The following is a 55,858-nucleotide window of genomic DNA, read 5'->3' as shown; positions in this document are numbered from 1 at the left end:
CGAGTGTTTTAATGAGTCATCAATGTGTGGCATCTCTACATTAAATTTGATGAGGTTTTTATTGTTCTAAGACACAACCATTACCCAGGAACTCAGCAATTGATTTGGAGTGTCTCTCCTTGTCGGGTGACCTGCTGGTTAGAGGCTGTGATCTCTCATTCAGCTTTATCAGGCAAAAGGCCAAAGCAGAGAGAAAGCTGAGTCCTCCCAGGCGAGCGCATCCCTCGGCCCCATCCCATGCCCATGGGACCAGTGACTCCAGCATGCCCAGCCCCACTCCAGCCCTCCCGCTGCTGCCGGTGTCAGCTTTAAAAGCCCATGTCCAGATAATTTAACTTGCAGGAGGTCATCAGAGCCGCCTGGGAAGGCTCCCAACCTGGCAGCTCTTGGGTCCAAACTCGCAGGATGTGTGAGCTGAACCCCGTGGTGTCCCGGGCTCCCTGCCCAGGAGCCGGGTGTGCACCTCAACCCCTCCACAGCTCCGAGCATCTTCCCAAAGGAGGTGGCAGCATCTCCACCCCTTTGCCTGAGGCTGCTGGCTGGTTCCTGGACCTGCTGTACTCCAAGATCCTTTTCTGAAAGCGTCAGATGGATGTCCCTGGTCCGCCAGCCCTGGCTGCCTGGGGAGACGTCTGGCTGCGTTACAAAAGCCCCTTGGGAACAGATTTTTGCCTTGCCCCACTTCTAACCTCCTCCAAGCACAGATTCACTCGCTTCTCCTCCTCTCTTGGCTTTGTTTCCTCATTGTCAGGGGAAGGAAGTGGAGTTGCCAGCATGGCAAGAAGGCAAATGATCCTCACCAGGGGGGTGGGAGGGGGTCCTTAGCTAACGAGCTCTGCCTGTGTCTATTAGAGATGAAACCCCAGGTTGCTGGCGTGTACAAGTGGAGCTCCTGAGCTTTTCTGTACAGAAGGAATTTGCAGTGGAACAGCATAACATGGGCAGGTCAGCTTGAAAACAGCTGAACTTTGCAGATAAGCAATGAGAATTTATTTAAAGGGAAAAAAATTATGTATATCTCTCCCCCTCCTTCAGTTTCTCCCCAGTCGTTGCTCATAAATCCAGGCGAGGAGCAAGGATCCAGCTTTCCGCTCATTGCTCCGGGTGTTTATTTTAAGACTTCAATGAGATGTAGAAATGCCAGTTCCCTGACTCTGAGACTCCAACTGCTCAGGGCTGACGCAGAGTCGCTTCCCACAGGCCGGCTGCCGGGAGGAGCACCCGGAGGGTGCGGGACGTGGGCTCAGCCCCTTTCCTGGAAGGCAGAGCAGCAGCAGAAGGTTTCTGCCCACCTGTGAGCTCTTACCGGAGCTAACGCTGGCACAATTGCACTAGTGCTAGCATGGGAGCATCTTGTGCTGGAGACGAGACTCAGGTGACCCTGCAAACCCCCCTGGAATAAAAAGAGCTAAGGTGCAGTAGTGCATGGGAAAGACCCGGAGCATGCTGTGAGCCCCAGTGAAGGGCTTGTTTTAATGGATAATGCTCAGACGTATTCCCCAGGCCCCAGCTTGGCAGTGCTGGATGCCATACGCACACCAGCAGCAGCAGTAATCCCCCGCTGGGTGCTGCTGGCCTCATCCTCTGCAGAGCCGCACGTCCAAACCCTCCTGGCAACGTGCTAAAACTACCGTGGCCTTTCACTGCCGCTGATGACCGTGGCTGCAAAGCCAGTCCTAAAGGCAAGATAAGCTATGTTTTGCAGAGCCCTGAAAGCAGCAGTGCCTGACATTTGTGGCGGGGAACCAGGGCAAGCAGCTGCCTCCATCGACAGGAGGCGAGGGCTGCCTGCCTGGAACAAAGCTTGACTTACAGGTAAGTGGGTTTAAACACAACTGATGCACCAAATGAGGGATTGAAGCAGGCTGCACCCCTCCAAGCTATAATCCATTGCCTCGCTAACTTAAATGGAAATTCAATTTGGGTGAGGATGGGGAGGGAAGGGAAGCTCGCTCTCTGTTCCCGCAGCAGGGCACAGCTCTCCATGCCCCGGGGGCTCTGCTGTTCGCAGCCCCAATCCACGGTCAGCCAGCACCCGGATCGAATTTGCCTCGGCGCTGATGAGGTTAGGCAGTGTCTGACTCAGGCTGGACCTGACATGGTATGAGAAGGCGGAAGAGAGGGTTGACATGTAGGGGAGATGCTCACATGGATGGGCGATTGTTTGGGGACTTGGGGACCCCTGCCCTGATCAATGTTGTGGGCAATTTCTCTGGCCAGATCCACCTCTCACCCTTCATACCAGAGCTGTAGAGTCTGCACGAAGCTCGTGGCTTGTAGGAACTATTTGATATATGTCCTGGTGTCAGGAGAATTGTTTGTCCTTTTAAAAGTATTACTTTGCTCAGTCCTGTTCCCATAACAAACCAGAGGGGATGTGCCGGCTGCTTGTTGTCTTTGTCATGCACTGGGGCTGCAAATCTGTGTTTGCATTTGCCCAACAGAGGCACAGGTGAGTATTTAATGTCTCTGTGTCACAGTGTGAATGATTTGGGCTGGTTATCTCTGAGCTGCATTTGTTTTGCATGGGAATCTCCCCAGGTGACTGCAGCACTTGGTATTTAACCAGCAGATGTGCTGGACACAAACCAAGACAGGACACTTGGAGGAGATCGTGACCCAGCAGCGGTGGGTGGGAAGACCCATTCCCTCCTCCTTCCATGTGAGTTTGTGCCTTACAGCACAAGAGCAACAAACGCTCTGACGTCCCCCTCGCTGAGCCTCTGCTGGTTCCAGCTTCTTGCTTTCTCCTAACCTGTTTCTCTTTGGGAGGTGCTGCCTTGCCAAGGCCCCTTCCCACCAGGCTGCCTGCACAGCTCAGCATCCCGGAGAAATTCCCTCCCCGGTGCTGCCGCAGCTGAGCCACCTAATGAAATCTAGTTGCCTGTGCATGCTATATTAGGGTTACCATGGATATGGTGCCACAAACACGGGGCTGTGGCTTTGTTATATAAACAGGAGAGATTGCCACAAATACCCAAAATATCCGAAAAGGACAGGAAGAGACAAAAGCATCCTCTGGGTTTGTTTATAAAGGGTTATGTGTTCCAGTGGACAGTGCCAGTGGAAGAGGTTTGTGTTGGCATTGAGAAGTGGTGGTCTTGGACTCGGGAGCTATGAAGACTCTTTCTGATCTTCACCAGCATCTTTCTAAAATTATCAGAAAGTTGCTGCTGGCCCTGCTTGTGCCCAAGAGCTGGGCTCCCTGCGGATCCTGGCTGAGCTTCACTTAGATCTTGGCCCTACCGTATTTCTGCCACATGCAAAGAGATCCTGCAGCTTGTGGGGCCAGGACTGGTGATGGTGGTGGAGACAGAGAGTCATCAGCTCTCCCAGAACTGCCCACACCTGACCCTGCTCAGCAGGACCATCAGCTAATCTTGTACCATCTCAAGTACAGAAAGTCCCTTGTACAGTTGGAGGAATCATGTAATTTGAAGAAAAAAACTGCTCTAGGAATGGAGGTGGGATGTAAGGGAGACAGAGACATCAGAGTGGCTAAAATTGTATTGCACTCCCACTCCCCTGCCAATAAAACCACCATAAATAAAGTGGCTTTGCAATAACCATCTCCACGCATTGTAACATAGATTCACATCGCCCTGCAAAAGATGGTCTGCTCTAGCCTCCTTCTGTAAGAGAGGCAAGACAAACTAGCTTGGGATGACCGTTGATCCACTTACTTTCTCACCTATCACTTTCCCTGTGAGTCCAAGCAGACCTCTTTCCATGGTTTGTTACCTGGCGTGGTGGAGAATACCAAACTCAGTCAGGAACGACCTGCTTTAGCATTTAAAACCACACCAAATCCAGTTTCTGCTCTTCAGCTGTATGACCCCCTGCAGCACCCTCCCACATTACCTGCCATCCCTGATTTTGCAAGACCCATGTTAATTTTCACAAAGTGGTGGGTAAGAGTTCTTTGCTTTGGTAGAAAACAACAGCAAAAGGAGCTGGGATCTGCTGTGGGCATGGGTCCAGGGGAAGGGCTGTGTGCCAGGTGGGTTTTCAGAGCGCTGGGGGGGTGCTGAGCCCTTCTGCATGGGGCTCTGCTCTTTGATGCCTTTCTTCATGCTTTTCCTCTAGCCATCGCTTTCTGGCACTAAGCTGCTTCCTGAAGATTACACAGCAAGCCAGGATCAACATCAAGAGGAGCTGATCCAGGAGAGGACACGGGGCCAAAAGAGCCTGAGGAGTTTGAAGATGGAACTTGATCAGCTTAGCAGAAGGATTGGTGTGTTGAATGATAAAGGCTGCCGGCCCGGCACGCTCGAGGTTTGTAACAGACAAGTTAGCAGAAGGTCTAATAAGGGGTAGAAATAGTGGATAATTTACTTTGGAAAACTCAACATGGTTTCTGCCCAAATCAGTGCTGTACACCACTACAGCGGGTAGCAGGAGGTGCAAGGGAGACACGAGCAAGGTGGGCAGTTATTAGGGCTGTATTTATAAGACAGGTGGTTCCTACATCGTGGGTGATTAAAGCCTGGGGAGGGGTGGAAAAGCTGCTGTGGAAGAGCACAAACCTGGGGATCAAGCTGCTTGTTCTCACCTAAATAAAAAGTTTGCATTTAAATCCAGCGAAGGTGACTGGGGTGCTGTGAGGGCATGCTCACATCCCAATGAGAGGAGGATAATGCAGTGGGGACCTTTGAGGCTGCTGTCATGGGTATTTGGGATCAGCCTGAAGACCACCCCAGAGAAGGCACCTCCAGACTCATGGGGAAGAGGCAGAGCAAAGGACCAGACACTTCCACCAGGAGCAGGCAGCAGCTGTCTCTCCAAGGAGGTAAGCCTTGTCCTGCAGAGTGGGGAGCTTCAAGCAAAAACAATACCAGAGAGCTGCAAAGGAAAAGTCCCTGCCTTTAGAAATGGAAAAAAGACAGTATTTGGCAGGGGATGACAGGGTCGCGTTGTCATTGTACCTGGCTGCTGCATCAAACCCGCTCCCAGCCTGCTGCTGTGTTTGCTGCTGCGTGTCCCTGCGAAACCCCCAGGGGTGGTTTATTAGAGCCCTGACGCTGTGTTTCCAAGCTGGAGCAGAGCACTGTGATCCTTCAGTGACATGAAGTGCCCTCTGCCACAGCAGAGAATGTGTGAACTCACTGAAGGATTTACACTGGGAATAACCCATGAGTGGTGGTGGGAATAACTCATGGGTTGTGGTAGGAATAACCCATGGGTGGTGGTAGAGGAAAGCAGGTGATTAAAACTTGAACACTATACTTAAAACCTACAAATGATTTGGCTCCTGGCTGCTGCTGGGCTGTTTATCCCACAGATTTGGCAGAAACAGGACACTTCCCAAATGGCAAGGGGTTGGTGATAAAAGTTGTGGCTTGTCAGCTGCCAGGGTATCGACTGGCTCCCGAACTACAGATGCTAATGAACACTTTCCTTCTGTACAAATTTATGTTGCAAAGCCTATGGGATCACAACTGTTTGTACAGCCCCTCACACAGTGAAACCATGCTTACAACAGAGGTCTTGCACATTGCTGCAATATAGAAATATACTATAAAACCCTTTATCTACTTCATAGGTAACTGGTCTTCACGTAATTGTTCTTAGAGTAAGTGGAACTCATGTTAGTCCAGAAAACAAGGTCTATATTTGCTCAAGGCAGGCCAAGAATTTGCTAAGTCCTTGTTATAATGTTGTTTTTCCTTGCTTGTATCCTGGGCACAGGTGAGTGGAGAATTGCTTTGACACACTCCCTGGGAAGCAAGGAGGCTGTTTATTGCAGCACAGAAACCAAAATGAATGGCCCAAGCAAAGAACCTCCATCGTTCATATTTCAGAACAAAGGTACAATGATAAATTGCAAGACAATGATGTTTGACCCATAACAGTAATAAAAAGCTAAAATTGTTTTCTTTTTTCCCTGGCATAGCTTTTCAATATCTTTCACACCTACTCCAAGCAACCTTGAAACAAAAGTGAACAGGAACCATGATACAGACAGTTCAGTACTAACTGATACAGTCTATAATAATTAAACAATAATAGTCTTAAGCAGACTCTCTCAACATAAACTACATTTTGTCCCCTTGCTTTCATTTCTTGTCATTAGACTGGGTAGCTTGCCTTTCAGATCTCTGCACAGGCGTTTGAACTGCGTGCAAAGTGTGCTGAAATTACTGCCAGTAATTAGTTTATTTAGAGAGCAATTAATTAAATGCAACTGTTTCCCTCTCTATAGATTAAAAGAGTGCTATAAGCGATACCATCTTAAAAAGAGCAGATGTGCTATAAAAGAACCAGAGACTAATTATCCTCATCAGTCAACAAGGACAGAACAAGTATCGATGGGCTAAAACTGCCTAAGAGAAAAAATTAAGTTAGCTCTTGGGAATAAGTTTGGGACTGCAAATGCAAGTCAGGCCAGGGAATTGAATGCTGCGGGACAGCAGTCACGCGTCCCGACAGACAGAAGCACTCCAGGCTAACGTACTCATCTTCCCATCATCGCCAGGAGACTGGAAGAGGCATGGCCTGCAGAAGGGTCCGTGTCACCCAAGGAGTTTGACAGCCTGCAGATGATGTGGGTGACAGCAGCCGAGGCCGATGGCAGCGGGTGTGATTACGGAGGGCTGGCAGAGCCTCCCGCGACAGGTTGAGCATCCTCTGTGCCCAGGGGAGAAGGTGATGCAGAGAGCCTGGGGATGAGCAGCTGCTGAGCCCAGGGGATGCAGTGGGAGAGCTGGGGCAGTTCTTGCTTCCTTGTCACACCAGCTTGGGGAGAGGGGGACAACCTCTGTGCGTGTTTGTGACAGTCCTTTCCGTGCCGGTGCCTCTGCAGGTTGCTCATCTGCTAGAGGGATAACGGGGACTCAAATTGCCAGGTTTTGTCCCAAGTTGTGCTATTACCAAACGCTGCTTTTTTCAGCTCTGGGACATGACAACCACCCTGACACCAACAAAGTCTTGGGAATCACCACTGCTGGTGCCAAACGTGCCCTGTACAGCGTCGGCGTTGTCAGAGAAAGCTGTGGACGAGGGCTCTAAAATAGCTGAAGTTGTGCTGGAACGGGCACGGATTTGGGAAGAGATGCTCCCATCCCAGGATGGGTGACACTGAAACCAGATGGGACATGGGACAAAGTCACATCATGTGGAAAATGTCACAGGACTCTTGTGAGGCTAAACGGGGGATGCTGCGGGGTTTGCCTCGATTTGCAGCCCCTGTTGGGGGGGGCCAGGGGTGGGATGCCTTCCCTGTGCCAGCACCGGGGATGAAGATTCCCTCGGGCAAACCAGCGTGTCCCCTGACTCTGTGGGGGGTGACCCGGTACTACAAATGGGTCCTTGGGTCCGGCCCCCCCTCTCCCCCCAGTGCGGGAACCGAGACCTGGCCCTGACCGCCGGGGCAGACCCGCATCCCGGGGTGCGGGACATACACACACACACACCCCGTGTCCGCCTCCCGCGGCCTGGGGGGATGGGGGGCGGTGCGGGGGGGGCCGGCAGCACGCGTCGCTGCCCGTGCGGCCCCAGTGCGGGGCTCAGAGGGGAGGGGGGCGCCGCTCCGCTCCGTTCCCGCCGCCGTCATTGGCGGCCCCGGCGGCGCTGGGGCGCGGGGCGGGGAGGGAGGGAGCGCTCCCCCGCAGAGCCGCTGCTGCCGGGCCCGGCCATGTGCCGAGAGGGTGGCTGCTGCCGGCTGGGCTGCTCGGCGCCGTGAGCTGGCGTCTTTTTATTTTTGCGTTGGGGCTCTCCGAGCCGGAGACTTCGGGAGACGCGGTCCTCACCCGAGAGATCCGGCACCATTCCCCCGTTTGAAGGTAAGCGGGGAGGGGAAAGCGCAGCGGCGCGGAGGCTCCGCCGCTCGCAGACGGACCTTCCCCGGCTTCACCCGGGGTCCTGCTCCCCGTCCTTCGCAACGCTGAGGTCTTTGGCGATGCTTTCCCATTGTTTACTTCTCTCTCTCTCCCCCCTTCTCCTCTTCCCGGTGCATCCTAAACTGCTTTTTAGCAGGGGTGGGATTGCTGCTTCGGGGCAACCGGCAGCTAAGCCCCGCATCCCGGGGGAACACGGGCAAGGAGAGCAGGCAGAGGAGACCCCGGCTGCGAGAGTTAGGGCTGGGAAGGGATTTGGAGGCGGGAGGCAGAGCGAATAGGACATGGAGAACAGCACAGCATCCGCTCCCCGATAGCCTGCCTCAGGGGGCTGGTTGAGTCCCACTACCTTAGACCAGGATGAAAATATAGGGGTGCTCCAGGCTTGTTTTTTCTGGTTCTACAGCATCTTTAGTTTCAAAGCCGTGCCTGTGAAGGAGATCAGGAAAGCATCTCTGAGGGATGTGGTGGGAAAGCTGCCCCCATCCTGTGCCCTGCCTGGGTGTGCGGGTTGTGTCCTTCTGTGCCCGGGGGGACAGCTCGTGGGGCTGAGACTGGCCTCTCTGGGTAGCCTGTCTGGGCATCTCACCTGGAGCCGCGCGTCTAAGACAAAGGTTTGTTCCTACCTCATGTCCTGGCCCCAAAGGACATAGAAACCCCCCCATCCATCCAGATGAGTTTGTAGAGAGCACCCCAGGCCCAGGTTTGGCAGCAAACCAGCTCACTGGCTCACACACCATGAAGCAATGGTGATGGAGAGGAATCCAGAAGTAAATGCGAGGAAGGCGATAGCATAATTATTCGTAGGTTGCTGTTGGCAGTATTTGGTTAAAACAGCAGCTGTCTAGGTCTGTGCTCTCAGAAGCACATGGACGTTGTTCAGTGCATTAAAAGGTAGTCTGCAGGCTCGGGGGGGCTGTGGGAGGGAGAAAGAAATCCCCCAAGGGAAGATGGCTTTTAATTTCCCCGTATCGAGTGGTTTCAGACAGGATTATTTATATTTGACATAACAGATCACCAAACTAGGAAGGTAGTGGGGGTGTGCTCATACTCATTAAGGTAGACAGTTTTCTGACAGAATAAATTAAAGGTAAGAGAAGACTGCACTTTGAGGTTCAACAGATTGTCTTCTAGCCTAAAATGAGCAGTGAAATCAGCATAAAACCTAGATGGTAAAATCATGCGCTTCAGTCATTCATGATGGATGCCTGTCATTTTAGGAAACCTGGCAGAGATCCCAATGTTCAGAGAGCAGACAGCGCTCCTGAGTGACCTCCTTTGAGCAAAAGTACCCAGAACGATGGGGGTTTTTTAGTCATTGTATCTTGTCTTCAAATATTCCTGTTAAGGGAAAATAGTTTACATGAATTGTGCATGAACGAAGTGCCTTAACTATCCACACACCTGTATTTAAGCACGTGGCCCGTTGCAGTGGCGTTTAGATAACAAAAGGTTGTTTGCAACCTTTTGTGGTTGGTTTTCATCTATTCTGAAATGAGCAGAAAGATGCATTACGGCTGTCAGTTGGTGAAAAGAGACTTCAAACACCTTAAAGACCATGCAGCTGTAATTAGAAGTGTAACCTCCTTCCTCTGCGTGTCAGGATTGCTGTTCAGAACGATGACAGGACCTCTTAGGGAATGGTGCTGTTGCTCGGTAGATATAAAGAATTTCAACAAAATCCCCCACAAAGTGGTTTGTGTTGATTTATCACCCTTCAGTACATTGGTTGTCACTTATGAAAGATGTGGTGATGTGAAGGGAAAAGAAAGAAACAGCATTTGTTCCTTTCTGCTGTCTTGTCAGTGAACACAGATTACAAATACAGGCAGTTCTTAAATACCTGAGCCTACCTGAGCACAAAAGAGTTGCAGAACATTACCAGTGCTGTGGTTACTGGCTGTATCTCTGCTGCGTTTCTCTTTGCTTTCCAGCAAAGCCTGGTAGTTCAATCTTTTTCCATTGAGACTGCAGCAGTCCCAAAACCCTCGTGTAGGTGACACAAGAGCCAAACCTGAAGGTTTAGGCTCACAAGCCTTGCGATCTCAGGAGAACACGTTCCAAAGTGGCTGAGGGACAGAGGACCTGCTCGCTGTCAGCGGCATGTTGACCCAAGTCCTTCTAAAGGTATTCCCGTGTCTAAAGCTGAAGAACATTTGCTGGCCCTGCAGCTGTACCTAAGCACCCTCCTTAGCATCCTTTAAAAGTTTTGCTGGGGCAGATGCAAAGAGATAAAGGTGCTTAATGCCCTCGGGCATTTATGTGCAGCTTAGAGAGCTTAGTTGCATCCTCGCAAGCCGAAGAAGCCTGTGCCACTGACCTTTGGGCACGGCAGGTTATGCCCTTGCTGCCCAGCACGTGGGTCCATGAGGGGTTTTGCAGCTGGCCAAGCTGTGAGGTATTTATGTAACTCGGAGGTTTTAATTTGGCTGCGCAGTGCTTAGCTCTATTAGTGCTGGTCTAAGAGATGGGATAACTTGGTGCCTTCTCACTCATCGTGTTCTGGTACCTGGCTGTCGTGTTGTCATGGATATGGAGAAGGACGTGGCCAGTGAAGAGGTGCCTGTTGCTGGCAGGGCTCCGGCAGCCACGGCTTGTGATGCAACTTAGAACATTGAAGAAGAGCAGGGAAGGAATGAAGGAGAAGTGGTAGGTGTTGAGGTAGAACTTGCAGCTTGTTCCCATTCTAATTTACACTTCTTCCCGTGTTGTTGTCTGTTATCACCTAATTTATTACAGTAGGCAGGATTGGTTTGTCCTTTACCTGAGAAAAAAGTATATATCCCAGCACCGCACATTGGCAGAGGGATGACAGACATGTTGGGTGATGGACTCTGATCCTCTTCAGACCTTCAAGCTACAGATCACAGCTGAGGCCAATCTGTCAAGGCTGGGATGTCAGGAACCTGGGAAGCCTGTGATCCCCACGAGAACAGCCCTGGGCAGAGGTCAGCTGGGAAGATCAGGGAACAAATTAAAAGTCATAATAATATTTTGATGCGTCCTTGAACCCCCTTCTCCCTTGAAAGCTTAATAATAGCCATGCCTTGTTCAGGGCACCAGAGCAAGGACCTGGCTCCCATGGACTGTGAAGTTCTCAAGGTGCCCATGTCAGAGGCAGCATGGGGGTGGGATGGGAATGGGGCCGATTTAGACCACAATCTAAACACTGAAGATTTTGTCTTGTCCTCCGTGGCTGGGAGTGTGGATTTCTCAGTGGAATCAGGGGGATAACAGTGTAAGCATCAGCATGGGATGCTGTTGGGAGATGCTGGCATCTCCCTGGCTGTGTACTCATGCTCCTCTTGGCAGAGCATGGAGTGGAGACAAGATTAGAGTCAGGGGCTAGGGGAGGTTCATTTACTCTGTCACTTCAGAGTTTGATCTTGGTGGGCCAGAGCTGGTGTTTGGCTTCATTCAGAATAATAGCACAAGATGGACCGGGACATCTTCCTTGAGTTCACTTGGCCTTGAGGGCAACTCCTCATCTCTTACCTCCAGGACAAAAGCCACCCGCAGCGACACGTCACCCGGCATGGCAGATTGTGAGCTTGCCGAGCTTTGCTTGACAGTAATGCTGATTTTCTCCCCAGCGGGAAAGCGTGTGCCGCTTGTACCTGCCCATGGGCTGCAGGGGGGGTGCTGAGCTGAAGGTGCACGCAGCTCTGCCGCCCTGGGAAACGTCTCTCTGCTCCCCGGCTTTTAGCAAAGAGATGAAAACTTGTCACATTCTCTCTGCAACAATATCTGACGTTATCCAAGCAATTTGCCCTTGGTGTTGTTTCCAGAAATAGTTAGGCCTACAGTAGACACGGGTGACATCTGGATGCATTACTGTTGAGTTCAGAAACATTCAGTAAACAAGACAGGATCTATTGTTTAAAGGTTATTTCAAAAGACTCCTAGTGAGTTATCTGGCTGTGCAATGGAGAAAGCCTTAATGGTACTGTGATAATTGCCTTTTTCTGAAGGACATTTTAGAGGAAAGTTGCCAGAAACTCAAAAGCAAGTCTCAGCCCATCCTTGTCAGCCCAGGGACCTGATCCAACCTGAAAACGTGAGTTGTTCTCTTCAGTTCAGTCAGATCAAGCCTGGGAATTGTGCATCTGGCTGTGGGAAGAGCAGGCTGGGGGGCACAGACGGGGGATGTAGGGGAGACCACCAGCAGTTCAACAGTCAAAAAAAGTCTCAGATCAGCATAATAGGGCAGCAGGGTTCACATCAGCAGGGAAGGGGAGAGAAAGAGTCCTCCCTAAGGCTTTGAAAAGAAAATAAATGTTATTAGAAGCGGGTAAAGCAACAGCCTCTGAGCACCTGAGATGAGGGTGGGCGGCTCTGCAGAGAGAGGGGGGCTCAGCGAGGCCGCTGGAGGAGACACTCAGCAGCCCACGTCTTTATTCGTCACGTCCCTGTTCACTTAATAGCCTTCTTATTGAAAAAAAAAGGCCAGTGAATTTTTGGCAGAAGCAAAGCGCCAGCCATCATCCCCTGCCCACACCCCGGTGACAAGGATGCTGCTCACATGCGGCAGAAGGAAGGAGATGTGGCTTTGCTGTCACTCACACCAGCCTCGCATCTGCGCGCTTTCCTGCCAGAAATCGCTCCTGGCTCCTTACCTTGGCCCCAGGGCAAGCAGAATTAATTCTCACCATTAATTTTATGCCCCTCTGAGAGCTGTGATGGGGAGAAAATCATGTCATGGTCTCCCACATCGTTCTCCAGCTCAGGCTCTTCCAAGGCTGCACTGGTTGGCCTCTCTTGGGCAGGGGATAAATGAGATGATCTTCTTGCCAGGCAGGGGATGAAGCCCTTGGCACCACCAGCTCCAGGTGTGGCTTTGAGGCCACTCTATGACTTTTCTATAGGTACAAGTTCATCAAAGGGTCTGAGCTGCTGAAGCTCATAAGCTCATTATATTGGGGGAATTGCAAGCAGCGGGCGCACCACAGAGCTGGGATTTCCTTCCTTTCTGCTGGAGGGAGTTCGTAGCAAACTGGGAGGAAAAGTCCTTTGTGGTTTCATTTTCTTCTGTGCGGAACAGTCCCGTGTTCCTCAGCTGCCTGAAAATCTAAGCTGGACAATAATGAACAAAAGTGGCCTCTTGCAGCACTGCCTGCTCTACTCATACCTGCGGAGCTGGCATCAGTCAAAGCCATGTTGTCTCTTTATTCACTGAGAGTTTTGAGCTGTTTGAGGTTAAAGGGGAAAACACATCAGCATTAATGAAAGGAAACTGGCTGCCTGGGGGAAGATGAATACCCAGGATTCTGGGTGATGTGGCTGCTTTGAAACCCTCTGGGGACAGCCCAGCCTTGTGATGGATCCAGAAGTTGTTGTTGCCCTCGACCTCTCCCCATCTTGGGTCGCTTAGACTGAAGTTGATCAAAATGTCTTGAGATTCAAGGACTCATAAACTGGCACCAATCACAACAGAGAGATGTCTTAGATTTTGTCGTAAAGGATGATACACAGGCTCCATCGAGGCGGGTATTTGCTGTGATGATGCCGGAGCGTGCCTGGAGACAGAGGGTGTTCACAGGCAAGTGCCAGACGAGTCCCTGAAGCGACTGCGCTACAGCATGTGAATCGCAGATCTGCTAAAACATCCACTTACAGGCACCGTTTCCTGTGAGAAAAATAGCTTACCTACAAATAGCTTTGCTTATTTTTATTCCCAGTATTCTACCTTCGCTCCTCTGAGTTGTTTGGGTTTTTTTCCCTAGGAAATAACACAGTATTTTCCGAGCTGACCGGCAGGGACAGTGCAATCCCAGTACAGAGCCAATGTTTGATCCCCATTTAAGCAGAGGTTGTTGCTTGGGCTTTGCCGTGCAGTCTACAGCTGGATTCTTTTTGCTCTCAGTGTGGATTTGTTTTAAGACCAGTCGTGGGTCCTGCCTGAGCTTTGGCAAACCATCAACTCTCTCCTTTACCTGTTACCAGCCTTCATTGCTGGATCACAGCTTGTGCGTTTCAGGGATGCTCATTCTTCCTTCCCACAAACACCATGGGATGGATTACAGGGTACAGACAAGGTTTACTTAAGAAAAACATCCCAACCTTTAAATATTTAAATCGATTCAACCCTTAAATATTTAAATTGATTGACGGTCAGGAGCGGCTCTCCTTTGATGCAAATAACTGCTGTGATTTGGCTCCACTGTAAATCCGGCTGGAGAAAGCAGGCGCAGAACAATAGCATGCACGTTGTCGTTCTTTAGTTAACGCAATATACGTGAGTTACATAGCGAGACGTGATGCCTTTTGTGGCGATCCAAGCTATACTCCCCCCTGCAGAAAAAAAATATAGCAGTGAGGCTGCCAGAGGCTCATTTTTGGAGCAAGTGCTGTGGGAGGGTGGCCTGGGCAATGAATGGCCTGGCCGCTGGGGATCTGTCCCCGTGTCCCTCTGCGAGGCATGCGAGCAGGGATTTACAGGGATGCAATTTCTAAGGCTGTAATATGGAAGGAAAAGGAGGTGTCTCGGTTTGATTGGTGTCGCCTGCTGGGTAGCTAAGCCCCGGGAAGATTAGTGGTGGGATCTGGGGAAAAATAGCCGTGCTGCGAGAGTGGGAGTGGAGTCGGATAAAAAGTGTTGATTTGCGCTTGCTGTTAGGCAAATTTTGAGTTTTTATTGTTATATTACACAAAGGAGGGACTGGGGGGAGTAATTCAAACTTTCCTCTGTCCCATGGGTTTCCTTTGCGACTGCTTTCCTTGTGCGAACAGGGACAGGCAAGAAGCTGCTGCTCGTGGCCAGGAGCGTGTGTCCCCCCCATTCCCCATCCAAATGCATCGAAGTCTTCAAAAGGTGTTTCTCAAACCCCTCCACGGCTGCTTCAACCAGGGTCCGTGGGTGGGATGAGCCCGGCTGCTCTTCATCCCTCCCGGGCAGCCTGGATGTGACATCCCCTGGGCAGGCAGCGCCTCCTGAGATAAAGACAAGCATAATATTTATGCAATTAATATTAAGACAGTTCCAGCTTGCTTTTTCTGATTTGCAGCAGTTTAGCATTACTGACTTCCCAAGGATTATTTCTGATTCTCACGGTAGCTCGTGGGAGCAGATTCAGCCCACAGAAAGTGGGGTTTTCTTGGGTGCGCATATTTTCCCTCGTGTTTCTGGCATCACATCTTTGTTTTTGTTGTATTTTTAAATAAAACAGCATAGGTTACAGAAAACACAAAACTGTGATACTGGTTTCTGAGAAACCAAGCACTGATCTTAATTGCTTTCTGGATACCTTTGTAAATATTATGATGTATTGGCAGACCAAGGATTGGCTTTTAAAATACTGTCTGACTTGATTGGTAGTAAATATAAAACGTGAATATTGCTGGGCTATGTCTGCAGAGGATGAGTTGCCCAGCCTCAGAAATGTGTAACACCGGCACGCTGTTGCTGGAGCCGGTGCTGGGTTTTGCTTAAAAAGAGAAGGTTTCCAAAACTGAGTACAGAGGAGAACATTTGCAGGAACCTGAAAAGAAAAAGCGCTTTGGTTGATAGGGATGCTAACATTGCTGTGTAACCCAGACATCACAAACTTGTGTGATTTCATGATGTCCTAATTAAACCAGCCAGAAGCAGAACTGAAGCATCGTGTGATTGCAGCAGGAATTCCAGGGCTCCCATGTGCTGCGTGGTCTCTCCGCTGTCAAACCCGGAGCAGAGGCAGCCAGGGCGCAGGGTGGTTTATTAAACAGGCCGGTGGTTTGGGAAGCAGTGAATACATTCCCAGTTCCCAGAGGAGACCCCTGGGCTGTTTAACCTTGCGAGGGGCATCTCCTGCTGGCAGAGGTGCATTGCGAGCGGGGTGCCTGTGTTTTGATGAGCTGAGGTCTGCTAACCAGGCACAGGGCAGCAAAGATGCTCGCATTTGCAGGTCTGGGTTTTGTAAGACTTTAAATTTATCCATTAAGCAGTTTTGTGCCTGGTTTACCATTGAGGCAGGCTGTTAATAGCATGCTCGTTGTGTTTCTACAGCATCGACATGGCCAGGGTGATGTCTAGAGAGCTGCTTTGGTTATGGGTTCCCATTTCATCCCAACAGCTCAGGGGCAGAATGTGTTATTTAACACTGTGACACACCTGCTTCCCAACGAGCTCAAACAAACATGTTCAAGTGCCATGAGCTCGCTGTGCGAGTGAAAAAAGGTGCAATTCAGCTGGGATTTGGGGGTAGAGTTGGGGCAGCACTGGGGTGCGAGTCTCCTCCTGCTCTCCAGGAGGGTTGGAGGCCCCCATCCTTGGGGGTTATGGGCAGATGTGGTGGGGACAGCCCGCCTCAGTTTCCCGTGTTGGCGGTAGCCTTGCTTTGTCTCCTGGGGATGGCGAGGGGACGGCGGAGCCTGCGTGTGGGGAGCAGGAACCCCCGCGTCCTTCTCAAGGCCTCTCAAGTATCCAGGAGTCATTTCAAAGACAGGGCTTGCGGCGTCCCGGTGCTGACGCCAGGCAGAAAGATCCATCACGTGTGTTTTGATTTCTGAAAGATGCTGTCCCTGGGAACAGTCGATATTTCAAACATTTGATCCCAGCAGCTCTGTTAAACCCACGTGGTTTTGAGTAGAGCAATTTGCGTGAAGGTTTTCTCGGTTTCTGTATTCGTCTAATGACAGTTATCAGCTGAGCTGTGTGAATTACTTTATCTTTTCCACTTTTTTTTGCTTATGATTTTGTTGCTGTGGGGTTTCTTTTTCCTCTGAGTTAAATACTTCCCTCTCTCATCTCCCAGGAAAAGCTGTAACAGAATTAAGGTGAGGACAAAAAGGAAAATTTACTGGAGCCGATTCAGTGTAAGTTGCCAAGAATCCGAAAATTACCCTCTCAGACGGGTCTGTATTAATTCCCCTGATGCAGCAATGATAAATCCTTATTTAAAAGGATAACATAAGGAGATTTTACTGCCTGTAGGAAAACTCCTGGTCACAAGCAATGAGGCAGCCCATCGCCCTCTTGTTCATGATCAGGGCAGTTTGCAATTGTGCGCGTCCTTCCCCACGAGCCGTGGTGCTGACACCAGCCCAAAGTGACGTTGTCCAAGGCACAGATACGAAGCAAGACAAGCCCCACGTTGCCAGGGTTTGGGGACAGTGCCTCTGCATTGGCGGCAGCACTAAATCTCTGCAGGTCCACTGCATTATTCCCAAAATCACTGAGTTCTCTCTCCCCTCTGCTCTTCTTTATTCATGCACCACGCTACCTTGCTGGGCTGGAGTGGGAAAAACAGTTTGTTTGCTTTACGTTCCATGGGTTGAATCTGAGCTTTTACCAGAGCAATGTAAAGCTGTAGCTATGGAAACTCCCTACCCTTTTTTCTTGTGATTGTTTTTCCTTTAAGGCAGCAATGTATATCTCTGTGGAGATCCCAGCTGGGGCTGCTGTTCCCTGAGTGGTTGTTCGGGCAGCCCTGAGGGCTCATCCCTGGGACATGTTGGGTGGTCGTGTTCAAATTCCAGGTGAACGGAGCAATTCTGGAAAGAGTTGCTCTTTCAGAAGGATAAACTCCCTTTTTTCCACCTTTGATGCTGTACTGTCCCGTGGGATTGTGATGGAGAAGGAGCAAGACCTGCTCAGTGAATTGCAGGAAAAAGTGCTGGTCAGGAGTAAGATTTGTTAGTTCTCAGTGATCTAATACAAGCTTTTCAGGTTGGCCAGGGGACATTTCCAGCCTGCAAAACTGTCCTGCTAGAAGTTGGCTCCCCACCCCACTTTATTTCCCACTCAGCAGTGATTACGGTAGCTTATCTCAAGCTGCTAATACCAAAACCTGCTCTCTCTGATGCTAATATCTCAGGGAGACTAAATCATAATTCAAGAGGTGATTAAATGATGCAGGGTGGAAAGGCAGCCTGTCTTTCTTCCTTTTTTCTTTTTTTTTTAAAGAGTTTAGGCTGCTTATGTGTGTTTGGGATTACAGCCTGCTTTCCAGCGCATGTATGGAAATAATTCCTGGTACTCAAGCAAAATGTGATTGTTTGGGCAGTGAAAGGTGGGACTGGGGAGGGTGAAACCCTCTGGTGTGGTTTGACAGCAGCTCTCGAATCCTGACAGAGCCTGGCTGGCTGTGACAGTTCACCCTGCACGGGGCTGGACCTGCACGAGTCCATCGTGTCTGTCCCAGTTCCTTCTTTAGGCCTGGCTTTGGGTTTACCTCCCCTGGACTGAGGCCAGCGTAGGGCTGGTTTGCAGGGATGCAGCGCTGGGCAGTGCTGAGTTGCTAGCATCTGTATTGATACTGATTGCATCCCTATCGATACCAATAGCATCCCTATCAATAACATTAGCATCCCTATCAATACCAATAGCATCCCTATCAATACCGATTGCATCCCTATGGATGCTCTTTAGGATGTGGTTGAACAGTTCTACGGAGGGTCAGAATGGCGGAGCAGGGTGAATATACCCTGCTTATTCCAGACCGTGCTGAGGTGTCTGCAGACACTTTCCCTAATCCCAGGGAGGCAGCAGCACCTTCGCGATGTCCCCAGGGGCACTGGAAGGGACATTCCCAAGGGCAGCACACGCACCATCCAGGTGATTCAGCATTTTCCCCCGTCCTTCCCCAGCCGCACCGTTGCACTCCGTTTAGCATCTGCAGTCATTTAAATTCATGCCTGGAGTTGTGCTTAGTAAGCCTCAATGCTGCTTTGATGAGCTGTGCAAATATTATTTTTCATTAGGCGTGATTTGGTTGTATTAAATGACATTATTGCCTCATTATTGCAGAGCACATATTCCCTCTTGTGCCCTGCTGGGGCAGGCAGCCCCGAGACCGATTCGCTTTGAAGGCAGCCTGCTTAAGTGTGCTGAAAATTCAGATGGCTCGCTAAGTGCCGATCTCTGTTTTAAAACCTAATAGTGGTAATTGGCAGAAGGGTATCCCTCATTGTCCCATGAACTTCTGGGTTTTTTAAGCTTGTGGAAAACTGAACGTTTGGAGTGGCTGTTGGTGTGTGATGTATCTCCTGAATAGCTTGGGCCCCCATTGCTGGGTTTGGGGGGTGATGAGCAGCTCTTGTGCAGGACAGCCTGGCAGGGACACGCATACGGTGTGTCCTCAGCGTATGGATAAAACCTACACAACTCAGTGGCTTTTCTAGGAGTTTTTGGGCTGCTGTGCCACATTTAACGAAACACTTTGGATTATAAAATTGTGGGTTTGAATGATACATGTGATCGTTATTATATCCGGTTATATCGGATGATAATCAGAGCAGACAGGAGCAGGTTGCTGTGGCGTTTGAGCATCCCTGTTCCCCAGCTCAGCCAACGGCACCGCTCGGGGGGCACCAAGGGAGCGCTTCTGGCTGTGAGGGGCTGAGAATGGACACAGAAGAGGGGAACAGTCCCTGGCCCTTCCAGACCTTTGGAGGAGTTTATCGTGGGTTATGATTGATGCAAATCCAGGGAATATATCCCCATGTCAGCCCAATGCTCATTGTACATGAGCCTGAACCTCCAGGCTGAACTCTCACTGCCAGGGCACTAAAACCAGCACAAGAGAGCACCAAGCCAGTGCCTGCGAGTGGAAAGGGTTCTCTCGCACCCCAGCTGTCATCACCTTCCCATTGCAGTGGTGTTGTCCTCCTGCCCTCAGCTGTTCCCAGTCACCCTGCGAGCCCTGGTCCCCAGCACAGCCCCAAGCTGCCACCCCAGCCCTGCCCAAGCCGCCCTATGCAGTGGGATCCTGTTCTGCAGAGCTCAGCACTATTCCAGCCATGTCCCATCTGCTGAATAATTTATCAGGCACTCTGGATAGATTACCTTTGAAATGTGTTGTTTCTGGTCTGGACATCAGTGGGAGCTGAAATACCAGGGTCTGTCCCAGCAGGGTCACTGCGGGCTTAGCTGAACTGTCAGCTGTGTGTCACTTCTGTAAGGATATCAATGACCTCTGTAATTGGCTTCAACCCAGGTAACTGCTCTAAACCCACCAGAAGGGGACATGCAGTTTCAAGTGGGTGTAAAATGTTTTGCTTCTCATTCTGATTTGTCATTTGAAAGCTCATGGCGGTGTCACAGGCTGCAGGTGCCAGCCCAGACCTGGCTGCATCTCCCAGGTGCTGGAGCCCTCTCCAATGTCCATAAACTCACTTCCAAAAATCCTTCTTATTCCAGGGACTGTCACTAGTGGTGCAAACCCTCATTTTCAATGCAGGGAAAGCACCGAGTGCAGGAGCCGCTCTGCAAAAGACCGATGTCCGAGCAGGTACTGGGGGGAGTGCAGTCCCAGTGGGTGCAGATGCAGCCTCCAGCACCCCAAAGGACCTGTCTGCTATGGATGAGACCATGAAATTGTGAGTAGCGTTCTCCAAACAGGGCATTGCAGGGAGTCAGGTGCTCTCTGCTTATAAAATGTTGAAAAGCAACTTGGAGTACGGGGTGCCTGGAGGTGCAGAGGGTCCCACATGGGCAGCACTTGTGCTGAGATGAGGAAGCATTGATTGATGAGACGTGTCTCATCTTGTCCTTGTGTTGTGTGCTCAGCTGCTCTTGTCAAAACGATGGGTCTGCAGACACTGAGCCCCCACGTGCCCCTTCCCCAGCCCACCCTCCATCAAACCTGGCTGTTTCAATCCCTGCTCTTTGCACAGAGCATCAGCCCCCAGGCCAGGAGTGCGAGAGAGAGGAAGCAAACAAAAGTGATGCAGGCCTTCTGCTTGAAAGTGTTTTTCATATGGAAAGCCACGTTCTCTGCCTGTGTTTCTGGCAGCTGCTCTGTCCGCTGGCTCCGTAAATGCAAAGTCTTCTGCTGGCACGCTGCCCGGCTGTTCCTAGCAGCCCGGCTCTTATTCATTGACTGGGTAGGATTACAGGAACTGGGGGAAATGCAGAAATAAGGCTGTATTTGCCACCAAACTGTATTTTTGGCTTCTAACTTATTTGCTGCTTTCCCACCTCCCTTCACACCGATGCTCTCCGGGGTTTGCCCTTGGGCAGAGCTGTAGCACTGACGTGGCACCAGTGGGACAACAGGGGAGCGTAAGCCAGGCTCACCCTGAAACTTTGCAGCATCAAGAGCTCAGGTCCAGTGTCCTCTGCACTGGCCAGTTTGTTATAGTGGGATTTCTTGTTACTCATGGCCACAGTACTGGACCCCCAATGCTGCCTGCACCCAGCTCCGGGCTGGAAAGCAACAGTGGCAGCAAGACCCAGCAGCAGGGGGAAGCAGCATCTCAGACACTTGGCATCACTCATGTGCTCTCTCATGTCCCTGGGCTCTTGCTGAGCTCTTGTCCTTTCTTCTGAAGTAGGGCTTGGTCAGAAGCATCAGCATCAGGGTTTGTTGTGCATGGATGAGCTTGGAAACAGCCCCGTCACCCACCCACGATGAGACTTGCAGAGCTCATGACCCTCCGTCTCAGAGGGTCAGATTTGTGCTCAGCTGCTCAGCTGCCAGTTTCCACATAGGACTTAATCTTCCCAACCTGAACATCCCCCCTGTTGAGGTCTCTCCCTTGGCTCTTCTCCCCAGCGTGACCCAATAAGCTGACCCCCCAGCAGCCACCGCTCATGATGCTTGGAGGAGGCTCAGAGCTGGCAGGGGGACCGTGCCCAGGGGGGCCATGCAGGGTCGCTCCCCCCTCGGAGGCCGTTCTGGGTGCACAGCACCGCGCAGCTCGGCCAAGCACACAGCACAGCCAGGGCTGTGCTAGCGCGGAGCAGAGCCAAGCTGAGACAGGACGGTGTCACTTCAGGACACGGTGCTGTCCTCCTCCGCTCCCAGGGAAATATGGGGTGGGTTTTTTTCCCCTTTTTCTCTCTCCTTTTTGCATTTTGACCATCTGGAAGCCTGGGGCAGAGCTGATCCCCACTCCCCACCACACATGAGACCCCTGTGGTGGTCAGCAGAACAGCGGTCAGAGGTTTCATGCATGTTTGAGCTGAGCATCCCTCGTGTGTGGGGTGTTTCTGGCTGCGTGTTTATTCTGTGTATTTTTTATGGTGGGGTCCAAGCTCCTGCCTGCTCCAGGTGCTGGGGTGCCAGGTGTGAGCAATCCAGCACTCATGTCTGTGCTGCCAGTTGTTGCTTCTTACCTCATTTGGCTACTTTAAATCTCCAGCTTCTGCAGATGGGTGAATAAGGGTAATTCCCAGCTTCCTTATTAAGTAGAGAGCTGTGCTGCTTCTGGCTGCAGAGAATGGACTGCAGGTCCCAGGGCTGCTGGGGGATGCAGGTAGCACTGCAGGAGAACAAGCCTTGGGCTACAGCTCTTCACAGGTAAGACAGGGTCTCCTTGTACAAGCAGAGTTTCAGTGGGACCCGCTCTCCCTTTAGTTGGTGCTTGCTGTGATGGCACTTTCAGCAACTGCAAAAGGCTTTGGGTTGACTGTGTTGCCCTGGGGATGGGAGTAGGGATGGAATGGGGTGGGATGGGATGGGATGGACAGAACTCTCTTTCAGGTAGAGGTCTGGCCTGAAGATTGTTCTTAAGACCTGTAAATCCCAGGAAATGGCTTAGGTGGGCATTTAAGGGTCTCTTAGAGAAATTTCACTGTGGTCTTCTCAGCATTCCCTGGTTCTCATTCTCCCACAGCTTCAGCAGGCAGGATCAGGCCAGTGTCCCCCTGTGGCTGGGGTGCCCCAGCACCTGGAGCTCAGTGTTTTGGAGCCGCAGTTAGCTCGATGTTCACTGGAGCCCTCGAATGGGCTGAGCTCAGCCTCCCCAGCTGCTCTGGAGCCTTCCTCCCACGCAGGCATCCCAAGAGGCCCTGGCTGCACAGCCAGTCTGTCCTGTCTCTGCAGAGCTGGCCTGGGAGCGAGATGCAGCTGTGAGCAGCCTCTCCCTGCTCCGGGCATCCTCAGCGGTCCAGGGGATGCTGGGGTGGGGTGATTTCTCAGCCTCCCCTCTTCTCCTTTCTGCATTGCCAAGTGCAATTCTGTTCTGTTCTCTGTTGCTTATGGGTTGGGCTGCAGCATGTCGGGAAGGTCCATTGGTCCCTTGTGCCAGTACCCAGGGGCAGTGGGGAGCAGAGGCTGCTGTAGCTCTGGCTCCTTGTGAGCAACACAACCTGAAAGCCCATGTCCTCAGTTATGGCAGGGATGTGCAGGGGTGTCAGTGGGAAAGAAGTGACTGAGCCAGGACTGGAGCTGATGGGAGCTCTGCTTGTGTCTTCTCCAGGTTGAAAGGAATAGAAAAGGCCATTTTTTTTCCCTCTGAGACATCCCAGCCACTGCAGGGCTGCAGGGAAGGTGCCACTGTAGCTGCAGCAATAGGTGTCCTGCCAAAAGCCGGCAAGCAGCAGGGGATTGTGTCTAAAACCAAACAGCTCGTCCCAGAGCAGCCTGTAGCAACCATGCAGTGACGTGTCTTTGGTTTTTGCAGCACAGCCTGCCCTTTGCACACTGGGAAGGTAAAGGAGGTTGCTGGGGAAGGGGGAGACATTGCACCCAAGCTCCCCTGTGCCCAAACCAGCCCTGAGTAACCCCAAGAGGCACCATCCCCTGTCACCCCATGGCACGGGGGACCACTTCCCTACAGCAAAGGGCTCCTGAGCCAGGGGCAAACAGCTTGTGTGGGGTTAGCATCCCACCGCAGCCCCTTCCCTGCTGTCTGGCAGTGATGGAGGACGTGCTGGGGGCTGGATTTGGATGGGGCAGAGGGGCTGGGGGGGGTTCAGGCATCCTCGGTAGCTCGAGGGCTCCTAATGTTACCAAGGGGTGATGACGGAGCCAAGCTACCGTCTGCTGGGACCGCATCTCCCGGTGCCTGCGTTCCTCATACCAGGGCTCCTGCATACTTTCTCCAAGACCACAGCAGAGCTGCAAAGCACTTCCTTTTACCAGGATATTTATTACTAAATATATGAACCTGGGAGCCTGTGGAGCATGAAATTAGGAACAAATGTATAAAGGAGGTCTAGACAGGAATTGTTCTGCTTATGGGCCACCACACGCTCTGCTTTCCTCCCCCTTTGCAGAGTTTAATGCTTCCAGGTACGCAGCTTTAATCAGACAAGTATGTTATGGGAGGAAGAAAGACCGAAATGCAAATGGTCTTGCCCTGGGTGGAGTGGTGGCTGTGATGCTGTCTGGCTGATCGTAACTGGACAGAAACCACGAGAACTGGCTTTGTGCTACCCTGGCTTGTCCCCTTGGTAGATGGCTGTTTAATTAACTGGTGAGGAAGCTGAGGAGCCATCCCTGCCACCTTTCATCTTGGGGTGCTGATCCTCTCTGATGGGTGCAGCACCCGTCTCTGAGAGGCTGCAGGGCTGAGCATCCCTCTTGAACCTGGAACCATAGTTTCTAAACCACTAATGCGTTTTTTTGCAAACCCTCACCCTGACTGTGTTCCTCCCCCCTGAGCCTCCTCAGAGTATTTTGCCCAAGCACTGAGGGCAGGATTTGGCTCAGTGCTTGCCCATGGCCGCACGGTGCTAGAAGGCATTCAGACATCGTTATAAATTACCTTCCCTCCTACAGCGCTGCTCAGCAGCAACATAAAATGCGATACTGCTTTATCCATTCAGCACTTACTCAACTTTAGCAGGACATTAAGCGCCTGAAAATATGACACAGATTTATTTTCTTTGGAAGGAGGTTAAATCCCTGACAGATACGTTTGCTTTTCCTCGGGTGCTGAAGTAATTTGGGGCTGGGGTGGCTGGATTTTTTGTTTTAACCTGATAGCGTGAGCTGGACGCCAGCTTTGTTAAAGCACTTGTAGAGTAGGTGGCCAGAGTATGATTTCTCTCTTAATTTATGTCACTTCTCGTGTTCCCAGCCTGATACTTGCAGCACCAAAGGGCTGCTGGAGCTTTAGCAGTGGAGCAATGCTGGTGTCGGGGCCGCTGTCTGCACAGCTGCAGGTGTGAGCAGGCAGGTCCATGTCTCCCCAGCATCATAAGATCATAAAATAATAGTCTGGGTTGGAAGGGACCCTGTGGCAAAGAGCTTGCGCTCGTTCTGCTGCGGCTTGGCCGTGGTGAAGGTGGGGAGCTCAGCGCTCGCTGTGCCGGGCAGACACATCCCCGAGCCCAGCTCGCTGCTCGGGGAGGCAGAGCGCCTGCCTCTGCAGTCATTAAAGGCTCACTTAGCAGCTCCGGTTATTCCAAATTAAAATAACACATTGTTTTCATGGAGAAAATGGATTATAGGCTCAGAGAAAAAATGTGTACAGCTCAGAAATCCTTACTGCAAAGCTCCTTCCCCCATCACCACAGCTCTAGGCCACCAGGTAGGAGCCAGGGGGTGCACTGGGTGCCACGGACACTGGGTGGAAGGTTTTATTTCCCTTGGGTTCCTCCTCCCACATGCAGAACAGCCCGGGGTGACCCCAGAGCTGCTGCTTACTAAATGTTGCAGCACCAGCCAACCCCCCACTGCACCCCATCACGCCGTGTGCTCACTTTTACAGGCTGTTAATGGAGAAGAGGGCGGATGACAGCCGGGACCGTGGTCATCACAGGTGGAATATTAGCAACTGTCATTTTGCTTTGTATCATCGCTGTCCTCTGCTACTGTAGACTCCAGGTAAGGCTCGGGGGTGGGATGTGACCCCAAAGGGTGCTGCCTTGGCAACAGGAGCCTGTGGGCAGCCTGCTCTCCCCTCCTTGCTGATCCCCAGGGGTGACACACATGGGGCAGCCCCTCGATGACAGGGGAGATGGTTTGGGGTGTTGTCTGAGCCCCGGCCCTGCGGGGCCATCCCGTTTCAGTACTACTGCTGCAAGAAGGATGAATCCGAGGAAGATGAGGAGGAGCCCGACTTCGCCGTGCACTCCCACATCCCGCCGCTCCACTGCAACCGCAACGTAGTGCTGACCAACGGGCCGTCGCTCTACGCGTCCTCGTCACCCTTCGGCAAGAAGCCGGCACCAAACCGACCCAGCTGCCCCAGCTGTGCACCCTTCGAGCCCCCCACCTTCTTCCTGCAGGAGCCCCCCGAGGAGCTGCACAACGGGGGGGACCGGGTGAGCTACAAGACGGTGAGCCAGGAGGATCTGGATCTGCCGGTGAGCGTGGCCAACCTGCAAGCCCTCAACCCCAACCGCCTCTCGGCCATGCGGGAAGCCTTCTCCCGCAGCCGCAGCATCAGCACCGATGTGTGAGGCGCTGGCTGCTCGCCCAGCCCCGGAGCATCACATCGCACCTCGCTGCTGCTGCCGGGGCTTGTAATGTCAGGGAGAACTTTTGGAAATCCATAGGAGCGTTTTGAAAAAGGAAAAGAAGAAAATAATTGAATGTATTTCTACGTTCTGTGGGCAGAGATGTGCTAAATGGTGATAGAAAGGGGTAGCAAAAAATTAACCAAAAGGGGAGTGAGGGGGAGGATGGTTGCAGCTGGGATGCAAGGTTTTCTAGCGCTGCGTTGCATTTTTTGTTCTCTTTTATAAACAGGATTTTGATATTGTGCATCCTTTTATACAGAGTAAACACCCCCTCCTCCTCAACATTCAGCTGGAGCGCTGATGACAAGCAAGTAATGGGACACGGGGTGGGGTGCAAAGTGGCTCACAGGGCACGTCAGGGGGTACCTGATGCCCTGGTGTGGGGACACGCTGTGGCCGACGGCTCCTGGGTCCCGTAGCAAAGCAGGGCTGTGGTTGCCCACCCCTCTGCCACCCCCTCCTGCACTGCTCTGTGTGTGTGTGATGTGCACAGTCCTGCCCTATTCCCACTCCTCAAGTTGGTTATTTACTCCTGGGTGACAGGTGTGATCCCCACAGGGTTAGGATGGCCGGTGGGTGCAGAGCCTGTCCCTGGCGCAGCCCCACAGCCCCTCAATGGAGCTGGGCTGGGCGGGTTGCAAACCCATTGCATTACCTGGCTATGGAAATTTGGATGGAGGAATACACCTCTACCCATCCCCTCCGAATAATCGGCATCCCTGCTCCAAATAATGCCATACGTGACTTCTGAGTGAGAGCTGGGCAAGCAGGAGTGTGACTGTGTATGTCCCCACTTCCCCTGCATGCACATTTTTACATGCATTTGTGGGTTTTGTTTGTTTTTAAAAAACACATGACACTTTCTCCCCACCCAGGAATGGATCAAAACACTTTAGATTTAGGCAAAGCCACATCTTTTGCATTTTTCATCGAGCCATTTCCCACAGCCGGGCAGCTTGGACCCAACCAGGGCAGAGCAGCAGGTACAGACCCTCTGCACTAAACCAGCTGCAAAGGAGCCGCTCGGTTAATTCAGCGCTTTGGGAGAAGGAATCACTCCTCGCAGCAGCGCTGATGTGGGGACTTTGATGCTCTGGTTTCTCCTGCCTGTCTCGATTCTTCCCCTTCAACCTCGCAATCCTCACCGTATGTCTGACCAAACAACCCTCTTTCTCCGGGATTGGGCGTTATTCAGGTTAAAAGCATCGCGCTGGACTTGGGGATGGCTGGTGGAGGATGGACTGGCTGCAAGGGACTCAAGTGTCCTCAGTGCCATGCTCGGGCTCAGCTTTCTTTTTTAAAGATGAAATGGGGAGCCACTGTATGCAGCCCAACTGGATATTTTACTTCTAACCACGATGGCTTTTAATTCCAGAGGAAATCTTTTTGAAGTACAAGTCAGTCTTTGCAAGTCTTTGACTTTTTCGGGGTGGGAGGGGGGTCTGTTTGGGGTGGGGAAGGGGTGGCTTGGGTTTGGTTTTGTACATGTTTAATATTCTGGGCTTGGTCCCTGTGGTGCCGCATCTTGGGAGCACAATGTTTCTGCTCCAGGGGTGGGAAGCAGCCACTGTGGCCACGCTCCTGTGTACAGTGCTCACTGACGTTTGTTTCCACGCATCGAGCCCTCTCTGCATTTCTCGTGACCGTATTTCTCTTGCCAGCCTTCTTTTCTTATTTTTTCCCTTTCTTTCCTTCCCATATAGCTTGGAAACTGGGCAAAGGGCTGGCTTTTGCTAACCTTCACCTGGTGATCTGCTGTACAGGACTTTGGGGGAATCACAGAGGGGGGGAAAAGAAAAAAAATGTTTAAAAAAGAAATAAACTACTTTGCCATGTTTTTTTGAGATTGACCTTTTTGTCCCTGCGTCTTCAAACACAGGGTGTTGTTCACAAAGCTTTCACCCAGGTGTGGGAAGTTCCCGCTGCTGTGGGAAGCAGAGGAGCAGCAATTGGGGTGCAGACACACGCACAGGGGATGCAAAGAGCCTTTGGCTGGCCTTGGTGAGTCGTGATGCATGCAGAAACATGGGGCAATAACCCCCTTGGGAGCAGGGAAAGGCCCTTTTCTTGCTGGCACTGTATTGAGCCTCTTTGCTTGCGAACTCCTGAGAAACTTGAAGGCTCCTAAAGCCATACAGATAACCCCAGAGGGCTCCTAACCCAGAGCAACCATCCTAAAATCCCCAGCTCCATGGGACTTTTCCTTGTATCACTGCCCGAGCAGCCATGATTCCCCATCTCAGAGCTGCTCTGCTCCTCCCAGGGCCCAGCAAGTTCATACCCGACTCCAGTGATCCCAGCACACGGGGCAAACACCCACTACAAACTGGAGAGTGAAACAAGATACCACCATAAATATGACAACTTTATTAAAATATACATAGAGTACAAATTAATGATTATATGGATAAAGTTCACTGTCTGTAAACAAATATATTAAAAAAGAGCACATCTTTTTTGTGATATAAAGTGCAGTTATGTTTCCATATTATATACAATATGTCTGCATTACGGGTGGGGGTGTAAGGACTATGGAACTAACATTTGATTATAAGATAAAATTCTCTGAAAAAGTATACACCTACATATTACAAAAAAAAAGGGGCTTGGGCTCGAGTTCATTTAGCAAACGAGAATCAGCTTCCCACCATGTTAAATGCAGCTAATGAGAGAGCACAGGGATAAATTAGGAAAGAGGCACCAACCCCCTTTGCGAAGGGAAATTTGCACTTCACAGAGTTCACACCTTCCCATCGTCAACCCCAAACCTGCACAGAGGAGCGAATCTAAAGGACAAGACCTTGTGAAACACGTGCGTGTACCTGCAGTTCGGGGCACGGGGAGGAATCAAATATACACGACTTTATGTACAGCTCTGATAACGGGGGCTCCCAATGTACAGCGTGGCACCCGAGCCGTGGGGCAAGGAGGGTAGTTCTGCAAAAAAAAAATCACAGAAAACCCCAAAGTATCCTTAACATGGGTCTGTGTAGCGCTTACTAAATGGAGTACGGAGCCCTGGCGAAGGGCACTAGGAGTGGGGCGTGCGGCAGGAGCGGCAGCAGGCTTTGCTGTAGTACCAGTGGCTGCACAGGTTCACTTTGATGGCCAAAGCGCAGTTGGTTCCTGCCTGGTCCTGGCAGCTGTCGTCTGGAGGAGAAAAAGCAAAAGGCAACGATACGGAAATGAAAAATAAACCATTGCGAGCTCATTAACTCATTTTTTTTCCCCCCCATGCACAGCCTGGCTTGAACGCCACAGGCTGTGCAACAAATTAGTCTGGTTATAATTGCCACCTCCTTTATATCTGGCAGAGCATCCCCTGGAAAAAGCCATGGAGCTTCTCCACAAACCTCACCGTCAGTGTAAGCAAAGGCACGAGAACGTGCTTCAAACCCATAGGATTTACAGCTACATATAAAGAAGGTGCTTCAGACCCACAGGATTTACAAATACATACATACATATATATACACACACACACACATATATATACACACGCACACATATATATACATACACACACATATGCATATATACACACACACACACACATATACATATATACACACACATATACATATATATACACACACACATACATACATATACATATATACACACACATATATATACACACACACATACATACATATACATATATACACACACATACATACACATATATACACACACATACATACACATATATACACACACACACATACACATATATACACACACACATACACATATATACACACACACATACATACATATACATATATACACACACACATATACATATACATATATACACACACACACATATACATATATACACACACACACATACATACACACACACATATACATATATACACACACACCCCTATACTTATATACACACACACATACATATACATATACACACACACACACATACATACATATACATATATACACACACATACATATACATATATACACACATAGATACATATGTATATATATGTATGTATACACACATGTATATATATGTATATGTACACACACATATATACACGCAGATATATATATATATGCATATACATATATATAGACACACACACACACACACACACACACACATATATATGAAAAGAAAGGTGTTTCAAAAATGACCCAATGGACCCAATGTCAAAGATATAGGCATGCCAAAGTGGGTCCATATTTTAGAAACACACTATTTTACTGAAAATCCATTGGATGCATGAAACCAGGCACCTCCCAAGCACCGTGTCACATCCCAGACCCCACAGGACACCAGCCAAGGGCACCCAGCAGGTCCAGAGCTGAGCCAGGAGCCGGCCCTAAATCCATCTCCCATTTTCATGCTTCTCTCCCACACCGTCCTTATTCCCAAATCCTATTAAAGAATTAGAACCGTGTGTTCACTAAAGATCATGGGGGCTTTGAGCCAGCAGACGAGTCAGATTTTAACGAGACAGTTACAAATCCCGCAGGACATTTGGAGACCAAAAAATCATTAAAATAATGGCACAGACCAAACTTCCTAGACATTAGCAGGAATCAGAAGCAGCACCCGAGTCAGCTCTCTGAAACTCCCTTTTATCCTGAGGTCAGAGCATGCTGCAAAAGCTCACCCCTTAATTTAATGGAGTTATCTCCAGAAATAGCCAGCGCACGGTGCCCCAATACTTGGGCACAGTGGGCGAGCCGGCCCCTCTACATCCTCCCTGAGATCACTATCAAACTGGGGGTTTGTGGCAGTTAAGATGCTGGGAGGTGCTGCTTGGTGCAAAATCAATGCTGGGGGTGCTGTGGGGCTCACCTGGGGGCTCCGTGGGGCAGGGTTGTAGGTCACAGGTCTGTTTGCCAACCGGTTTCACCAGCGGGTCACAGCCCCGGACGATGTCCTTCCCTTGGTAGCACTTCACGTCCCGCATCCTCACGCCGATGCCGCAGGTTTTCGTGCACTGGGGAACACAGAGAGGGAGTGAGGTGAGTCCCTGCTGCTGTAGGGGTCTGTGCTAAGCCAAAACCCAGTAAACAAACACAGAGTGCTTGCTGAAGATGTCAGGGCAGGGGGGTGAAGTGTTTCCCTGGCTGAATGTCACGTCTCAGCCCTGCGCCGCTGGCCTCTTGCTCCGTCTTTGCTGCCAGCAACATCAGCCGCCTGAAGCAGCTTCTGCCCCAGGACACATGGATGTGCTCCCATCCCGGTTTGCAAGACTAAACAAACGAGGCGCCTGGAGCAGAGATGGGGAGGGCTGGGGGGGGACCGGGCGCAGACCTTCACGGCTTGGCCCCATGGCTGCTGGAGCCCGGCTGCCTCTGCAGGGTGCTGGGGCAAACTGCACACCCAGCTCTGCGGCCCCAACCTCTGCGTCCTCAGCCCCTGCATCCTCAGGAGCCATCCCGTGGCCTCCATGCACGCCCCAGCCACGCTCCCACCAGAGGCTGCAGGGAAGAGGGAAGAAGAGAAAAGAGAAGAAAAAAAGAAAGAAGAATAAGGAACAAGAGGGAAAAAAAAGGGGGGGAAGGGGAAAAAAGAAAAAAAAGAGAATGAAAAAAGGGGGAAAATTTAAAAAGGGAAATAAGAAAAAGGGGGGAAAAGAAAAAAGGGGAAAAAAGAGAAAGGAAAAAGGGGAGAAAGGAGAAAAAGGGGGGGAAAGGGGGGGAGAAAAGGGGGGGAGAAAAGGGGGGGAGAAAAGGGGGGGAGAAAAGGGGGGGAGAAAAGGGGGGGAGAAAAGGGGGGGAGAAAAGGGGGGGAGAAAAGGGGGGGAGAAAAGGGGGGGAGAAAAGGGGGGGAGAAAAGGGGGGGAGGAAAAGAAAGCCAAAGCCCGAGCCAGCCCATACCTAACACCTCCTCTCATTGCCGTTCTCCCCGAGCCAGTCCCTTGGTACGAGGGGCTGGGGCACCACATGCTCAGCTCTAGCGCACCTCGAAGGAAAGGCCTTTTCCTCCCCATCTCCCTCCCACAGAACCCCCACACCTCCCTGAGCCTCCTCCCCGCTCACCTCCGACCAGGGGGTCGTGTACCACTTGAAGCACGGCCGCTCGAAGCACGTCGTCTCCTCCACGGGCTTCTTGGCCACGTCGCAGTCGGCGGGGTTGCGGGTCTTGATCTTGCCATTGACAATCTCCAGGCAGAGCACAATCCTCTTCTTCACACCCCGGCCGCACGTTGTGTTGCACTGTGGGGGTGCGAGTGGGACCGGCTGAGCCCCACACACCCCTGCCTGCCCCCATCCCTCCTCCATCGCCCCCCCAAAACCAGCCCCCAGCCTGGCGGGGGCTGCACTTACCCGCTCCCAGTCCTGCGCCAGCCAGTGCGAGGGGCAGTTCTTGTCCCCGCAGGGATGGATGGCCAGCGGTTTGGTCTCCAGGTTGCACTGTGACTCTGGCACCACCCGTCCGTCGCTGGTTTTGCAGTACACATGCCGGATCATCCTGCCCTGCCCGCAGCCGCCGCTGCACTGCAACCGCAGCGGGCAGGACGGGTGCTCAGCGGCGGGGAAGGCAGCACAGCTCCATCCCCATCCCCATCCCCATCCCCATCCCCATCCCCAGCCTCATCCCCATCCCTGCAACACAGACAGAGATGCCTCCCCAACCCCACCATCCCCAGATCACGGAGGGATTATTTGGGCTCAGCTTAAAACAGCTGCAGGGAAGTTCAGCGCATCCTTCCCTGGGCAGCTCCATGGCAGCCAACACATCCCATGGCCTCAACGCGCTGGTGCTGAGCAAAACTCAGCATCTCTCAGGGAAGCACCAACAAGCAGGGAACCCTGGGGTGACACTCTGAGAGGTCACGGTAAAGGGGACAAGTGGCTGCAAATATTCCCCCCAAAGGGCCAGGTGGACGCTGCCCTGAGCACCGGGCGAGGCAGCGAGTGCTCCCTGGGTCTTCTGCAGTGATGCACGGTGTTTCACAGAGCTGCTGCTGCCATGGAAACTGCTTATTTTTAGCTGATGCTAATGTATCAGAATCTGGGTAAAAATAGCTTGGGATGGAGGGGGAAAAGAGGAGAGGGGAAAAGAGGAGAGGGGAAAAGAGGAGAGGGGAAAAGAGGAGAGGGGAAAAGAGAGGGGAAAAGAGAGGGGAAAAGGGAAAAGAAAGGGGAATAGGGAAAAGAAAGGGGAATAGGGAAAAGAAAGGGGAATAGGGAAAAGAAAGGGGAAAGGGGAAAAGGAAGGGGAAAGGGGAAAAGGGAAAAGAAAAGGGAAAGGGGAAAAGGGAAAAGAAAAGGGAAAGGGGAAAAGGGAAAAGAAAGGGGAACATAATTTGGAGGTTCACTCTGTCAGAGCTGGAAGCTGCTGGGGAGGATGAGTCCGACCCCAAAACTCCCAGCATCAGGGACACAAATACATCTGCAAGCAGGGCCACCTGCAACAGGTCACGATGGCCACTCGGCCACCCCCCCGGGCTCTCACCGGTCCCCAGTCCGAGACGGTCCACTGCCGGTCGCAGGGCGGCCCCGTGCAGTTCTTCTCGGCCAGGGGCCGGGCGCTGGCATCGCACAACTTCTCGTCCTCCGAGCAGCGAATGTCCCGTGTCACCACGCTCCGCTCCCCGCACCGCGCTGAGCACTGCCGGGAGGGGACAAGGTCAGTGTCAGGATCCCTCGGATGGGAACTGGGAGCCACTTTCTGGTTTTTTTTTTTACATTTTCACCATCAAACTAAAACCAGACACTGAAAATGCATGGATAACTTTCTGTAAAACAATCTGTAGCAAAGCCGCTCCTCTTGCCCAAAGCCTCCCAAGAGCTTCAGCAGTCAGGTTAAGAGGCAGGAGGGCTGTATCCTGCTCAGGTGCTGTGCAAACTCTATCAGGTAATACCAAGGGGTGAAAATCCAAAGCACCAAAAACACCCAACTGGAGCTGAAAAGTTTGAGCTGTCACTTAGAGACAGGGTGAGATCTCTCACCTCCTTCCCAGAGCAGCCAGCTCCTTTCCACCTCTTTGGAGCATGTTTTCCCCAAACCACATAACTGAGAATTTTTATGCTGTGGATAAATTTGGCACCGCACAGCCCAGTGACATTATTTAGAACTGGATTTGAGTTACTACAGTCTCACATATACACATTTGCTCCATGCATAACGTAAAGCAGGGAAAAGTGTCAACAGCACAGCGCTCAGACGCGCTGCGCTGATATGTTAATCCTCAGATCCCTGAAATGTGCTTTGTTTTTTTTAATGCCTATTTCCCCAGCCAACTTGGCACCCTGCTTCAGATGGGATCCAAATGAGATTAGCTTTGCTGCTGGCTAAGAACAAACTACTCCAGGACTTGTCTCAAGCAATCTGTCCCTGACACATGCTGGAGGAGAATACAGATTTCTGTAAAATAAGCCACTCTGGTTTGCTACGCCAGTCAAAATAACGTGCCAGCACGTGTGCAGGGAGCTCCTCTCTACCCAGCTGGGAAAGTCAAAACATCCTGCAACACCAGGGAACGCACCAGCCCCTCCAGCACCCCGGCTTGCAGAGGAAAGGAGACATTTAAATAAGAACAAAAAGGTGTTTTGGGAGCCTCCTCGGAGGAAGAGTCTGATCACTTGTGGTGTAGAACACGGGGTGGGTTTGTGCCCGCAGACACTTGGCTCGGAGCTCGGTCTGCTCTTGCTTAGAAAGGTCTGGGCTTGATTTGGGAGCAGCAATGACGTTGGCTCCTTTGCAGAGACTCAAGGAGCGTGCGGGCTCCAGGGCACAAAAGCCACGGGCAGAGACACCCGGGTGCAGTCAAATACCCTGCAAGTGACCAATGGTGGTGGCCAAGACCCTAGCCCTCGTTTTAGGGAATAAAATTACAGGTACATGTTGCTCCCCATGAAATAACTGCATCCAGTGCCCTAAAAGGTAAAATCTCTGATAGCCAGGGACAAGTTTCAGCTAGAAAAGGAAAGGAGAAGCCCTGGCACATGTGCTCACCCGCAGCGTGACCAGCCCAGCATCCCCGGGGACTCACCTCGGACCACTCCGACATCTCCCACTGGGGCCCGCAGGCTGGGTTCTTGCAGACCTTGCGCTCATCCGGCCGGGTGATGTCCGCGGACTCGCAGAGATCGCTGTAGACGGAGCTGTCGAATCCCGGAGAGATCATCTTCCAGCAGCGGACGATGCGGAACTGGTAGCCCTCCCCGCAGGTGCGGGAACACTCGCTCCAGCTGCTCGTCTCCCACCTGCGGAGACAAGAGAGGCCGTTGAGATAGGCACGGCTGGACCGGAGCTGGAGCACCCCCAGGAAAACCCTGCCTGCTCCCAGCCTGGGGGACGCGGCTGCAATAGGAACGAGCTGTGGTCAGGCTGCCAGTGTGCAGGAGGTTTTCCCATGGGATGGGATGCACTAACTGATGGTGGTTTCACCTAGCAGACCTGAGCTCATGCCTGCAGCAGCAGATGCTAAAACCAGTTTGCTGAGATGAAGGAGAAGCCGTTGCGGCGAGGCATGGACCCCCGCAGGGACCCCAGCGCATCTCTACCATGCTTTTTGCCCACATCTGACCCCTCTTTTCTGCCCATCCAGATAAAGGATGGAGAGGACACGACTGTCCATCGCCCTGCAAATTCCAGCAATAATGTGACACAAAGCTGCCTGTGCCTTGGTGGGACAGACATTCCTGTACCACCGTCAGTCTAAATGCAAACCTCGTGAGATGGGCTGGAAGAGCTGGGGTCTGCTATGAGACACTGCCCTTTACTGTCCCCTATCACTACTGTCCTGACATTACAAGAATGAAGCAGCTTGTAAACCAAGGGAAAAGACATAAGAAGTCAAGATTTTTACAGTACAGTCACATTATATCAATTATAGCCATTCCGAACTAAAGAACAAACTAAAAAACGTAAAAATCAAAATGGATCAGAATTCCAACTCCTCTGGACACGGGGCTGCCCTATGCACACTGGCCCTGTGTCCCATGTGTGGCTCCAGGCACAACAAGCATCTGCAGGGAGATGTCACACATTTAGAGGTGTCACCTAAATTCAGAAGGGAGATGAAACCGAGGTCTTTCCCACCCAGATCAGGCAAAAATCTCTTGGCGCTTTCTGTTGGAAAAGTGTTGCCAGCCCTAGCAGCATCCTGTCTGCTGCTGTACTGGTGAGCGCTTTCCTCGGTTCACCCACCGCCCAGCTGCAAGCCCCAGTAAATCACAGAGCAGCTCTTCCCTCTCCCGGTGCAAGCCACATAGCTGGAACAGCACAACTACAAGGAAGATTGTCTTTATAAAATCCTAGTGGGATAAAATAAGCATGAAAAGAGCCCTAGTGCTTGTGCTAAGATTTCTGCACCAGCCCTTGCCCTGACACAAGCAAAACTCAGTGATGTTTTGGATACACTTTGCAAGCTCGGTCCCTCCATCCAATTCATTCTGCCGTGTGCTGGCCAGGGCAGGACAGTGCCTGCAATCAATGGCAGCCCCCAGTGCAAATTTTGCCAGGATTTACAGAAGTTTTAACCTGGCAGCTTCAGCTAAGCGCTCAGGAGGAAAGTCCTGCTGCATCCCAGTGCAGCCCAGGCAGATGCAACTGGGGGAGGATGAAGAGGGTGCTATAGGCCATCCCTGCTGCCGCAACCCCCAAATCCACACCGACCCCCTCCCCAAAATACATCCACAGCGGAGAAAGCGCGGAGCCCCCCAGGAGGTGGTACCTTGGCTGGCACTCTCTCCCAGCACAGAACTCATGGACGGGCTCGGGGCGGGTCATGGCATCACAGTACGTATCATCCACTTCGATCCCATCATAGCGAACACACATCGCATACGTGGACATCACTCCTAATTTCAAAGAGAACACACACACACAACAGAGGACACTTGGTGACTTTCACATCCAAACTCTTTCTTTTTTCTTTAAGCTCTATATTCCCAAACTTCATCCCAATGGAGGGCAGCAAGCTGGAGTTTCTGGCCTGCAGGATGGATGCTGCTGGGAGGGGAGAACCAACATGGGCAGCACGGCCAAGTTTGGCTGGCTCCAAAGGCAGACACGGCCACCAAGATCAATATATGACTAACGTTTTTATAGGAAACGCTCAGGGCTCCCTCCACCTCACAGCCATCAGCAAATGGGTGGAGGCAACAGGGAAATCGGTCCCCAACCCACTCCTTTCCCCACCCCCCCAGCCTGCCATGCCAGTGTAAATGTTGTGAAGTCCTTTCTGGGACCTGGCTGGGGACCAGGAGGCTGCTCTGGCTACAGGTGACAAGAATTGCAGCTCTCAGGAACATATGGTTTACATGAAACTAAAAAAATATATATATCTACAGCTCTTGACATGGTTTTGCTTCTCGGTGGTATGTCATTAAGAAAAGGCAATGAGAAAGGGGAAATTTAAGTAAAACTTCTCCCTGCTAGCTGCAAACCTGGTCCAGTCAAGGGGGAAATTTCTTCAAAGGGGATCAAAGAAATCAAAAATGTCCCAGAACATGCGGCTGATGGGAACCCAGGGACGGCTTGTGATGCTCTCATTGCGGGTATGTGGCTGCCGGACAAGAACAAATGCTCTGGCATGCTTAAAAAAATAAAATCCTCGTGTTTGCCCTTTTAAGAGCTGTCCCTTAGATTGCGACTCCTCTCTCCCCCTTTTTTCCTTCTTTCTAATTCCAGAAGCACTGCAGGGTCTGGATTATTTCATGGACAGGGGAGCGGTGCAGGCGAGCGCACAACCTGCACACACTTCATCTCAGTGATGGGGCCAGGACCCCCTAACCGAGGAGTAAAGGAGGAGAGAGACCAGGTGGGTGAGGCTTTTGGGGAGGTAAAAAGGGGGAATTGATGCAAAAATAATATAGGCCAGGTTTTGATAGCCCTGGCATCTAGATCGCTGTTGCAGATTTACACCCTCGCAGCCAAAATCTGGCTCTGGGGTAGAAGGAGTGGGAGAAACACAACAAAAATCAAAAAGCCAAATGCTATTTTGTTTCCTGCCAGACCTGAACAATCTTCAAAATTTCACCCTGTGGGAAGCAGTTGAGCTTTACAAATCCCTCTGAATGGTCAAAAGGGGGAGGAAGAGGGAAAAAAGAGGCAATATGCTGAGAGTCAGCAAGGTGTGGGGATCCTGCCGAGCCTCAGTGTGTCCCCATGGGGCTGGGAATCAAAGATGACAATCACAGCTCCCCAAAGGGCGTTTAGCAGGATGAGGATGCACGGAGCACTAACTCTGAGCCCCCACACGCCTGCGAGGTCGCTGGGCTTTGCAGGCTCAGCCCCCGGCTCCTCTCTCCACCTTTGCACCCAAGTGGAGCAGATTCAGGGTCGTGCTAAACCAGCTCCAGAGATGGTGAGATCCCCTACACAGCACCAGGTCCTTCCCCTCCCTCACAGACAGAAAAGTGACTCACACACCAGGTGATTTCAGCAGGTTGTGCAGAATTTGGCTGCTTCATAGAACTACCTGTGGTACATGTAGAGCTGCAGGGTTCATGGGAGGAAAGCTTCCACCTGTACATGTCAGCAGCACTCACACCTTGGCCCTTTCTTAACAACTTCAATCTGTTTCTAGCGATAAGCAAACAAACAAAAACAAAAAAACAAAAACAAAACAAACAAAAAAAGGCATTTACAAGGCGAGCGGTGACAGGCCACGTCAGACACACACATCTGCCAGCAGGCTGCATTCGATTGGGTTCGGGTTTGGGGGGGGAATTTGCTTTATTTGATGGTTGGGTTTAGTTTTTCTGATTTTTTGGGGTATGTTTGTTTGTTTTAATCAGTTTGGTTTGTTTCACAACATACCTGTCCTGAGCCCCAAGTAGAATCCCCAGCCCGGTTAGAGGCAGAGCTTCCACTGTCTAGAAATAGAGAGAATGGGATAAAAATACCCACAAGTAGTAACAGTTCAGAATTTAACAAAGTTTGCATTTTTTTCTGCTCAAATACACCTGGCCCTCGGCATACAGCGACTAAAGGTGCAGTATCTCCTCCCCTGTGTCTCCAGGGCTGTGCTGCTCAACCCGGCAGAGCTTTCGGCTGCTCAAATCTCAGCAGCTCACTCCTTCCGAAAGCCAACACGTGGCACAGGGGTTTATGAACTTGCTTCTCAAAGCACACTTTGCTTTTAAACACCAAGGCATGCTATTTGCCTACCTACTGCTTTTGCTGCTCTTGTTTGGGGTTATTTTGTTTTATTTTTTGCTAGGTAAATTTGCATCTCTCATATCCATGCTCTGCTCAAACACGTAAAGCCATCAGGAAAGCAGGAACGGAGTCAGCCTGGTGTACAAAAATGCATTTGTCAAACCAAGAATAACAACTTCTCCCAGTTCAGTGCATCTGACATGCTGTGAGGTTAAAACACACCAGGGATACTGCACCTTTACAACAAAAGGCTTTAATTCTGTTCTCATACCTTTGTTCAAACCCTTGAAACGGCTACACTGAAATAGCGTACAAGGTTGTATCCTGACATCCACTTGTCTCTGGCCTGGCGAGATATGCAGCTTGTATGATTTCTAGGCAGCAGAAGCTCTGAAATTGCCTTATTTAGTTGTTCGTAAGAAAAAGTTGAGGTCCAGTCTATCAAATCAACCTTTAAAAGGACACTGTTGAGAATCCAGCCGTTTCCTTTCGGACCCACCCTCCTTCCACCGCCAGCACTGAGCCTCCAGAAGGATTAAACGAAACAACAATCTCATTTTCCCTGTTGACTTTGCCTCTGTCCGTTTGGCAAACGGTTGCTTCCTGCGTTTGAAATGGAACCGAAATGAATGCGACTATTTTCTTGCAGAAAAATAACCACCTCGGCTCACTATAAATAGTGGTTTATCTTGCCAAAACAGCTCTGCCTGGGGTCCTGCATCAGCCCCTGATCCTGGCTCAGCCCCGGCTGCTATCAGTGTGCTGGGAGAGGGCTCAAAAGAGGCAGTTTTCAGTAAGATTCATTAATGTATAGTCAACGTATGCTTTTTGTATTTTTATTTTCCTGGAAAACAGAGTATTGCCCAGATCCTCCAGTCTATACCTTGCTCTTAGAGGCACCAACGTATACATCAAGCTACCCTGTGACTGGGAACCCTGTCCCTTGAAAGGAGAAAATAATCTTCAAAATAAGCTTTGCATAACATCTGAGGACAGAAAATCTTTCAACAGTGTCCATTTAATGTATGTTATCCTAAATAAAGAGCTGCTTCTACGTGTAACAAGGTCGCAGGGACAAGTTCTTTCCAGAGAAATCAGATGTGGTCATAGGGCAGCATTCAGCTCTTTTACCATTTCTAGCAAAGACAAAAGTGTCGTTTTGTTCTCCTCTATATGCAAACAGCAGCACATTGTCCCGCAAAGCTGGTGGGCTTATCACTTTTCTTTTTCCTCTTTAATATGAGCCTTTTTATAAAGTTGAATATTTTCTTCCCTGCCTGCACTTTGCCTCTGCTTTTCAAGCAAGCAGCAGTACCAAAAATTAGGACCAGCCCCTCACCTCGGTTGAGTTCTGGGCTGCTCATCTTCCCAAAACAATCCCCACAGAAGAATAATTATCCTAACAAGCACACACAAACACCACAGATCAACATCCAGAGGCTCTAGGCTTGTATTTCTGTGTTTTATTTCAGTTTTTATTTATAAGCAAATGGGGAAACTTAAGGCTCCTGTTGCAGGATCAGCCCTGGCTGCGCAGCACGGGATGAAGGACAAAGGGTAGAATCATAGAAAAGTTGGAAGGAACCTTCAAAGCTCATCTAATCCAACCTCTGCCATAAACAGGGACATCTTCAACTAGATCAGGCTGTTCAGAGCCCCATCCAGCCTGGCCTGGGATGTCTCTAGGGATGGGGTACCTGGTTCTGCCCTGTCTGGCCCCAGAAAGACTTGAACTGCTCCAGGAGAACAAAGCAGCACAGCAACCCTACCATGGCACATGAGCCACGTGCCCGTTCCTGTCCCAGCAAGGCTTGTTCCCAGAGAGGAAATAAAACACCAGGCTGGTGCAAGGGGCTCCTGTTACTGGGTAACTCCATCCACACTAAGAACTACAACAGTGTAGAAAGAAATGAAATGTCCCACCTCTAACCAACCCCATCCCAGTCTGCAAAGAGATGATCCTCCTTCGCTTGTTCATTGACAGGCAATGAAAATGAGCAAAAAGCCACCGTCCACCCCAAACTAATCCAGGGAAGGATTTGGGAGATCTTGGGTCCAAGCTCCTGCCCAGAACTAGGCTGACCCCAGTAAGAGACGGGGTCCCACACGGCCCTGCACAGTGCAGTTTTACCCATTTCCATGGATGGGGATCCCCCACTCTTTGCCCCACACCCAGGACAAGAAGCTTTTCCTTCTGCCCCATCACCACTTCCATCAATGTGGCTTCTGGCTGTCTCCTCCAACCCCTTCCTCCTGGAGGAACAAGTCCAAGCTCCAATGCTCTTCCCACACCTCATGCTCCAGCACCCAGCCCATGACCCCCCAAACCACTCCCCACTGCCCATTATGGGCTTTATCCTGCTGTGCTGGGTGCCAGCAGAAGCTTTAACCCTGGTCTCTGTGAGCTGAGCTGGGGCTCCTCATCCATCATTCCCACCCAGGAGATGCAGTTAGTGATTAGTTTTACAATTGCAACTGGGCTTGAACCAATAAAGTTGGGGGAAGAAATAAAGGCTTCTTCCCTTACACCCCTTTTTTTTTTTTTTAATAAAAATGACATGTTTCCAAACAGCGTATTTCCTACACCCCAGCTGCCCCATATGTCTGCCTCCACTGGCCTTTCAACCACCCTGCCATGGCCCCCCAGCGAGGACCTGAGTATCTCCCAGTCCAGGCTATGGACCCAGCCTTTTGGCTAGTGCAAAACTCAGCAAGCAAACACTTATTTTTCAGATCTGAAAAGTTCTTATTTTATTCTAGAGAGCTGGGGGAAGAAGAGCGAGCATTGTAGAACTAAAGCAAGGGAAGAATGGGTCAAAAAAATGCAATTCATGAAGGGGCTTAAATCCCCATCTTGTCTTCAACAGATGGGCAGCCAGGGACAGTGCAAAGGGCTTTTCCGCACCACAAAAAACTGCACTGGGACCATTGACAGTCTTTTGTGATTATCCTGTAATAGCCGAGCTGCTCTGAAGTTTAAAGCATGCAAAGGTCCCTGTACTCCCAGGAGGTAGGGAAGCATTAACCCCATTTAACAGCTACTGGAGGGGGTAATCGAGGTCACCCAGAGTGGTGAGGACCCCAAGGGGTCACAGCCCCTTTGTCACCCCCACAGCACAGTAAGTCAGGGGCTGCCCTCGGCTGTCAGAGTGCTAATGAAATGCTTGCTTTGGCAGCTGAAGACAGAATTTCCAAGCCAAGCCACAAGAAGAGATGATAGACTCAAGCCCTTGGCAAAGTTTTAGTGTTCTTATCATTAAGAAGTTCGTTGATATGTTTGGCTGCTTGGACATTTTCTTTAGCATAAGTTGCTTTAGTATAAGCTGATGTAAGTTCTGGGTAAATACAGCTAACTATAACCAGAGAGCATCTGCTCAGTGCTTTACATCTCCTGAAGCTCAGCATCATGTTTTACTGGTGGTGAAGACTGGGAGGCAGAAGAGTCAAAGCAGCAGAGCCAGGAGGAGTCCGCCGGTGCCATGAGGTGCACAGCAAGACCCACATCCATGGCTGTGGGTCTGGGACCTGGACGACTCTCAAGAGCCCAATTTCAGCCCAAACTATCCAGGGATTGCTTTAACTTGTGGTTGCTCCCCAGAGCACCCCAAAAGACCCTGGACACAGACTTGTAGACAAGCACTAGCCCAAGACTCCTCTTCAACCAGCCCCGCCTTGCCTGGATCAATTCTGCTGCTAAAGATAGATTAAGCCTTTATTTTTGTTTTAACCTTCTGTTGAGGTTTAGATTGCGGGGTGGCACCTTCCCACTACATTTTCTAGCACTACCACTCCAAACAAGCCATTAAAAAGAAGGCTGAAGTGACAGTCCTAACATCAATCACTGAGCTGCTGCTGGAGAGTTTGATATTCTTGTTGAAGCAATGATTAATTGCACTGCTGCTGCGCATGTTAAGGCAGCAAACCAAGACTGTTTCTGTAGGTCCTACAGAAAAGCTGCTGCTGTCCTGCTCTGCCTCTCCAGCAGTGGTTAAGCGGGCAGGAACATGCCTGCGAGCTGCTGGATCACGTTCCTGCCAACACAAGTGAGGAGGCTCGGGGGTGGCAGTCAACAGGGTGGGTTAAAAAGGGGCCAGGACCAACTTCTGCTGCATCAGAACTCAGAGGAAAGGGCCAGGGGAATCAGAGCAGGACGTCAAGAGAAGACTAAAGGAAGAGGTTTCGTTATGGCCATGGCTCTGACAATGAGCTGTGACAGGCAGAGAGCAATTCACAAGCTGACAGCCATCACCATGGACTTGCCAAAGTCCCCACTAAGGAGGGCAGTGAGTTTTCCTCTTACTTAAATGTTCTCTTGACCTTCTGCTCCCAAACCTCCAGTCCTTTCTTCCAGATTAACCCCCACCAGAAAGCTTTTGCATACATCATCCTACCCCCACTTACCTTCTGGCTTCCAAAGCAGATAGAACCCACGCAATGGGGTCTGCGCTGAGTACAGCGCTATTGAGTTAAGAATAGCAACAAATAGGATTGACTATGGTTAAAAACATGTATCCTACCTTGCTTTGTGGGTTCTGTTTCCTGGAGGGCTGGTCATGGTGACAGTGGCATTTGAAAACAGTGTCTCTGCAGATGTGTTGACGGCTTTGCTGTTGCTCAGCTCCATGTAGGTGCTATTAATGGTGTAGGTCACTACACCATCCGTGTCCTCGTAGTCAACATAGAGGCTGTCAATGTGTGGTCCCACAGAGTTGACTGGGTCTCCCTGGGCAAAGATGCTGTTCACGGTCATGTTGAGCACCAGCTCCTTGGAATCCAAGGTCTTGTCCAGCAGCTTGTCCGTGATGGCATTCTCCGAAAGGAATTCCCTGGAGGTGAACCTGGGGTCCAAGTCTCTGTCGTCATGGTCTGTCTGGTAAGTAGACCTGGTTACGTTTGAATCTAGATTGGAGCCAACAGGGGGAAACAACAGTGACAACCACAAAATGCATTCAGGCTGGGAGGCGAAAGCAGGGACACGCCGGAGCCTGAGCAGCCGCCTGGGAGGCCAGAGGCAGGAGGTGGGGTCTTGGGGAGGGGGAAATCTCATGGGGTTGTACCTCCCTGGGAAGAGTGTGCAGCTCTGTGTGTCTCGCCCTGCTATTGCATGGCCAGAGGAGAGCTCAGCATCCGCCAGCACTGCCCCAAGCAATAGCAGAGGGCAGAAAGGAAGATGCCCACCCAGCCCCAGAGCCCATGCAGCTATGCTGGGAAAGCACTCAGGGCAGGTTGGTGATGGGATGCCCAAGGGACTGGAATGGGAAGGAGGTTGCTGGGGGCTGTGGGAGGTGATGGACGGATGTTCAACAGGGAGCTTTATGCACCCAGGGCTCCCTCCTGTCCTTGGCATGAGGCAAAGCACAGCAGGGCACCAGCAGGGAGACCTTACCCACAGCCACCCCCCACCCACTAGAAACCAGAACCTGAAGGGCAAAGAGGATTTGTGAGCAGAGACATTTTAAAGAACTTTCCAAGGTTTCCAAAAAACAATCCAGCAGAATCACCAGAGGTAGAAACAGAGCATTTCTCAACAAGAGCTCTGAGAAGCAGAACAGTGAGGCCCAAGTCTCCTCCTTACCTTGGGGTTGTTTGCCCTTCAGTTTTGGCTCACAGTCAATTGTTTCTGCTCTTTCATAGACCTCATTGGTTTCCTGACCTTTGCTCAAGTTTAAATCTTCCTCCGTGTCCTGCCTTCCAAACACCTGGTTCTCCAAGTCTATCCTTTCCCTGGAGATTTTCCCAAAATAGGTTGCATTGTGCTGGATAAAACCCAATGGCACTTCTCCATCAAACTCTCTGCTTTCCTCGCTATCTGACTCAGAGAAGGTGTAGTAGATGGGCTGCAGATTTTTTGAGTGTGGCTTCCTCAGGAGGGTGTATTCAAACGTGATAGATGGACTCTTGCCATTTTGATTCCAGACCTAGCAAACAAATTAAATTATTAGCGGATGCAGTGAACATACGGCACACAAAGCTTGTGATTCATCTTCAGCTTGACAGTTGGTGAGCATCTACTTTGCTATTTCCAATCTGCTTTCCTTCATATTGCCAGCTCCCTACAACTGGATCCCAGCACCATTTTCCAAGGGTTATTTGGCAGCACAGCCCTGGGGATCAGCCCCACCTAAGGGAAAGAGACTCAGAGCTGCTGTACTACAACCTCTTTTACCAGCCTAAGGCTCTATCAGCACCCAAGGAGCCATCTCTTTCCCTTCCAGAGGAGCTTGGGCCTACATGGAAGATGGCAGGACCTGGGCTGGCTGCCCAGAAGGAAATTAAATTACTTTTCTTCATATACCTGGTTTTAGTTGGTTTTCTTTCAAGAAAGAGTTGAGGTTTAAGTTTTGTGCACTTCTCTAAGTTATCTAGCCCAATTCCTTACTTTTACTTTTCCCAGACAGGTAACTCGGCTAAAAATGCCAAGGAGTAAAAGAAACATCCCCCTGCAGTGCTTGAGGTGTCTTCTCCTTGCAGAGAGAGGGTTTCCCAAGCCCACCTTCATTATTCACACACCCACCAGCATCCACGATCACTGACGCAAATAAAATAGGTTCATGCAAGGAACTGGGCACAGTCTCTGCTCCCAGTCCCCTCAGGCTGCCCAGGAAAGCTGGGAAACCACAGCAGGACTCTGCTCCCTTCCCCATCCCTTCCTCAGTCCAACATAAATCCTCCCTTCCCCATCGCCCTCAGCCTTGCAAACCTGAAAAGTCAAAGCTCACCATTATATTCAACCCTTGATTTGTTGGTCCTTGTGCAACAATATACTCTATGCCGGTCTCATAAACATCCATGGGCCTGCGGTACTTGAACACCGTGCCTGCAATGTTGAAGTTCTTTGGGCTGTCAACTTTGTAGTTCCCGTTGAAGAAATAGTAGCCAGCTTCATCAGCCACAGCTGCAAACGAGAGAGAAAAATCAGCACCATCACATGCAAAAGGAGAAGTATGGAGTTGTTCATTCAGGGGAAAAGACTAGGAGAGTGTCACAGTAATAAAACAAGTGTTTCTCCTACATTGCAGTGCATTTGTCACCCATTTCCAACACATATCATGTGGGTACATGCCCCAAGTTCTGGGCTACGTGTCCCTCTACACTACAAGCTCCTGAGCATTGGGGCAGGTGGCTCGCACACATTAAGGCCATCAAAGTGTTGCTATACACAGCCCAGGTGCTCAGACTGCAGTGAGGAGAAATGCACTGGCTTGGACAAGGTGGTTGTGATTTACATTGACTATGGATTTAGCTCATGTCTGCAATAAAACTGCGTTCATCTTCACATTGGAAAAAGCATTAGCTAGTATAGGCATGCATTGTAGGGAAGTACCAAGAGGTTATACACACCCAGAACATCTGCAGATTTTTTCCGTTCTACTATCTGAATATCCCTTGCTCCAGCAGGAATGTGCGTTACCAGAGAATAGCCTGTGGGAAACTACAGATTAATGAAAGGAGCTTTGTAACAAATAATCTGAACAAAACACTCCGTAGTCAATACTGCAATGTATCAAGCAAACTGGTCTTGAGGCAAAATTAGTTTTAAGGATTTAGGGATTAAAATAAACTAATGTTGATAACTGTTAGGCTGCAAACGGACCTTATTGATAACAGAAAATAAAAACGTGTAAGCTATGCATCCTGGTTTATGGCAGAAAAACACAGCCAAGGGGAGCAAAGGATACAATCTTTAGATAAACATGATATTTGTGCACGTAAACTGGCATAAGAAAAGCTATCTGAAGGCTGTTTTGTTAGCTGGAGAAGCAGTCCTGTGTTTTGGTATTGAACCCTGGGCTGGTTGCTCTTCCCAAAACCCCAGCAAGAGATGACAACGTGGTTCCCCTTCAGCTCCGCTTTGCTCAGCACCAGGTAAGTGATGGAGTGGATCCTCCTACAGCCACCAATGTTCCTGCAGCTCACTCCATCTCAAACTGATCCTCAGAGAGCATTAATCATTTATTCCCAAGTTAGGTCACTATACTTGGGTTCTGTTGCTTTATATCGCACTCATTTTGGAAATCCTAGTCTTTCAAAACACCCGAGCTTCCTGTTATTACAAATCATTCAGTTCTAGTCTTACTGGGTAATGACAAATAAGACTAAAATAGAAGTCAGCCTCTTGCATAACCCCCTTGCACCATTCAGCATCAGAGACCTCAGGCTTCTGACAAGAGGGGTCATGCAAAGGTTTTCCCTGCCTAAATTTACAAGTGGCATTAACACATCCAGAACATGCGGGAAAAACTGAGTCAGGGCAGTTGGTAAGAGCTCAAAGCAGTTTATCAAAAAATAAATACATTTTATAAATGGCCTTCTGATACAAATAAAGCAAAAGGGTCCCCAAAAGCCTTACCAAGATGAGAATTTCCTTTCCGGTAACTGCCGGTCACATGAGTGCAGCTGCTCCCATCTCCTTGGCAAACTCCACATTTATCCAAGGTGTGGGTGGAAAAGAGAATGCCATCGCATCCAATGGGCTAAAAAATGCACAAATAGAGTATCGAGGGTCAGGCAAGTGTCACACCCATTATAACTTTCTGAATGCTGCTAACAATATTTTTGCTATAATGTTTAACAACCTCACATTTTCCAGACACGCAAACCCCTCGGAAATCAGTGTATTTGCAGGATGTTCCATCCCGAGCCTGAACCATTAACTGTCTCTGACCATCCACAGTGGTGCAATGGAGGTCACAAGGCTTGCTAGAAATGTGAACATAGTCATCTAAGGGGAAAGCATATAAAGACACATTCAAAAACAGCAGAAACACAGTAACTTTCATCCTACCAATGTCAATGAATCTCTGCCAAGCTAAACAACAGCAACAACAGCACAATTGGACGGCAGCCAGCAGTTCAGAAGCTGCCATCTCTTGTGTTCCAGGCTGGACAGGAGATCGCACTTCTGAGAGCGTGACAGCCCACTGCTGCAAACCTTCGCACAGCCGGGCAGTCCCCTCTGCTGCCGGGGACACACACATCCAGTGATGCCAGCGGTGTCACCAACGGCAGCCCAGGGGACACATGGAAGCAGCAACAGCCCCTATTCTGTGCAAGGACTTGCAGTAGCGATATAGATACACATTGCACAAAAGCATACACATGTTCACTTAACATTTAATACACAAGTTACATTAACATAGATATATTGATATAAAGTACACACACAAGGAAGACTATATTCAAAACCATAGCAGCTTAACCAGTGCTCAGGAGCCTCCTCTTCAGGAGAAGGGTCCTGGGCTCCCAACAGCTCTAAAAATCGGTCATTTTTGTCTAATGCCTGATGTTGACAGGAGTTAGGTGCCTAAAAATTGCATAAAATCTCAGTCTCTGACTCCTAAGTTATTTCTGAGCTGCTCACCCCAGCTGACCAAGCTGGCTGATTGCATCTTGGTGACATTTGACAGAGCACATGAAGGGTGTGGGAGTGAGCAAATGTCACCAAAAATGCAACATGGCCAGTAATGGCCCCAGCTCAAAGGACACTTGTTCGGGTGAGCCGGACTCTTCCTGCCAGCACTGTGCATCACCTCGTGCTCTCACATCCTCCTCCAGACTTGGAGCTCTCTGGTCCTCAGGAGCTGCAACCAACACAGGCAACAGCTATGAATTGATGTTGTTTTCTTTTCAAGCTACCCTGCAGCTGCAAAATGCACCTTTGAACTTAAGAGACAGCTGATTGTGTCTCTGAAAAATCACTTTAAAACATCAGAGGAGGAGCCTTCCTGCGGGCTATAGCATCATAACTATCAAAATATTTTGGCTAAGCATTATGAAGCACACAAAGAATGTCTTGTTACCAGGATATAAAGGTTTCCATTGATATGTTTTGCCGTTATACACATGGGAATTAAATGATGAACACTGCTCCTCTCGAAAGCTCCTTCCGTTTGCAGGGCACTCCTAGAATGGGATACATTAATATCCTGATGAAAACAAAATGCAGGAAAGGTTTCTGGCATGTCTCAAACAAAAGCAAGGAGTGTTTCCATCGCCTGCCCTGTCCAGAGCTGCATCCTCCTCCCACTGCAGGGATGGCTTAAGAACCCCCCGGGAGATGGTGCAAGAACCACCCGCTTGGTTTTATGGCCTCAAGAGCAGGGAAAAGGCCCAAAGCCCCAACACAACGGTGATGGGCATCAAAGAAGGAAAATCCAATTGCTTGGAGGGGCAACAGAGTGACAGCTACAGGACAAGTGGTGTCACCTCTCTGAGGGGCCCAGAAATGCCACCATACAAAGCAAGCACGAATTTCCACATTTTGTACCAAGTGTTCCCGATGAGAAAAAGGATATCCTTACTTGGACTTTGCAGAGCTGGTATCTTTTGGATGTTCCAGTGCAAGTTTTATTAGCCAGCCCACTCACTGACTTTCTTCTGAATAAAGAAATGATGGTTAGACAGGGGGCAAACCTTTCATTTCACTTTTTAAAATATATTGGTCCCCTGCCTCTATGTAGCAGAGCCACACAGAGACCTATCATGGTCTCACTGGAGTTGACAGCAAAGGCCTCTCTAGTTTTGTTACCTGCAGCATCAACTATTCCTATGACAGCATCCTAGGAGTCATCATGAGGACAAGGTTTGGAAGGTGTCGTCTAGCAACCACACAGCCTGGGGAAGGCAGAGCCACGCACAGAGCAGCTGGGATCAGTGGGTCCCCAACCAACCCTGCACCACTGCTGTGCTCAGAAGCCTTGAGAAGGGAGTTGCACTAAAACTGCTGCCCATCTGCACTAATCTCTGCAGGAGAAACTTCAGGGCCAGCATAGGAATAGCTCAGCTGGTCCTCCTGGCAGGGATGCCCAGGGCACAGCATCCTCAGGGACACTTACCCTTCTGCACAAGCAGGTTTGCTAGACAACACCTTTTCACCAGTGTTTATCTGCTGAGCGAACACCTCCTGGACCAAGTCTACCCTCCAGCAAGCCGGAGCTGCCCCGAGCCCGGGCGGCAGGTGCCGTAGCTCCGGCGGGTGCTGTACCTCTGCCGCAGGCAGTGCCGCTCCTGGGACTTCACACCTCCCCCGCAGGTCCTGGTACACGCCGTCCACTTGGTCCACTCGCCCCACCAGTGTGCGGTGACGTCTGCCCCATCCTCCAGGCTGTTGGAGCTCTGCGCCAGGTCCTGTGTGAAGCACCGGGTAGGTTGGGAGGAGAAGCAGCGTCAGCATCTGCAGTGCAGAGCCCAAGGGCATCCCCCGGCCAGCCTGCCCTGAGCAAAGAGGGCATTTCCTTCTCCAGCTGAGGTCAAGCCTGAGATTTCCATCTTGCAAGAAACCCTGCATTTTTCCAATTGTGTTTTCATTACAAATTGGAATGAAATGGCAATATTTGGGATTCCTCGGGAAAGGAAATGTTCATTGTTTCACTCAGTTGGCAAAACTAAGCTCTCAAACAACCCTAAGCTCTCCAAATCTTTTGGTGCTCTCTGACTTTTGCTCCACAGTGAATTCAGGGAGCTGAAGAGCTCGTTGCGGCCAAAAGTTTCACTGAAAGCTTCAGCAGACCCTTGCAAAACCACTCTGCAGCAGGAGAGCGTGCCAGTGGATGCTAGAAGGCTGGAAGAGCCCTTGTGCTCCCTTTGCAAATGCCACCAGGTTTGTCACTTCAGGAGGGTCCTTGACACCCCACCTCCCACCCCTTGGCCACCGCAGGCAGCAGTGTGACAATGCAGAAGGCAAAGGAGCTGCTTCACCAGCAGTGTCACCACCACTTGTGCTCAGTGTGGTGTTCACATCCCTTCACAAGGGGCACAGAACGTCCTGGGGGGTTCCAGCTATTGCTCATTGCAGGGGCAGGATCCAGAATCACCTGCTGGTTGGGGGGTTTCTATTAATTCTGCGTTTACTGGGAAAGGGAGAATAGTGTTCCATGCAAAATAAATGAAAGTTCCGGACACTGAGAAAAGGAACAGTGCTGATCCAAGAGCACAGCATGGTCTTTCAGAGCCTTGGAAGTGATCCACGCATGCTCTTAGCTATGGATGGTACAGCTCAGGTTAAGCCCAGACTAAGGAGCTAAGCCGAGTCACATCCCTGCACTTTCTGGAGGCCTGATGCATGCACACACCAGTCCTGAAAGTCCCAGGGGGTCCCCACCCCAGACCCCCAGCAAAGCAACATCCTTACCTGAGCTATTACAAAGACAATGTTGCCCACAAGCAGAAGGGCCAGGGTGCCTTTCAGCTGGGATTGCACGCTGATGGAGATGCTGCTCCACCTCCACTTAGACATCTTCATCCTGGAAAGCGACCAAACACCATTCTAAGCAAAACTTCCATCCAGCCCCATCACTCAAGAGCAGGGGCTGCTTTGCAACCTGGGTTGTGCAGCATGTATCCTCTCCAGCATTCCTGCTCAGCTAAGTGACATCAACCACGAGTGACTGCAAGGGCTTGATCCTGAAGTTATATTTAATTAGTAGAGGCATTAACATGGTACAGGTTCACATCCCATCTCTATTACTATCTTCCAAACCACAACCCTGCACTGGTTCCCAGTGGCTGCACCTGATACCACCGGTGAGAGCTGGGGCTCCAAGTCTGTCTTGGAAGAGAACGTGGCTTACATCAAAGCAAGCATTGCATGAGAAGTAGCAAGTAAGAAGTGTCTTTGGACCTATAGAGCAGTGCATTTAAATATCCCCATTTACAGAACTGTTCTGAGAAGATGAAAGGCTTCATATACAAAAAAAATGCAATTAACAGCCATTATTATTCCTTTTTTATTTGTTCCACTCTAATTCACACCAATTCCCAGGGAAGAAGCCTTTTCTTATAGAAACCACCCACAATTAAAGAGCAGAAATGAAGTATCCCAAGCGTCAGCCTTTCATCTCTTTCTCCATCTGCCTCATGAAAGAGAATAACCTAGAATGGCATTTTCTTAAATAAAAATCCAGCTCAAAACCACAATACATTTTATTGTGAACCTCGCTGCAAGAGCCAGAAAGGAGCAGGTTTCAGGAAATCGTGCTTCCAGGCAATCAAAGCAGTTCATGTCTGTAAGAAAGAGGGGAAAAAAATATTCTCCCCTAAGCTAATTTCCCTTGAAAAGTAAGGAGACGGTATCTTTGGGAAGCAGGGAGGTGGGAGAGGGGCTGCTCCTGGGGGTAGGGGGCAGGACTGCAGACCTGCAACATAAAAGAGCCTCCTTCCTACCCCTTTTTCTTCTTGCAAGGGCTTTTGTGGCAGCTTTGGAAATGCAGAATCACTGGCAGCACCAGCACAACTTTGGTATCTGGCTTACAGAAATTAACAGAGGGCTTCCAGGTCCCCAAATCTGCTTTGCAATCACCCCAGGGTAGAGGTCCAGCATGCAAAAGACACTTTCCAAGAGGCAGATCCACTGATTAATGGAAGCCCAGAGCGCTTGGCTGGGGATCCCGGGGACAGGTGGCTGAGACTTGCCTTACACTTGGTTTTCATTAAGGCTTCCAGACACTTCTGACTCGAAGCCAATAACAGAGCTCGCTCAGAGTTTATCCTAGAGTCGCTCAGAGCTGCATGTTTAAATCGAAGAAAAATTAAAGCCGGCACGGGGAGGGAGGGGGGAAATGTCGCCGACAAGCATCGCGGAGCTGGTAGCGGAGGGAGCCCCGCCAGAGCCCGCAGCCCGGCCGGAGGGGGATCCCGGAGCGGCGGCGGGGGGACGATCCGCCCCGGGCAACGCTGCCGGGGCTCGGGGAGCGGGGCCGGGACGGGACGGGCCGTACCTGGAGGCGGCGGGGCCGGGCGGGGCGATGCTCCGGGGCCGGGCGGTAGCGGCGCGGAGCAGCAGCAGGAGGAGCGGCGGCGGCGGTTCCAGACGCTCCCTCCCTCCTTCTCCCTCTCCGACTTCAAAGGGCAGCCAAAAGCGTTGGGGCTTCGAGCGAGGAGGAGCCGCCGCAGTGGCTCCCCCCAGCCCGCGCCGGCCGCTCTTATAGCGGCGAAGGGGGAGGTGGAGAAGCGGGGGGGGAAAGCGGGCGGAATTCACACCTCTCGGCCCGGGATGCCCCCACCCCGGTTAACCCCTCGCCTCCCCCGGCGCCGGCTCCGCGGCCGCCAGCCGGTTTCCTGCGGCGAGGCCGGGGGGGCACAGGCGGGGGGAGCCGCACGCATGCGTCCCCGCCGCCCGCCCGGCACACGCAGCTCCGAGGTTCCCCCGGGCATCGCCCCCGGGAGATGCTGCACGGTACCGGTACCTGCTGCCTCCAGCCCTCCCCACCTCACCGGCACAGAGCGAGGTGTCCAAAACCCTCCGCATCCTGCCCCTGGAAGTGCAGGGAGAGCTGGCTGGGAATGGTCTGCCGGGTTTTTAATTGCATTTTCTGCTGAAAAAAGAATTCAAATCTCTGTGATCTTGTGCTCTCAGTGTCATTTGCTAAGGTGCCGCGTCAGTCACGCTGCTTGAAACACTTTTCTGCCACGCAGGAGAACAGTGGTGCTCAAAAAATTGCATTTGGTGCACATGAAGGGCCATTTTGGATGAGAACAGTCGCCCTGGCTCAGCAGTAGCCATGCATGTATTGTATCTGGTATCTGTGTGTGTGTGCCAGAGAGAAAAGCCTATGGCATAAAGTTGGACACAGTCATTTGGTAAATGTAACCTATATACGATATACGTGGTCTGTTCTCCGTGGTTTTTACACCTAAAATATGGTTGCTGAGACACCTCACCTACATGGTGACACATGTTCCTACGCATTCCTTAGCACATCTCCCCTGCGCACACGCTGGTGACATCCCAGCAGCTTTGAGCAGCCCACCTGAACCATTTCCTCTATCACTAACCTTCCTCTGGTGCTTTAGCTCAGACCTCTTCTCCTTCCGCTCTAGAATTGTCCCACGCAGGGCAAAATCAGCGCTCCCAGCACTGGGTCTGCACCCAAAGCGATCACTGCAGTTTATAGTGGTTATTGCCACTGGCTGCTCCTGGCCCTCGACGGTGACGTTCAGCCCATCACCATTTGCCAGGAGCCTCGGGGTGTGCGCCCACCCTGCCGCGGGGCACGGATCCCTGCACAGCTCCCAGCACCCTGCCCAAATTGCTGCGGGTCCGCGGTGATGTTAATTTGGAGCCCGTCCTCCCAGGGATGGCTGCGTGAAGCTGAGCAGAGAACCCGTCCCAAAAAATTTACATGGGAAATGAAGTCTCCTTTTCTGTTTGGCTAAATGTCTGCCAGCCTGTTTTAATTTACCCAGCTAGGTTGATTTGCAACTTTCAATTTTCCATCGGTTGGCTGTGACCAGGACACTGGGAAAATTTAGCACTTGAGTTCACCCAACTACTGCATTTCAAAATATCCCAGCCGAGACATACAGGAGAAAAACCCTTTCCGTTTCGGAACAACCAGGAGGGAAAAGTCTGAACACGAGAGGTTTTAAAAGCATCAAAATATTTCACATTGAAAATGCCAGAGCAGCCTGTGTCCATGCGAGCCCATGTCCTCCCAGTGTTCCTGCTGTCCCCAGGGTTTGGCAGGAGGTCACACCCCAGGAGACCCCATCCCTGGGTGACCCCAAACCCCGTCCTGCCACAGGGATGCCCCTGGGAGGACCAAGGAGGGTGGGGGAAGGTTGTCCCCGAGGCAAGCGCTGGGGGAGCCAGCAGCAGGCGAGACACATTTGGTTTCTGTGCTTCACCAAAAGTTCATCAAAGCCAAAGGACTTTTTTTTTTAATGAAACAGTTGAGATGACTCAGCGGTTTCTGACGCAATCCCCGTTTCATCGGAAAATTCCTAACCAGCTCCTAGTGGCAACTGATTGCTCCCATAAATCACGCAGTGTTATCCCTGGCCGCAGCAGCGCGGCTTACGCAGCCCCGGCCCGTCCTCGTGAAATCAGCAGGAGCGATGCCATCACCTCGATGGGAGCACAAACAGCCCCGAAAACAAAATGCACCAGAGACCAGATCCAAAACACGAGCCTCTGTCCAGCTTCACATTGGCCAAACCCCACGGCTCCAACGTGGGGCTGGACCAACCCCAGCTCCCCCCACCCCAAAACCCCCGGGCCAGTGTTGCCCCCAAAACCCTGGGGTTGCAGGTGCTTTTGTCAAGGCTGCCGGCAGGTACGGCATTAATCACCAACAGCCAGGCTCAGACGACAGGAGTTTTTTATCTCCCAGTTTTTGGCATAAATGTTAGAAATGGTTTGCAGATGTTATTTACTGCTTTTGGGCTTGGAGTAAATCGAGACAAGATGCACCTGCATGGACAGTGAGAGGCTTTCCCACCCAGGGACGGTCACTGAGGGCTCATATGGACTTTCCCAGGGAAATGTAGGATTTAGGCGAGGGTCCCTGAACCAGCCCTGCTCCCCGCATCCCACATTTTGGCAGCCCTGCTCCCCGCATCCCACATTTTGGCAGCCCTGGCACCGCGCATCCCGCTCCCGGCACCGCACAAGGAGGCTCAGAGCCACCGGCACAGTGCCTGTCCCCACAGTGACGTGGGGCCAGTGGGCTCTTACCCCGACATCCTCCCCAAGGGACACACGGCAGCCGCCCAGCAGGCAGCTGCCAGGCTTTCCATCCCAAACCGGGGCCGTGTGTAATTCAGAGCACAAATAAAAGGAGCGACAGACACTCCAAAATAACCTCTTCCAGCCGGGGAAGAGTCGCCGGCGACTGGCTGCTGGTTTGGCCAGAGAAGCGCCTGCAGAGGAAAGGAGTTTCCATGGCTGTGATGAGTTCCACAAAGTGCTGGGCTGGGCACTGTCACTGCTCAGCGGGAGCCGAGGCTGCTCAGCCCAGCAGAGACATGCTGCACTCTGCAGGATCGGGCCCTCTCTCACCTCGGAGGGATCAGGGGGTCCCTTTCTTA

General features: G+C 51.0%; 2 protein-coding genes across 12 annotated transcripts; one reads left to right on the top strand and one right to left on the bottom strand.

Annotated features, from left to right (window-relative positions):
• Positions 1-7,536: 7,536 nt before the first annotated feature.
• FAM163B (family with sequence similarity 163 member B) lies at positions 7,537-27,960 on the top strand. Of its 3 annotated transcripts, none has more exons than XM_065853675.2 (3): positions 7,537-7,781; positions 25,197-25,312; positions 25,498-27,958. In XM_065853675.2, exons 2-3 carry the CDS (start codon positions 25,220-25,222, stop codon positions 25,888-25,890), a joined length of 486 nt encoding a protein of 161 aa, XP_065709747.1. In that variant the 5' UTR covers positions 7,537-7,781; positions 25,197-25,219; the 3' UTR covers positions 25,891-27,958. The 3 variants fall into 3 exon arrangements, with proteins under 3 accessions (XP_065709747.1, XP_071673368.1, XP_071673367.1); XM_071817267.1 differs by lacking the exon at positions 7,537-7,781 and adding an exon at positions 16,583-16,628 and having other exon boundaries at positions 25,498-27,960; XM_071817266.1 differs by lacking the exon at positions 7,537-7,781 and adding an exon at positions 19,994-20,132 and having other exon boundaries at positions 25,498-27,960.
• A 341-nt stretch (positions 27,961-28,301) lies between these two features.
• Positions 28,302-53,122, bottom strand: ADAMTSL2 (ADAMTS like 2). Of its 9 annotated transcripts, none has more exons than XM_065853632.2 (19): positions 52,768-53,122; positions 51,183-51,294; positions 50,037-50,179; positions 49,354-49,429; positions 48,853-48,955; positions 47,629-47,774; positions 47,403-47,526; positions 46,394-46,474; positions 45,772-45,947; positions 44,628-44,970; positions 43,570-43,951; positions 38,370-38,473; positions 36,621-36,747; positions 34,935-35,148; positions 33,395-33,550; positions 32,263-32,433; positions 31,975-32,151; positions 30,785-30,929; positions 28,302-29,100 (listed from the first exon to the last, which is right to left on the bottom strand). In XM_065853632.2, the coding sequence occupies exons 2-19, from the start codon at positions 51,291-51,293 to the stop codon at positions 28,982-28,984; spliced, it is 2,898 nt and encodes a 965-aa protein (XP_065709704.1). In that variant the 5' UTR covers position 51,294; positions 52,768-53,122; the 3' UTR covers positions 28,302-28,981. The 9 variants fall into 9 exon arrangements, 8 of the variants coding, with proteins under 8 accessions (XP_065709704.1, XP_071673362.1, XP_065709705.1 ...); XM_071817261.1 differs by having other exon boundaries at positions 43,570-43,918; XM_065853633.2 differs by having other exon boundaries at positions 44,706-44,970.
• Between the last annotated feature and the right edge of the window lie 2,736 nt (positions 53,123-55,858).

The sequence above is a fragment of the Patagioenas fasciata genome, chromosome 20, assembly GCF_037038585.1.
Source record: "Patagioenas fasciata isolate bPatFas1 chromosome 20, bPatFas1.hap1, whole genome shotgun sequence".
NCBI lineage: Eukaryota > Metazoa > Chordata > Aves > Columbiformes > Columbidae > Patagioenas > Patagioenas fasciata.
Note: the sequence above shows the minus strand (reverse complement) of the source record. Positions and strands in the feature narration are given on the sequence as shown.

Excerpts from the sequence above, each read along its gene's own strand:
- FAM163B (XM_071817267.1), top strand. The coding sequence starts at position 25,220 with ATGACAGCCGGGACCGTGGTCATCACAGGTGGAATATTAGCAACTGTC. Across the intron at positions 25,313-25,497 it reads TCTGCTACTGTAGACTCCAG|TACTACTGCTGCAAGAAGGA; the intron begins GTAAGGCTCGGG and ends ATCCCGTTTCAG.
- ADAMTSL2 (XM_065853632.2), bottom strand. The coding sequence starts at position 51,293 with ATGAAGATGTCTAAGTGGAGGTGGAGCAGCATCTCCATCAGCGTGCAA. Across the intron at positions 49,430-50,036 it reads CGGCACTGCCTGCGGCAGAG|AAGAAAGTCAGTGAGTGGGC; the intron begins GTACAGCACCCG and ends TTCTTTATTCAG. Across the intron at positions 32,434-33,394 it reads CCGTCTCGGACTGGGGACCG|TGCAGCGGCGGCTGCGGGCA; the intron begins GTGAGAGCCCGG and ends CTGCGGTTGCAG.